We start from the raw sequence: 72,089 nt of genomic DNA, 5'->3' as shown, positions 1-72,089 counted from the left end.
TGAGAGTTGTATTCACAACTAAGTGAGGATTATTAAGTATTATTCTATTTTATTGGATGAGTATTATGATGCATGAGTGATTGAGATCATGTATGAGAGAGAGATTGAGAAAAGGTAGCCATATTTAAAGTTAAACATTGTATTTATGAGAGATTGTGAGAGATTGAAAGGAAGAAGACTATGGATGATGAATAGTGAATTTTATGTGATCAATTTTATTCAAGATAGAGTAGATTTTTGTGTTTTCTTGGTTGTGCATGCATACTAATAAATATATGTTTAAGATTTGTTATGATAAATTTATGGGAGATTCATGCTACGATGTTGCGTAGGGAATTCATGTTCTTGGTGTTCTTTTTATTCTTGTGGTTTCTTGAAAGCATGAAAAATAAGCTTAATGGTGTGACAATATAGATTTTCTTGCAATAATTACCCCATTTTATGGTATTCTCTAGAGAGCTCCATGTTTTGGTGCGCAACTAGGGTAAAATCACCATCAACAAGCAGCCAACAGAGGCTGAAAATGAAAGTAGTGGCTCAAGAGGAAGAAAAGAGATGAAAGAGTGTAGGATTCTCACTACCCTTGAAGGGCTGGAAATTTTCATTTCCAAAGCTACTTTTAACAAAAATTTCATCCCTCAATGGTGAAAACACATCACCATCTTGATGTGGACTCTTTGTGACAAATTGAATTCACTATCTATTAAAGCTATAGAGAGCTCTATTACTCTAGACAACTCTCTCTCTAAAAAATAAAGAACCTGAAACAAAGAGAATAAAAATAATTTGAAAATTTTTCTTTCATTAAAGAGTTTCTAGACATTATTAAGTAGGAGATTATGAAGAAGCCGTAGGAGTCATGGGGTCAATGGAGGTCCACAATAATAAGAAGGAAAAGAGCTGGGAATTATTGGTGGATGCACAATAATAAGACACACGGGATACCTGGTATACTTGCAACCTTTTGTTTGTCGAATTGGCAATCCACTAGAAGCTAGTAGATAGTTTTCTTTACAACTTATGCCATGGACACCCTTAGAAGTTGGTGCTACCAAAATACTGGCACTATGGAAATTCTCAAAATAATGAACTTTCATACCTTCATAATAGAATATCTTCCCATCTGCAGTGGCATGAAAGCTGAATTCAAAGACTGTGAAAAGAAAGAAGTAGAAGAAATGTTTAGCAAGAGACTTTTCTATAGACTAAAGCCCTTGGGTTTCCCTTTCATGAAGCATCAATAAATTGAGTGGAGCCAGCTCCCTAATGAATGACATGATAAAGAGGTAAGCACTAGAACGAGTCTAGAGGTATGTGAGAAGAGAGAAGGCAAAAATTAAAGATGAGAATGAGCTAGTAAGAGAAGCCTCCTTTGATGCCTCTACAACACTCTTCATAGAATACCTAATGGCGAATCAAGGTTTCCTTCCTAGCCAAATTCATCTTGGAAATGTTGATGACATGCCAACTAATATAGTGTCATTGCCAATTTTTAAGGAGAGTACAATGAGCACCTTGATCTTCATGTAGCCAAGTTCATGGTAGCCTATGTGGCCAACAATGCTAAAACCTTAGAGCATTGGCTGGCGATATTCCTAGTCACTTTCAAAGGCACCGTGTTTCAGTGGTATGATGTTGAGAATCAGCAATCACACTCACTAAACAGCCTCTTTGTATGGAGCTTCAGGGTCAAGGATATGCAGGCTAACTTATCCCATATGCACAATGGTGCCTACTGCAGTTTCCTACTTTCCTATAAAGCATTGTACTTGCTTCCTTTCTTAATGCAATGATAGTACTCTTTTCTTTTCAGTGAAGTGTCAATGTCATTGTCCACATACACAAGATTGTGTTTATGAGTCCAAGTCTCAATCTTGGAACCTAATTCACTTGTGTAACAAACAATGTCTCTGTCTTCTCCATCATGAGTCCACACTTCTCATTTCATCCTCCATAGCTTCCGGTTTTGCCATGCTCTAGATCCCGCATTTCTCACATGGTATCAGAGCCCAGTTGGGCATGGCATTGCTTCTCTAGCCTCTCTTGATTCCTCTCAACCTCAGTCTAGCTCAATGTTAGCTCATGACTTCATCTCCCAACTCTACTCTCACTGAAGCTTCCATGGCAGCCATAGCCAGTAGCACCCTGTCAGATTGAGCTGCTTATATCTCACTCCACAGGTCAAATCTCTTGGAGCTTCCTTCTGGAAAAGTATTCCCCAACTCACAAAGCTTCCCTGTATCACATCAATCTAGGACATTGGACCATCTGGAGCTCAGCATTGTGAAAATCCTCAATCTCTGCTCTGTGTCTGCCATAGCTAGACAGGACCTACCTTACTTGGACCTTCAATAACTCCTCAATTAGGCCATTTCAGCCCACGATTTCTTCTAGGGAGTTGTTTCTCTACTCAAGGCAATTCATCCTAGCACAAAAATTGACTGGATTACTACGCCCTGACTCCAGCATTGCGGAAATCGCGGAAATCTGTCAGAATTGCGCCTGCTTACGTTCGAGCTGCCTGCGTGCTGCATACAGTCCACGATGTTGATGATTATCATGGGGTTTTGATAGTCCATGAAGTCAGCTTCCTAGGCATATAAAAATTTTTGAAAATGATCCATTGTAGCTCCTACAATCAGCAAAAAACCAGGCTGCCCCCAGAAACCCTAATGCAAAAGCCATAGCCAAAGCTTCAAAATTCTGACATTTCTCACTGTTTCTCTCACTGAAGTTATCAACAGTGATTTTAATCACTGAGCAATACTCTCTGAAGTTCATTAAAGTACTGTCACTCAGATTTGAAGGTATCAGCATCAAATCAAGAAGGGGAAGATCACTTGGATTTAAAAGAGTAAAGGAATTTGTAGATTTGGTATTCATTAACACTCAGTTAGTGTTTTCCAACTCTTCTGCTGCTCAAATCTAATAAGTCTGAAGTTGATTTGCTACTGTTCCCGTAAGTCTAACATGGGAAAAGACTCTCCAAATGCTCGATTCAAAGGAGTCGGGTTCCACACCTGGCAAACCCGCATCAAGCTCATCTTGATGAAAGAGGGTCTCTGGGCCATCACAAATGGCAAAGAGAAGAAACCTCGGGACGGGGACCTTGCAACTACTTGGCAAAAGAATGATGACAGAGCCCAGGCCATTATCAAACTGGAGCTAGACGACAGTTATATCCACCATGTGGATAACTGTGAGACCTCACAGGATACATGGAAAAGACATGACACCCTGTTCGGTGCACAATCTAAATCATCAAAGTATGGTCTCCTGATTGAGTTCTTCAGGCTTGAAATGAAGTCCAGCACATCACTTGCCACACATCTTAATTACATGGAAGGACTCCTAACCCAACTTGCAGGAATCAACATTAAAATGGATGAAGATGTTTGCATCGGTGTTCTACTTAAGAGCTTGCCTCCTGAATATAATAATGTATCAACAACTTTAATCAACATGCCAAATCCTGAACTTGTTGATATCCAGGCATCACTGTTAGAAGAAGAAAAGAAGCTAAAAACTAAGGAAGAACCAAGTACCTCTAGAGATGAGCATGCATTATATGTTGGCAACAGGTACAAAGGCAAGAAGGATCAGCTCTTCTGCGACTTCTACAAAAGGACCGGACACACCGAGAAGTTCTGGCACGCAAGAAAGAGATCCCAAAAGGCCTATCTAGTCACAGTCAAAGAAGAAGAAGAAAATGGAGCAAAGGAAGAAGAAGATGAAGATGAAGACCACCAGGATCGGAAGGACAAGACTCATCAGTCCTTGTACTCTCATAATTTTGATAGACTGTTTTAATAGCCTTGTATTTTCCTTGCCCTAATGCTTCCTGCCATAAGCTTTGTAAACTCCTTATGTAACTTGGCATTACAGTCCCTGTACACTTTGTGAGGCCCCTGTTACAGCCTCTGGATGTCCACCATGTTTATGGTACCCACACTTAGCCTTTTCTACGATAGCCTCTAGTGTTTTTCCATGTTTGTGGTATGCCCACACTTTGCAGGTGGTTCTCATTATAGCCTCTACACACTTTGTGCCTTTCTAGTTGTGATTGAGGAGGGGTGTTGAGAATCAGCAATCACACTCACTAAACAGCCTCTTTGTATGGAGCTTCAAGGTCAAGGATATGCAGGCTAACTTATCCCATATGCACAATGGTGCCTACTGCAGTTTCCTACTTTCCTATAAAGCATTGTACTTGCTTCCTTTCTTAATGTAATGATAGTACTCTTTTCTTTTCAGTGAAGTGTCAATGTCATTGTCCACATACACAAGATTGTGTTTATGAGTCCAAGTCTCAATCTTGGAACCTAATTCACTTGTGTAACAAACAGTGTCTCTGTCTTCTCCATCATGAGTCCACACTTCTCATTTCATCCTCCATAGCTTCTGGTTTTGCCATGCTCTAGATCCCGCATTTCTCACATATGAGAGACAAGCATTAGGAAATTTTGGCACTTGGGACAACCTGAAGGTGGCCTTTATCACCAAATTTAGGCATGAAGGTTTTGAAGAGCAGATGTGGGAGGAGTTTATGAATTTGAGTTAGTCCTCTAGAGAATGGGTGGAAGCATATGTCTCTAGAAGGGAAACCATACTAAAGAGATGGACCTTGGTTGAAGGCATGCTGGATGAAGTTTTCCTTAGAGGCCTACAACTAGAGGTTTGAAAGATTGTGAAACTAAGAGGACTAACTAATTTGCGAATTGTAGTGGAGGTACAAGATTGTATTATGAAGTTCAAGCAAGATTTTCTATGATCTCAAAAAGAGGAGTTCTACCTCCTCCAATGCCAAGATTCGTGTATCCACCAAATGCAATCCTAGGGACTGTTCCATATCCCTACCCTTAGAGCTTCAAAAGTTTGTGAAATTGAGAGGACTAGCTAATTTGCAAATTGTAGTGGAGGTACAAGCATAGGATGTGGACGGCTTGGGGAGGTCTAGTCTAGTCCAATCAAAATTTTTTGTTGGTTTTTTCCCTATTATCTGTCTCAATGGTGGTATGTGTGGGTTTTGTAGGAATACTTTCTATTTTTCTTGTTTTGTGTGTGTTTTTGGGTGATCCAGTGTGGTCTAAATGGAATCTTCTTCCACACCCCGGCTTGTTATTTGGTACCATTACCAATCCATGATTAGTCTCTCTTTTTGGATGTTGATTGTATTTGCAAGGTTGGTCTTTATCTCTTTGTGGCCTTGAAATTCCCTCTAGTGGATGCAAAGCTTTGTTACTCTTTTTTGGGACTTACAAGAAACTTTTGGGGTCCATTTATGGCCGTAAGTTTTGTTTATCCCTGCTACTATCTATGAGGCCTTATTCCTACCTTTTGCAGCTTTCCCTGTGCCTAGTGGTAATCATTTATTATTCACTACATAGATCCTTGCCTTGTTGTAGAGGGAGACCTCCACTCTTTTGGTAGCAAATAAGATTATCACCATCTCAGGAGTATCAGTGGCACATATTTCCTCTTCCTTATGGAAGCAGTTATGCCAATTCCTCCAGGATCAAGGAAGCATGCATCCAAGTGTTTGTCCTCCTGAAAACTATTCACTATGTTTGTTAGAATCCTATAGGGGGTTAAGCTTAATTGGAAAATATTTTTGCTAGCTAAAACGAATCATCATTTTCAGGTGTAACAAAGGGTGCAACGCGACTTCAAACAAGCCGATCTAGTGCTCCTATACTCAGTCAAGGGGCACAAGCAAAAAATGAAGTTTCGGGGTCTTGGACCTTTCAGGTTCGTGTAATCAGCTGAACGGGCAACGTCGAGCTCGAAACTCTAGCCGGCGAAGGAATTGGCTTCTTCAATGGCAGCCGTATCAAGAAATACTATCCCCTCGCACATCCATTGCATGAACCACCAATGTTGGAACCACCAGTCAACGTCTATGTAGCCATTATCACCGAAATCGATGACGCGGACAAGGAAATCGTGGAACCTGCATACCTGCACATCACGGTCACTACCAAGAGGACATGCATCTTCAATGCCTTAATTGATGAGGGAGCGGACTTCAATGTCCTAACTCACGATCATTGGACCCAACTTGGCAAACCACCACTACAACCCACTAACGCTAGGTTAAATCCATATGGGGGCTGCTCCTATGCACTCCTCGACAATGCAGGACCGCCATTTCTATCGAGATTGAAACTGTACCAATGATCTTCTACGTGCTGCCAAACACCAAGGACGCAGGCATGGAGACGCTGCTAGGGAAAACCTTCAAGAAGCAAACTCATTGCCACGTCGATTATGAGTCGCAACGCGTTCACCACGCCATAGGTAACATCTGCATTGATACACCTTTCAGCAAGGGTGGCGCGAAGGAATAGTCCACACAACCACCGATAGAACTATTAGCATTCGAATCTAAGGAGAAGTGTAGTGCCCAGCCGCCCCCCACCACCACTCAAGAAACACTACTCGTGGTGGCAAAAGCTAAGGCTCAACAGCATAGTTTCCAATGGAGGCCTAATCAGCCACAACTGCCGCCTAGGAGTCATCACACATGACCTCATAAGACCCATAGCTCTAAACCTAGGACACCAAGGCGCAGAAATTAGGGCATGATTCGATGCAGGTGGGTCTCCAAAGCATTCCTGCGCGCGCAAGGCTACTATGAGGGAAACACCTGGTTGTATATCCCTAAAACCCACTTGGCCAAGTCCGCCACTCGTATGCTACCCCCGAGCTTGATCGCCCCCAGCCCCATCAAACCTCAAAACCACGAGCCGCAGTGCTCCCCAGGACCACATCCATCAAGCCCATCTACACATATGCCCGAGAGACTCGAACAAGCCTACCGGCCCACACGACAGACACCATCTATGACACATTTCCCATTAGAGTCCATCCAACAACAATGATCCACTCTGAAGGTAGCAATCCATTAGAAGTGGCTACTGCTCCCCCAGCCCTAAGCCAGGAAGCCCAATCGCAACCTAAGGCACACCCGCAACCACAACTATTCGTTGTCAAAGGCTCTAGTGCCATCAAACCCCAACCACCGGTAGGTCTTAAACCCTCCTATGAGCGGAAGTCATTTTTTACACTGGCGTCAGATCTAGCTGACGATACAAGGGATGGCGTGGTTGATTGCATTAGACGGCTCGATGCCACCTTCAGAGAGCTAGCTCTGAGCTATGACCGCTTGGACTTAGGCTTGTTGCCCAAGCCTTTTGCAACCGAAATTCGCACGATGCCTTGTTCTTGGAAGAGGTTTGAACTTGCCTTTGCAAAGAAAGAAAACTCCGGTGATGCATTGCTCGACAGCGAGGTCTCTAAAGAGTAAGCCCTCAAACAGCGCCTCATAACGTCATATGATCAACGAACCAATTTGACCATCACTGACTAAGAAATTGTAGAATTATCCCAACTTGCTGCGACTAAATCCCCATTTTTGCGGCACTGGTACACTCTTAGGTTGTAATGGGAAGTAGAGGGATGCCGAGTCATGACCAATGCGGAGCAGCACCGTGCAATCAAAATAGTGGAGTATGACCCCACTTATATCGCGCTAACCTCGTACTACAGAGTGTTGACCACTCTTCGCAACTGCCCCCTAGAAGAGCACATCAAGGGAAATCCTTACCTCGATCGCCTACTACTGACTGAGGAGGAGCTACACATTGCTAGCCGCAGTGCCTTCGGTGACTTACTAGCATATGTTCTCACTTACATAACGCACATTGGCACTCGCCCTTTTGATCTCGAATGCACAGCTCAGTTAGAGTACAACCCCGATTTTTACACTTGATTCCTACACCGATGACTCCTAAGACCCATTCCAAGGTCCTCAACCTCCCACACCTTCAATCCTAGTGAGGATTCTTCTCAAGCTGGGAGGGGAAGGGGAGTAAGGTGAATCAAGAGATCAATTAAAATCAGTGGGAGTCAAGCAAAACGCATAAGCGCATAGGCAACAAGCGAGGTAGAAAAATGTCAAGAGAACTTTAAAATAAAATGTAAAAAGTTAAAGCTGAAAAGGGGGGCTCCACATTGGATAGGATTTTAAGGTTTCCATTCAATAAACACATAAAGTCTCTCCTTTTCAGTCTATGATGTTTTTGTATTGTCAATTTGGAAGAACTAATGAAAACTGGGGTTCATGACAGGAACAAAAAATGTCGGAACAAGAAAGAGGAGAGAGCACAGTATAGCATCACCCTGGAGAGCCGCGCCTACAACCAACTAAAATTCCGAACCATTCACAACATAGAAGGATTGGTGGCCAAGGAGGAGGCGGCCAAGAGAGTTGTTGAAAAATGCAACTTTACCAAGTACCTGGAAAGATTCGCACAAGAACCCGACCACACAAAGTGTGTGGAATTTCTCAGGTCTTACGACCCCGACAACGAGTGCGGCACGGTTACAATAGGAAGGGGAAAAAACGCCAAGCAGGTGCTGGTTCCCTTAACCCCCACCTTGGTGGAAAAGGTGCTGGGACTAGAACCGAAAATAGAAAAGAAGCAGAAGAGAGATGTGTATGCCATGCTGGGGATGAGAAAGGAGGACGTGCTGATAAATGACGGCATCAGCATTCAAGGTATCCTTGATGCAGAAACCAGATTGTAGGCAAAATTGGTACATGCACTCTTCTCCAGCCAGCACTACGACGCATTGATGCACCGAATCAGTGTGCCTATGCTAGAGAACGTAGCGATTTATACCCTGCATGAAGTCTATTGGAACGGCTATGTGCGTAAAACTATCGAGCAGGCGGCTAAAGCGTTGGCTTTAGGAAGCATGCCCGCAAGAGGAGAGTCTCCAGCATCTAAGGCTACAAAAAGAAAGAAGGCCTCGTCCAAGGCCTCGTTCATCGCCTATGGAAGCATCTTAACAACGCTCATCCAGGAGGCCGTGAAAGAGATGTAGGATGCAGAGGAGGGGGAAGGGGAAACGTCCGACAGGTCACCCCCTCATCAGCACCAAGAGAGGTCAAAAGGGAATGAGAATTCATGACTATATATCAACACAAAGTGGTGGAGTCCTCAAGACTACACAAAAACTCCTAACAACCCTTCAACAACAAAAATTAAAGCTCTCAAAGCTCATGGAAGTTGTAAAATAACCACAAGTTGCTAGGTTGCAAGGAGGACAAGGAGTGAACTATTGAAGGGAAACATTGGAGTGTTTGAATTGCCACCAACCATCACATGTCAAATGTCTGCCTCGAAAAGAAAGAACCTTTATGTAAAAATTAGATAAATCTAAGATGCAATGAGTGCACTATTACCATACACATCACTATTGCCCTATTAGCACCCAAAATGGATCTAGGAGATACAACTTTCTAATTTAAGAGGTCAAGGCCTAGATATTGACGCAAAGATGAAGAAATGATACCATCTATTTATTTTAGGGTTAATTAATTGCAAAGTAAGAGCACATGATTGATTCTCCTATCATAAAGGAGTAGACTTTGATATCATGACTTGTGATGCATGGATTGAGCTCACGCAATCGGAGCTTGTATTGACAAATACAACAATCAACCCCTATGGAGGTTCCACATACTCCCTACTAGGCAAATGTTAGATCCTAATAGATTTTGAAAGTAAAGTATACTAGGAACATTTTATGTGTTATCCAATTGCAAGAATGTAGGGATCCTAGAAATATTGCAGCAATTGTTGGATTTAAGTATTATGTAACCTTTATTGTTGATTATACAAGGAAGGTATAGGTGCATTATATAACCTTTATTGATAATCTTACAAGGAAGCTAGGGATGTATTTCATAAAGGAGAAAATTAAGGTGCTTTCTTTTCCAAATTTTAAGAATCTAGTTGAGAGATAAATAGGTATACAAATTATCTCAAGTCAAATGGAGTGAGAGAGAGAACCTCCCTAACAAATTCGGTAGTTTTTTGAAACAACATCCAGAGGTACTTTTTATACAGATATAGCTACAATAAAATGGTGTTGTTGAAAGCAAGAATTGATGCCATGAGGCATATTCCACGGTTGGATTCTGTAAGGTTTTGCGGTGGATTCTGTAAAATTTTATTATTATCGAGGCTCATACACAAAGTGGATTCTTTGTGCGAGAAGTCGATGGGGACGCCTATTCTTTTTGGGCATTTTGTTAATTTTATGTGTACATGGGTGATTCCATAGCGGGTGATTCCGCAAAATACATATTTCAATTAATAAACGTTTATGAGTTTAGAGTGCGCACTCGTAATAAATTAAGGTTAGGATTGATTTCTAACCAATTTATTTATGTAGCTAAAGACTGCTAGGTATTCACTTTTGTCGGTTTAATTGTATTATTTTCTAACAATTGCGAATGCTTCAGTTGATGTGTAGAGTGAGCAGCGGTGGCATTGGGAAGCATTGGAGGATAGCGTGTATTCAAATTATCATCAATTTTTGATGGGCACGTATCTTAGGCATGGCACCTATATTTTGTCACACTTATTTATCAAAGCGTTTGATATTTATTTATTATTTTTGTATGCACATGGGCGCACGATTTAAATACTTGTATTGGACATTGTATTTGGGTATTGCCTGACTTCTTGGGTGCCCATTAGCTTTAATTCTTTATTGGCACAAAAGCAAACTCAAAAGCTAAAGCATGCTATTTTGTAAATTGGGCTATTATTTGAGCTTGAAGATGAATAATATATTAAATACATGCTTTGTGGAGCGCTCACACAAGGCATGGGGGGAGATTACACCCAATTGGTCTTTTGTTCATGTCGTGCAAGCTTTCTTCATTGGTTTTTGTGTAAAAAGTAGAGTTCTTTTGTTCTTGGGGACCTTCTGACGCTCACTACGCGCGCATACGATGACCCACTTGTGCACCAATGGTATCAGAGCGAAGCTGAGATCGAGAGCTTCTAATCACTTACTATCTCGCGTGAAGGCGGAGCTCCTGGAACGATCGAGCTCTACAGTTAGTCTCATCGTGAATAATCGATACCAACATGTTCCTAGCAGTCAAGAACCCCCTTCTGCACCCTCTGATCGCGAGAGACCAGCCTCTGTAGGCGAAGGACCATGTGGATACTTCCTTCAACAAGTTGTCGTGATACAGATAAGGACTTCCATAGCTCAAAGATTTTAAAGCTTTAAGGTTAAGCTTACTAAGCTTAACAATAAGCTTATTAAAAAAAGCTTAATTAAACAACTTTTTGCGCCTGCGGTGGTAGTATGTACTGCCCGCCATCGACGCTAGCGTCAACATACTCTTGTCCATGAAACTCAGGCTTGGTTACTTAAGCTTTAAACTCTAAGCTTTCCAAGTTCTCTAAGTCAACAAAGTCACAAAAGTCATCTTCAACCATTACCATAGCGGCAGTTCATATGCAGAAGCACACGAATTAGTCTATTGCTCTTTGGAAGTCCCTGTTCACACTTGCAGACTTGCTGAACTAGTTTCAGCAAACGTAGACTATACGCAGTTTCTACGCAACACTATTCTCTTGGAAGACGGTTGTGACAATGAATTCCGCAATCGTAAAGGAGAAATACTACAAAAGCCAAAAAAAATATACAAGCCTTGTAAACCCGCCTTTGAGCTACGCTCATCCCGCTAATAAGATTTCGAGAGTGTAAGGTCGTTTGGAATTTTGCAGGATGACTGAACAAAACATGGACAATCTTATGGGGCTGAAGGAGATTTACCCAAACCAACAATGGAGCAAAATTTAGATTTGATTATGATATAGCTCGAAGAAGAACGAAGAGCTTGACAAGCTTTGCAAGTTCAATTGGCCAATCTGCAACAATCTACCACCGACCAAGATGGATCGGAACCCGAAGATCTTATACGACGTACCATCGATGCAACACTTGAAGCCCAATCCATTCGCAAAGAAACAAAGATAAGTAAAAGAAACTTCAAATTTCGTACTTTCAATGGATCACGTGATGGAAAGACTGTACTTGCTTTTATCAGTCAATTTGATGATTACTTCCATGAAGAAACATATGCCGAGAAAGACAAAATTAAATGTGTCACTAACCATTTAGTTGACCAAGCATCCTTATGGTGGACTGTGGTCCGCAAGAGCGTTGATTGTCCCACTACATGGGAGACTTTCCAAAAGAAATTTTTGCAGAATTTCCTTCCTCCTCAATTCCATGAAAAAGCCATCAAGCAATGGGATCTTCTACAACAAAGGGATCGCGAACCTATTTCCCAATACACTGAACGTTTTTGGAATGCACTACTGCAACTACGAATGCTCGAAGATGTACCTAAAGCAACTCATAAACACAAGTTTATGTCTGGCCTACTTGGACATTTCTATGCGGAAGTTAATATGTTCAAGCCAACAACTCTTGAAGATGCAATTTCCTTGGCCCATGACACTGAAGACAAGATTCGCGGACGAGACAAGCGACCACAACAATTTCCAACTAATGGTAACTTTGGTTCCAAACAATTCAATTAAAATTTTCAAAGATTCAATCAAAGTCGTTTTCTTCCATTTTCATTCCGTAAATCTTAGACACGACCACCTGCCTTGCCATCAAACACCAATCCAAACCCTAAGCCATCCCCACAGTCAAATCCCAACATTCCAAAACTTCCTGCCATTACCAATAATGTATCTAAGGACCCATAGTTTGTTACAAATGTCATCAACTTGGACATCTAGCAACAAGTTGTCAATCCAAAAAGCCATCTGTACATATCAATTATCTGGGAGCAATAGAAGAAGAAGAACGTGAGGAAATGCCGGACTTTACGGAAGATGATGACGACATTGGTACTACTTTGGATACTTTGCCAGGTATGCCAACTCCCTATTCTTTATTAACAATGAAATGTTTTGTGCATGGTAAAGAAAATACTATTTGACATGATGATAGGAGTACACATGACTTTATTTCTGCAAAATTAGTCAAAGAATTGAATTTACAAACTGTTTCTACACATTATCGTATCAAGGCTGCATTCCTAGGTACGAGATATAATGGAACACAAGAGGTGCTTAATTTAGAAATTAAAATTGGTGAATATACGGAACGAAGAAATTTCCTAGTTGTACCTTTGCAATCTAGTGATATTATCTTAGGAATGCCTTGGCGTCATCAATACAATCCTGATATAGATTATTCTACGCATTCAATTAAAATTTATTTTCAAGGAAAACAAATCACATTGCATGGTATGCACGCTTCCAATAATTTTCCACTGCTTACTCATACTCAAGCTAAACGTGCATTACATAAAAGTAGCAAATCTTATTTAATATGGGTGAATGAAATTCAAGCTAAAGAAAAACAAATGCATCCTAGGCATACACAATTTCTTGCCCAATTTCAAGATTGTTTTGCTACTGATTTATCACCTGGACTACCACCTTCACGTCCTGAAGATCACAAAATAGATTTAATTCTTGGAACACAACCACCATGTAAAGCACTATATAGACATAACCAAATTGAATAGAAAGAAATTCAAAATCAAATAGAGGAATTGCTTAACAAAGGATTAATTAGACCTAGTAGTTCTCCATTTGGTGCACTTGTCTTATTAGTGAAAAAGAAAAATAATACTTATCGCATGTGCATTGATTATCGTGCCCTAAATAAAATTACTGTTAAGAATAGATATCCAATTCCTAGGGTAGATGATCTTATGGATAAACTACAAGGATCTGCCATATTCAGTAAGATAGATCTTAAATCTGGATATCATCAAGTAAGATTGGACAAATCTGATATATTCAAAACTGCATTTAGAACACAATTTGGACACTATGAATTTCTAGTTATGCCTTTCGGTTTAACTAATGCACCAGCCACATTTAGTCGTATGATGAATCGCATATTTTTGAAACATTAGTATTGTGTCATAGTTTTCTTTGATGACATATTAGTATTCAGTAAAAATGAGAATGAGCATTATGAACATTTGTCTTTAGTTTTTAAGTTGTTAAAAGACAATCAACTATATGCTAATTCAGAAAAGAGTGAATTCTTCCAAACAAAAATTGAATATCTAGGGCATATTATTTCATCAGAAGGTATTAAAGTCGACCCTAAAAAGATAGAAGCAATTTTAAATTGGCCCATACCCAAAAATGTGCATGAATTACGTTCTTTTCTAGGTCTTGCTAGCTTTTACAGAAAGTTTGTGAGGAATTTCTCATTACTTGCATTACCTTTGACAAAACTTTTAAAGAAGGGTATTGTATATAACTGGTCTGACAATCAACAAAAATCCTTTGATTTATTGAAACATGCTTTAACTCATGCTCCTGTATTACAATTACGTGACTTCAATAGACCATTCTTCTTAGTAGTTACTGATGCTAGTGGATCTGGAATAGGAGCCGTCCTTATGCAAGATTCTCATCCTATAGCCTACTCTAGCTGTAAACTCAAACCATCTGAACTTAAATATTCTACCTATGACAAGGAATCGCTAGCTGTAGTACAAGCCTTACGTCAATGAAAACATTATTTAATGGGATCTGAATTTATGATCAAAACTGACCAACAAAGCATTAGACATCTCCTTAGTCACGACAAATATCTGACTGACACATTAAATGGGCCACTTTTATTCAAAGTTTTCATCCCCTTATACAATATCAACCTGGAAAAGAGAATGTTGTAGTTGATGCTTTGAGTAGAAGACCGACAATTCAAAATATTTCTGTGATATCATTTGATTCCCTTATCCCTATGAAAGATACTTATCATCAGGATCCTACTTTTCAAGATGATTGGAATAAACTAGTCGCAAATAATTGGATTACTATTGATTCACTGTCTTATACTAATGGATTCATGTTTTATGAAAAAAGATTATATGTGACAGTTTCATTTTGATCATTTGTTTTGCATGAAATTCATTGTCCTCCATATCAAGGTCATAAAGGAATTATATCTACTTTGCGTACATTGACTGAAGATTTTTATTGGCCACATATGGACACTGATGTATCTAACTTTGTATCTAAATGCTTAGTTTGTCAACGAGTTAAAAGACACCATGGTAAACAATATGGTTTGCTAATGCCATTATCTATTCCATCACAACCATGGGAACAAATTTCAATGGATTTTATCACTGGTCTACCTAACACTAAAGCTAACCATGATATGATTTGGATTGTTGTAGACAGGTTTAGCAAACAAGCATATTTTATTCCATGTAAGAAAACTTTAATTGCATCTCAAGCTGCTCAATTGTTTTTGAAAACTGTTTTCACTAACCATGGTTTACCAAAAGTCGTTATTTCTGATCATGATTCTAGATTTTGTAATAATTTTTGGATTACTTTGTTTGCTAACTTAGGAACAAAGATTGATTTTTCATCTGCATTTCATCCTGAAACAAATGGTCAAATAGAAGCTACTAACAGTACTATTTTAGATCTTTTGCGTACTTACACCATTTCAAAACCACACACATGGGATACACATCTACATTTACTTCAATTTGCATATAATAATACACCACATATAGCTACAAAGAAAGCACCATTTGAAGTTATTTATGGATATCGATTGCCTACACCTGTTGCATCATTATCAAACAAAATTCAGACTGTTGATGATATTGCTAACATGCATGCCACTATTTTTTATGAAGTTAAAGATATGATTGCCAAAGCCCAGCAATCATATACAAAACAAGCAAACAAGAAAAGACAGGCTATGAATTTTAAAGTAGATGATTATGTTTGGTTACGAATAGAAAAACGAAGATTACAAAATGTAGATAAGCACCCAGTTTTGAAATTAGCACCTAGATTTTATGGACCATTCAAGATCATACATAAAATCAATGACAATGCATTTAAACTAGAACTACCACAACATTGGAAAATCCACAACACCTTCCATATCAGTTTATTACGACCTTTTAGAGGCCAATTACCTGTACACCCTGTCTATGAAAACCCTCCTTTACTAGATGATGAAACTAAAATCCTTGAGCCTGAAACTATTATAGATACTGACTTTATGACCACTAGAACTGGCCGTAGATATTCTAGATATTTAGTCAAGTTTAAAAATCATCCTGTTGAAGAGGCCCAATGGATGCATGCTAGAGACCTAAATGCTTTTCCCACACTGTTAGCTCCACATTGAGCTAATAGCAATTGAGAACAATTGCTATCCCACCCCGGGGGTATGATGGCAGGAGGCATATTCCACGGTGGATTCCGTGAGGTTTTGGGGTGGATTTCGTAAAATTTTATTATTATCGCGACTCATATACAAAGTGGATTCTTTGTGTGAGAAGTCGATGGGGACGCCTATCCTTTTTGGGCGTTTTGTTAATTTTATGTGTACATGGGTGATTCCATAGCGGGTGATTCTGCAAAATACATATTTAAATTAATAAATGTTTATGAGTTTAGAGTGCACACTCGTAATAAATTAAAGTTAGGATTGATTTCTAACAAATTTATTTATGTAGCTGAAGACTGCTAGGTATTCACTTTTGTCGGTTTAATTGTATTATTTTTCTAACAATTGTGAATGCTTCAATTGATGTGTAGAGCGAGCAGCGGTGGCATTGGGAAGCATTGGAGGATAGCTTGTATTCAAATTATCATCAATTTTTGATGGGTGCGTATCTTAGCATGGCGCCTATATTTTGTCACGCTTATTTATCAAAGCGTTTGATACTTATTTATTATTTTTGTATGCGCATGGGCGCACGATTTAAATACTTGTATTGGACATTGTATTTGGGTACTGCTCGACTTCTTGGGCACCCATTAGCTTTAATTCTTTATTGGCACACAAGCAAACTCAAAAGCTAAAGTGTACTATTTTGTAAATTGGGCTATTATTTGAGCTTGAAGATGAATAATATATTAAATACATACTTTGTGGAGCGCTCACACAAGGCATGGGGAGAGATTTCACCCAATTGGTCTTTTGTTCATGTCGTGCAAGCTTTCTTCATTGGTTTTTGTGTAAAAAGTAGAGTTCTTTTGTTCTTGGGGACCTTCTGACGCTCACTACGCGCGCATACGGCGACCGATCTATGCACCAAGAATAGATAATTGTAAAAATTGCATGATCCTTGATAGCTAAAAAGAACATGTTTCATTATTATTGGGCTCAAGCTATCTCTATAGTTTTGTATACTATGAATAGGACTCCCATTGTTGTAGTGCATGAGGTGATGCTAGAGGAGAAGCCCACTGGTAAGAAACTGAATTTAGAATCCAAAGGAAAAAAAAAATTGTATTTTTGGATATTTTCTTGAGTAAAAGGAGAATACATGTTATAACACAGCTTATGTTCAAGTTAGAGATGTAGTATCTGATGAGATGAATAGTTGGTATATTGTTAGAAAATAGGTTGTTGGAGATGATGTAATTGAGAAGGTGGTTGTAGAAAATATGGGTCCACAATCATAGACATTAAGTGGACTAATAGAGTCCTATTCTAGTAACTCTATTGTGAGACCATGGATGATAAGAAAGGTGGATAGGAGATGAGCTATCACTTCGTTGATGAAGTGCGTGCCTTGGTCACACTGACCAGTTTGATGGGGCAGCCGAATCGTGAGATCACCTGCTCCCATAAGAACTTGGCAGTCGTCCTAGCGTAATTTTTTCGTGTCGCTCTTGCCTCTGCCCATTTCGTAAGGTAGTCCATGGCCACAATGATGTACTAGGCCTCTGAATACTGGGCAGTAGGACTGATGGCTCCTATGAAGTCGATTCCCCATTTTTCGAAGGGTTATCGTGCGATAACAGGGGTCAATTCCATCTGGTCCTTGCGAATCGGGACTTTTGTCCGTTGGCACTCGTCACAATGCTTGACGAATCGGGCTGCATCATGGAAAAGCGTGGGCCACCATAGTTGAGATTGCAACACTTTTTGTGATGTCGTGTCTCTGCTAAAATGCCCTCCAGCAATGCCGCTGTGCGCTTATTTTGAGAGCACATCATGCATCTCATGTTCGCATACGCATCTGTGCAGCAATCCGTCTTGCCCCAGTCTGTAGAGTTGGCCTACGATCAGCTGATAGGGCTAGATCTTAAGGATTAATCGCCTAAGCCGGGCTTTTTCTATGGGTCGATCAGGTAGTCCGTGTTCAAGTACTTGGACTATATCATCCACCCAATATGGCGTTAGATCAGCCTTGAATAAATCTCTCTTGCTAGACAGGGTAAAGAGATGGGCGTCGGGTAATTCGTCAACAATGCCTTGTCCAGCGGCCTCTCCCGTGGGAATACGTGACATATGGTCAGCCATGTAGTATTGTTTTCCTTTTCGTACAACCACGGAGAAGTCGAATTCCAAGAGTAGAAGGAGCCACCTAGCTATGCGTCGTCCTGTAGCGCAAGGTTAGTTTACTAGATAGAGCAGGGCTTGATGGTCCACAAAGAAGGTAAAAGGTGTGGCCAATAGATAGTGCCGGAATTTCTTCACAGCAAACACCATGGCTAACCCTTCTCTTTCTGTCATCGAGTAGTTCATCTCCGTCTCCTAGCAAAGCTCACTGGATAGTCTAAGTTGTGTTCACTAGGTTGGCACAACACTGCCCCCACGACAAATTTAGAAGCATCGATATGCACGTGGAAAGTAATGGTCTAATCTGGGGCTCGTAGAATTGGTGTTGTGGTTAGAGCATTTTTCAATTCTTCATATGCTCGTTGGCATGCCTCGATCCATTTGAAGACGATCAACAGTTTGTACAAGGGTCTCGCGATCAATGCATAATTCAATACAAACCGTTGATAGTACCCCGTATGGCCTAGGAAGCATTGAACTCCCTTGGAGTTGATTGGGGGTGGAAGGTCGACAATAACCCTGACTTTTGAAAAGTCAGTGGGAATGCCATTCTTTGACACCACGTTCCCTAAGATCCATGCTTTACCCAAAACTGGCACTTTAAGGGGTTCAAGGAGAGACGATATAAGCGACATCGCTCAAAGACTGCGCGGAGTTTGTCTAAGTGTTCGGTCCAAGTCGAGTGAACGCAAAGGTCGTCGACAAAGACTTCCAACTCCTTGTGAAGCATGTCTTTAAAGATGGTGCACATGAGGCGTTGGAAGGTGGCAGGGGCATTCGTCAATCCGAAGGGCATGACTATGTAAGCAAAGACGCCCCACTCAGTGGCGAAGGCAGTCTTGTGCTTGTCTGCCACAGGATGCACTTGCACCTAGTTGTACCCTGAGAAGCCGTCCAGAAAACTGTAGGCTTCCTTGCCCGCCACTCTCTCAAGCATGTGCTCAGTGTACGACAATGGATAGTTGTCCCTCTTAGTAGCAACGTTCACCTTCTTGTAATTGACGCACACTCGGATTTTTCCATTCTTCTTCATCACAATGACTATAGGTGACACCCAGTCTGTGTGTTCAATTTCGTAAATGAATCCCGCTTTCATCAGCTTATCAATCTCCTCTTTGACAGCATGAGCATGTTTTGGATTCGTAGGGTACGGTCGCTGCTTGACCGGTGTTGCGTCTGGCGTCATGGGTATGTTGTGAGTCACGACACTCGGATCTACCCCCTTAAGCTTGTCTAAGGACCAAGAGAGCACATCTATGTACTCTAGCAAGAGAGTGACAAGACTCATTTCTTCTTCCTTAGTCAAGTCATCGGCAATGAATACCAGTCAAGGTGTTTCCCCTTCCTGGGCTAGGTTCATCTCCTTGACCTTGGCTGGTCCCTCAATTGGTTCGCTTGTTTGCCCTTGATGCTTGGTACCTAACAGAACTACTACCCTATCCCCTTTTGTGAATTTCATAAATTGTTTAGGGAGGTCCTGCGGTTTTTGTTGTTCTTCCGTTTGCTTATCCCTGGGTTGTTTTGCTTTTCTCTGCCTTAATCGTCTGCGCCTCAGGTGGACGGGTAGATCCCCCTTGGTGCGTCTAGCCGTAGGCGGCCTAGGGATTTCTGGATCACTATCCGAACTAATCTCTGACTTAGATTTGAACTCCTCGCCGTCGCTAGAAGAGGTGGTCTCCCCTGGTGGACGCAGTTTGGATGGCGACTCTGTCCTAAGCATTGATGTCATTCCTGGCTGGGCTAGGCCTGCTTGCTCAAGATCTATGGCCCCTATGTGTTCCAACTAGGTACGATCGCATTTCATTCGCATGACTCCTCGCTCTATCCTAAAGATACTTTTTTTTTGTGGCTTGGAGTCTGCTCGTATTTGCTCTATTTCTTGCCCTCGGTGTCGTACTCCATGGTGTCTACCTCACCCTCGCTTTCGTTCACTGAAGGATTGGCAGTCTTCGTATTCGTCGTGAGAGTCCTCTCTGTCAGACTGCTCGTCATCTCCTAGGGCTTGGTATATCTCTTGTCGTTGGTTAGGAACTAGGGCCAAGTTATACATGAGATTTAAGTCATGCACTCTGGTCCATTGCCACTTGGATTCACCCAGGAGATCCTGGAGTGGTTTGAAGTTGGCAGTTGGATTGCCAGCTAGTTTGTCCATTAAGTATTCTAGTATCTCCTGGAGTTCCCTTTGGTTGGTTGGGACTTGGAAGTTGATAGGTTTATGTTTCCCCCGAAGGGTTCCTGCCATCATGCAGATTGGTGCGGAGGGTGTGTTGTTAGACTTGCCGATTGTTTTGATGGCTTGCTCATATGCCTCATGATCAAAGAACGACAGGTCGATTGTAGCGAGAACATGCATCCAATCCCGCTCGTCCTCTGGGCATGGGATATACTTGTTCAAGGCCCCATAGGAGCTCTTGACTTGGGTGTTACCCTTAAGCATAGCAGAGATGGCATCTAAGTCGACCGGTGAGGTCTCCCAAGTGTCCATCTCTATTCTCACGGCATCTGTTCTATTGCCAAGGAAGATCAATCCGTTACCCCAATCTTCGATGGCTCTAGCATTGCGTATCTAGGGTTGGCCTAACAGGATATCATAGTCCACTCCCTTCATGACTATAAAGTCCATAGAGAATTGGACACTTGCGATCTTCACTGGCCAATTCTTAAGCACCCCGAATGGCTTGACTCTCATACTGTTTGCTAATGTGACATTGAACCTAGCAGTTTTGATGGGCGGGTTTCCCCAAGTCTGAAGCACCGTGTGGCTAAGCACACTAACCCCAGCTCCCGTGTTCACGATCCCCTTTCTCGTTGTATCGCCTAGGGCTAGAACTGGTAAGACTGCATGCATCTCAAAACCTTCCCAAAAGGCATTGATGTGTAAGGATTTAGGCATAGAGTGCAGCGTCAAACTCGGTATTTGCATCTTTGCATCATGGTCATGAGGGTTTTCCGTGACCTGCTCTCGTGACCCTTCAACCCATTGCTTAAGATCCTGCCATAGGGTGGGTTGCTGCCCAAGCAGATCCCCCAGGCTAAGTGTTACAGGGGTAGTCACCAACGTGGTCAAGAGATCATTGGGTGCTCATCTCTCTCCTAACCTAGATCATCCTAACCAATGGCCGTGACTGAACTGTGGCCCTGTAGCACCAAGGCTTGGCCTTAACGGCACTGTTTGTGGTGCAGTCGCTTCTCCCGACTTTGGTTGAGGAGGTGAGGTTGGTGTGCTTATGCTGGAGAGGTCATCGATTTTGTCCTCTATGATGGGCTCAACGTCTTTTAGATGCTCTTGAGCCTCCTTCACCCATTCCTTCACTTTTTCTATGGCCTCTAACTATCACTTCGGATGCGAGTATTCCCCTACCTTAGTGCTTCCCTTTTCGGCCGTCTTAGGGGCTGAAGTCTCTGCCTCTACATGAGAGACCTTCTTTCCAGCAGGCAGAGTTGTAGCACTCTCTGTTTTTAGTGTGATTTTAGCTTTCGACCTCTTCTTCTTCCGCCTGAGACTTTTCTTCCCTATTGAAGCTGCGTCAAGGTTGCTAGGTCCTGGCAGTGATATGCCGGCCTTCTTTGTCTGGGCACGTGTCATGACCTATAACGGAATAGGTGTTGCCTCCCCATCAAGGTTCTCAACTCCAAACAGCCCCAATGGGACATATGGTACGTTGGCTGAGCTAGAAGACGGCTTTCGCTTTGGGCAATCGACGAAGAGATGAGTGATTCCACACTCAGCACACCTTTGGTCAGCCTTGTCCCTGCTTTGCTGCTCCCTTTCAGGGCAACATGATGAGACATGACCTGGGTGACCACAAGTCCAACAGGTGATCGGATCCTGCGTCTGCCCTCCTAGGCCTCTACCTCGTCCTCTTCCTAATGCCATCACTGGCACGGGGCGATAATCCATGAGAACATCATTACCCTCATCATCCTGCGAGACGTAAGGGCATATGTAAGCTTCTTCCTCATTTAGTTCTTCCACGTAGTGGACTGGTGCATCGCTCGGTGGATGGGTCACATAAGGACCAGGTGGTCTCGGTATGCCAGTAGGGTTTATGTCCATCCTAGGAACAGCTGGCTTAATGTCGTTAGGCGCAGGAAGGGCTAATGGGGCTCCCCTTCCGAAAAATGGTTGCAGCCTGTTTGCTAGGTACAGCTGGCCGTAGGGTTGTGAATACGGAAATCTTCTTGGTAATCTACAATGCGCGACGTCATGACCGAACCTACCGCAGTTAGCACAAGATCTTGACCTAGGGTCTTGACACTTGACTAGCAAGTGGTTTCCCCTGTAGTACACGCATTGCACGTGTGGGCGCATTGGTCGTCTCAACATGTCTTGCAACCTGGCTAACTCCATCTTTACATCAGCCAAGTCTTGGTTCATCTCGGTGGCCTTCCCCTTATCTTAGGATGATGGGACCGATTGCTCACTAGAGGCTGACGCTCTCTCTGAGCTTTGCGAGTTGGTCTCTTCTAGGTTCGCACTCCTGGAGCTCCACTCCTTTAGCTGATCATCTACTCTGATGGCTTCCTCAAACACTCTAGCTAGCGCATCTCACTGCAAGCTCGAATTGCCTGCCAAAGCCTTATATAACTCCTCATCACGAATTCCGCTGATGAATACAATCGAAACTACTCTTTCAGTCAATCGCTTGCCTATAGAGATTCTCTTGAAGAGACTCCTCACGTGGGTTATGTAGTCATGAATGTCCTCCTTCTCTTTCTGCTTGACGTTCATCAAGCGCACTAGCAAATTGTCGGAGTATCCAGGCTCAGCAAATCTCTTAATGAAGAGATCCTTGAGGCCACTGAAGTTGGCTCGTTCTGCGGCATCTAGGCTTGTATACCAAGTCCTTCCCTTGTCACCTAAGCAGAGCCCGAACGCTTGAGAGCGTCAAGTCAGGTCGTTGAGGCCGTTGGCTTCACAGACTTATTCGAACTGCTCTACAAATCTGTATGGATCATCGTGGGGTTGGTATTTGTCGAGTTGCTTGGCAACGATAGGGATTTTAGATTGGCTTTTTGAGCCTTGGTTCGCTCCTAATCCTGTGAGCAGAGATGTCACTAAAGCTGCAGCACTTTGCTTTGCTGCGCTAAAGCCATAGCACTTTGCTCTGCTGCTGTGTTATCTAGTAGCCGCTTCATGAGAAGCTCAGTCAACGTCAAGTCTCCTTCTAGGGCTCTCTCGTGATATGTTCGGTTTCTTCTTGCTAAGTTCAGCACTCGATGCACCTCACGCAACTCCATGCTTTGCCTTTGGCTCCTAGCCTGCTGGTCCCTATTGTATTCGACTATGCTTTGCAAAGCCTTGCGGGCTAGTTTCCTCTCTTCTTCTAGGTCTGCGGTGATAGCGTCTGCCGTCCTGCCGTGGTGCTCATACCGGGCGAGTGCATTGTAGCCGCTGACCAACTGTTAAATAGCCTCCGGGAAGACGTTCAAGTCAAGTTCCTCATTAGACCTATGGTCTGAGCCTTCTTTTGCCATGGTCGTGTTGTTGTGCTCCGCCAAGCTGTTGATCAGGTTGAGTGGATTTGTTAGATCCACATCATTGACGCCACCTGCTTGGTCCTACTTCGCACGTTGATGGTTTTTCTACATCTTGGGTCCTCTCCTACTGGTGGGTTCCTTGAGTGGTTTATCTGAGTGAGTTACTTCAGTTATTGAATGCAATCGTCAATTTATGGTCACTCAGCGTGCACGTCGCTCCTAGTGCACTTGTGCTCAACCAGGCTTTCAATTTCTTTAGGTGCATTCAAGTGCGGAAATTCAAGGTGAGTGCAGCAAACAGCCTCGAAGCGTCTTATGCATTCTCACTTTGTTTTGGGCCTGATAGGCTTGTTGGTCAATTTTCTGGCTGCCTTGACACGGTTCAGAGTCTTTCTAGTATGTTGCCTCGTTTGTTCTTGGCCAATCAGGTTTTAACTGCTCAGCACTTGGCATCTAGGTCTCTAGGTCTTGCTGCTGCCTACTTCAAGCTGCCAAGCAGCTGCTCCCTACGATTCCGTCTATTCCAAGTGCCAGAATCGACTTCTGAGCATCAAAAGGACTTTAGACAGCTTGCGTTGCTGAGCTTCAGCCGGGTCAAGTTAAATTTATGAGGATTTGATAAAAATTTCCACTCGGCCCAGCTGATCCAAATTGCAGGGTCCGAGTGGGTCACTGGGATGGGCTGAGGCGCATGGGCCGAGGGCCAAATTTGGGACTTGGATAGGGTAGACTCAGACGGGTTGGCTCGGACGGGCCGAGTGGTCAATTCGGACGAGGTCACTTAGATGGGCCGAAGCACTTGGGCCGAGGGCCGAGAATGACACGTGGCCGAGGGCCGAATTGGTCGATGGTCCTAATGGTTGACTCAGACAGGCCGAGTAGGTCTGGGCCGAGGGTCGAGTAGGGTTTCGGGCCGAGTGGGCCGAGCAAAAAAAGGGCCGAGGGTCGATTCTGGGACTCAGCCTAGAAGTGACCATTCGGATGGGCCAAACGCGGTGCAAAGTCGACAGCAAGAGTTTGATTTCGGTCGTTTCTTGCAATTTACTCAATCGTATCAAGCACAAACCTCCAGATCGTATCTAGGGGGGTAGGGGAAGGGATTCATATACCTGGATAGAGTGGTAGACTCGTCGGTGCGATCGGATCGAATCGGGCGATAACTCTCTCTCTCTCTCTCTCTCTCTCTCTCTCTTTGCCAAGTTTTGCACGATTTTTGCACTATTTTTCCCTCCTTTGCAACAGTAAACCCTACCCTTCTCCGGTGCAATTTCCTAATCCTAACCTACTCTAAATGCAACAAGAATCGAAAGCAAAAAATTGAAACAATTTCTACATGTTTCCCAATCATCAAACAAACAAAATATACCAAAATACTTACTTGTTTTGAAGATCAAGAACACCCAAACTTCCTACCTATCTCAAGCTCCGTTTCGGGGACAAATCCCTTATTTCAATGCTCGATTTGAGGCGTGCAAGTGCTCAAGCTTGAATCCATTGGTCCCGGCAAACAGAACCAAAATGTGGGAGCCTTCGCTCAACTGCCAAGACCCATGGACCGTTTATTGTTTCAAGCATTCCAAGTGAGCTCTAATGGCCATCTCTCACCTAGCCGATGCGCCGTTGATCCTATGAGTGTAGTGAGCTTACCTTGATGCCGATACGAGTTGCCTCATCTCTCACACACACCGGTAGCTCCACGATCCTAGATGCGAGCTCAAGCATCCTCAAGCCTCCTCCGTCTCCAAGCTCCATCCTCCATAGCCGTGCGCGCAAGAAAAGAGAAGAGAAGAGAAGAAGAGAAGAGGAGATGGTGAAGAGCTTCACCCTCTTGATCCCTCACTCTCACACACTCACTCCCTCACACTCTCACACTCCCTCTCTCAAGAGCACACATAAGCAAGAAGATGAGGAGAAGAGAAGAAGAAGAAGACTCTTATTGCCACACACCAAAATAATGAGCTCTCATTCACTTTTTGAACTTTATGTATACAAACCCTAAAATCCCATGGGCACCCATCCCTTTTTTACATGACCGGCCCTTGTGGCAATGTCTTTTTTCCATTTCCCTCTTCTAGCCTTATGCCTCTAGCCTACACCCGTCTAGTATTTTACAATTGGCATAGAAAGGGGCTTGGCGCTCTTTTACAAGAGTTTTTTGAGTTTTTTTGAGGCGCCCTTCATTTAAAATTGCGCTTTTTGTGCCGGCTTGGTTTTGGAGGTTGCCTGCGTGTCTTTGCTCTTTTTCCATGTTTTTTTTTTGCTTTTTTCTTCCTTTTTCCGTCATCTCAACCTGGGGCCATCTCAATTTGGGGTTAATAAAGACAAAGAAAATATGTTTGATGATGTGACTAGCCCACTTATATCTAGATATGAGTCACCTGGGAGTGAGAGTCTTGATAGTGAATTGGGCCTACCATCAATTTTATGACACCTGGTGTGAGGCAAAGCAGGTACGTGCCACCTCATGAGAGGCAAGCCCAAAGTGCACCGTAGTTGAGGAGGTTTGAAAGGGTGAAAAAACCAGGATAGAGGCTGACATACAATGGGTATTTAGCCATACATTATGCATATATGACTAAAGTGTCAGGCTATAGAGAACCTACGAAGTTTAGTGAGGCAGTTGCAGATGAGAATTGGTGTGTTGCCCATGGATGAGGAATACGTAGCATTAACTAAAAATGAGACATGGGAATTGGTATATTTACCTGAAGGCAAATTACCCATTTACTGCAAATGGATTTATAAAGTGAAATGCAAGTGAGATGGTTCGTTTTAAAGGTATAAATCTTGGCTGGTTACAAAGGGATATGCACAACAATACGGCTTATATTATGAGGAGACTTTTAGCTTGGTTGCCAAGATAGCAATAGTGAGAACATGCATTGCATTAACGGCTTCTAAGGGTTGGAAATTATGGCAGATGGATGTCAAAAATGCATTCTTGAATGGTGACTTTCTTGAAGAGGTGTATATGGAGTAGCCTAAGGGTTATGCACACCCTGACTATCCAACACATGTGTGTAAGTTGAAAAAGGCCTTGTATGGGCTAAAACAGGCATCAAGAGCATGGAATGCTCGCATAAGCACTTATTTGCAGCAGCTTGGTTTTTAGATAGGTCATGCAGATCACAGCCTGTTTACAAAGAAGATAGAGCATGGTTATGTTTTTTTGGTGGTTTATATCGATGATTTGATCATCACTAGAGATGATGATCATGGGATTGCTGAAATTAAAGCAATGTTACAGGCTGAATTCAAAGTTAAGCATCTTGGTGAGTTGAAGTACTTTCTTGGGATTGAGGTTGTGTCTACATCTCAAGGTATATGGCTATTACAAAAACAATATGCTCATGATATATTGCTGAAATATGGCATGATGGAGTGTAAAGCCATGGAAACACCATTAGATCAGAATGTCAAACTTGCAATTGATGTTGGGATTGAGATTGAGAATGTCACTATGTACAGACAGATGGTGGATAGTTTGATTTACTTACTATTACTCGTCCTGACTTGAGTTATGCAATGGGGCTGATTAGCTAGTTTAGGTAGAAACCTTGTAAGACACACTTAGATGCAGTCAAGAGGATTATACGATATGTGAAGGGTACTATTGATTATGGGTTGTTTTATGAGCATGGAAAATCATTTGACTTGACAGGTTATATGGATGTTGATTGGGCTTGTTTTCTTTATGACAGGAGGTCAACCAGCAGTTATACTTTTAGTTTGGGAAACATTATGATCAGCAAGAGTAGTAAGAAGCAACCGACCGTTGCTTTATCTAGTACAAAGGCAGAATATAGGGGTGTAGCCTTAGCGGCATGTGAAGCAGTTTGGCTTGTAAAATTGCTACATGACTTGGGTATATAGTTAGATAGGAAAGTCACATTGCATTGTGGCAATCTCAGTAGTGTGATGCTGGCTAGCAACCTCGTCTATCATGCTAGATCCAAACACATAGAAGTTCATTACCATTTTATCAGGGAGATAGTACTTGCTGGAAAGATTGATCTACTCCATGTGAAGATAGAAGACTAGGTAGCAGATATCTTTACCAAATCACTTGGTAAAGAGAAGTTTGTGCATTTTAGAGAGCTACTTAGAGTACAACAGTTAGCTTGAGCTTGAGGGAGAGTGTTGAGAATCAAGCTCATGATCAGTAACATCGATGTGATCAACCTTATATAGATAGTTGTTGTCTTAGCTATCACTCTACATGTGTGCTGTAATAACTGAGTTGGTCAGACTCAACCACAGCTAGTGGTACGATCAGTTAGTGACCTAGTGTGTTTATCAGTTATGTGTAATTAGACTTTAGTAAACATTATGGAATAATGCGAAGAAGAGAACAATGAGAGTTCACTACTCTTTGTTATAGCTCCATGTCTTTGTCTCTCTCTCCCCCTTTGAATCTTAAACAATGGAGTGGGTTCAGTTCTTGGTCGATAAAGCACATACCCCAACATCCAACTCTATTGTAGGGACTCCAATGATAGGAATGAAAAGACTAGCAGCTATGGATCTTGAATCCCAACAGGTGCCCAAGTGAGAAAGGGCTGAGGCCACCACCATCGTAGGGCCACAACTCGCTGATCAGGATGAGCATGTCAAGGAGCTTTACGCTCAATTGGAAAGAGCCAAAAAGGAGAAGAGAGCAACAGTGGTGGCAAAGCTAGAAGATGAAAGAGAAATGTCAGCTACCTTCCAACTAGAAAAAACCCATCAAGTGATCATGCAACAAAAAGAAATCAAGGAGCTAAAAGAGGAACTCAAGGCCACTAAAGATAAAGAGGACCACTTGCGAAAAAGACTAGAAGAAGAGAACCAGGAGCTAATCGAAATGCAAAGGGAGTATAAGTTCCTAGATCTATAGCAAAGCGGAGCTCAAAACGCAGATGAGAAAACTCCAAGAGGACATGGAAGAGCTCACCGCACTAGAGACAGAGAGAGCATAAGAAGAAGAGGAATGACAAAGAGAAAGGGAAGAAGAAGAGTATAGTGTGCAAAGGGAAAGAGAGGAACAAGCAAGATTGGAAAGAGACATCGAGCACCTAACAAAGGAAAAATAAGAAATTGTGCAAAAATGGAAGGGGCAAGAGCTAACAATAGTGGCCTTGTCACAAAAGCAAAGTGAGGGCTTGGAAGAGATTAAAAAGAAGGCAAAGGAACGGGAGGCCAAAAGTGAGAAGAAAGTGAAGGACCTAGCGAGTCATTTGGTCCTTGCAGAAGGAAGTAGAATACTAGTAGAAAGCAAGGCAAGCGCCTTAGGCTAGTCTAGAGGCCCAAAAACATGCCTTCCTCAACACAATCTTAGATGTCACACTCTCTAAAGAGGAGGAGACAGTTGATGCACTTAAAAGAAAATTGAAAATAGCTCGCAAGGTGATTAAACAAGGGATGTGCTCCCAAATTCGGGACACAAGCCTCAATCTGACTTGGCAAGTTCAGTAAGAAAATCTATTGAGAGCGGGCTTGACACTACAGGAGGTTAACGCATTGGAACTTCAAGAAGAATAACCACCAAAAGAAGTAGTAGCAAGGCCAAGCCATGATGGGGCACAACGGGATGAGGAGTGGGTTCCACCACCTCCCTCACCACAACCAAAACCCCCTTAGGAGCAAGATGCCACAATAGAAAGGAAAGAAAAATCTAAAATGAAGAGGGCTAAAATGCTTGACCAAGCACACAAAAGGGAAAAAGTGCAACCGCCTATAGTCCTAGAGCCTCCCATCCCACCAAAGAAGAACTGCTCACCCATGAACTGGAACACGAAGCTATCAGTATGGGAGCAGTGGGAAAATCGCCACCAGCCCTTTGATTTCACCTTCCAATACCCAGCGGACTTGAGAAAAGTGCTATCCACCACGGAAGTAATTGCCATGGGTAGACGGCTTGGTGACCAATCGCTTGCCAAAAGAGAGAAGAATCCAACGGCTTGGGAAACAGAATCTCCAGATTACTAGGAAAACAAGATTGAGGGGGTACCCCACACAGTGAAAGGCTATGAATTCCAACCTAAATGGAGGAGAAGAATCTAGAACGAAAATGTGGATGCATGGATGTCGTTTCACAGCTCCCTGCCCTTCAAGTGAAATGACTTGACCTATCTACCATATCCTCAAAGGGTAGGAGTAGATTTTGACCCTGACATCCATGGTCGATACGACGTCCCAAAGACCTACAACATCAACACCACAAAGCCTGAGGAAGCACTCGCTTTCTTAGAACATGATCTATGGGACTCCATGGCTCACTTCTTGATGGAATTCTCCTCTTGCCCAGACCCCACCTTTGTAACAACATGTAACCATATTAGATTACTTAGGACACTCCTCAGGCAACCCCGTGCACTAGTAGAGTATTATCTTCCACCGCTCTTTTTTGACATTAATACGAAAATAGATGGATGCACCTTGACTCGACTGATGCTGCGTGCTGCTTTGCTCACATCATTTTGCGTGGCCCTTCGTGAGGACATGAACGATAGCCATTTTACCAACTATAGCCATCCATTTTTGTCCACCACTCCTCTCCATGTTAGGATAGGCCAAAAAGGGTACATGCTAAGTAGGAACTTTCTTAGTAAATCATTGAAGCCCCCTACCTCCCCATCTCATACTCAAGAGCCCGAGGAATAGATCCTCTATTTTGTACTACCCTTGAAAGGCCAAAGTCAAAGAAGAAGAAGAAGAAGAAGAAGAAGAAGAAGAAGAAAAAGAAGAAAAAGAAGAAAAAGAAGAAAAAGAAGAAGAATAAGAGGAAAAGAGAAGCACTTCACAAGCAAGCGGCTGCACCACCTCACTTCACATTGACCACGAGCACTGCATCTAGGAACCCTCAAGTTAGACACGTCCGGTGTGGCTTCAGTCAGTCGGATCTATCCCTAACCCCCTAGCCCTTTTTTATTCCCCACATATTCTCTTAGGACACATCAAAGGCATGACACACCTAGGGAGGTCACACTTGCCTACGGTTAGACCTATCTCCCTAAGCTGCACCCATTGCACCTCCCCTTGCACAAACTGGGTCCTCAAGTGTGGGACAACACCTAGGCTTGCCTATGGTTTGTGCCTGTGGTTTGCGACCCAACTCTCAGCTTCACTAGCATAAGCACAATGCACCACACAACAATGTAGACACACCCCCTAGTAGTGTACCTTATTTTTCTTTTCACGTACAAACAAAGGCTCAAATCCCCCAACTTTGGAGGCCCCATCATCCATGCAATGCGCTCCCAACCTCCACCACCTTAACCGTTGATCAATTTCTTCCCAATACCAATTCCCCCGAGACCCCATCATCATTGACTCACACAACCGCCCTTTTAAATCACCGAACCTTCACCAACTCGAAACCACAAGTGTCCTGAAACTAGCACCCATCTAGGAGGGAGGTCATCTCTTACGACATGTCACCATACATATGAAACAAAGCAGAGGTAGACCGAGGTAGCCCTAGTCAAAAAGTAAATGAAGAAGCTCATTTGGAATAGTGAAAGAGAAGGCAAGCTTAGAAAAAGAGTGAGCTCCAACTACTTTGGCAAGGTCCTCTCAAGGATGAGGGAGGCCTTGTCAAGGATGAAGGATGCTCTCTCGAGAATGGAGATAAGCACTGAATATTCTAGCAAGGATCTCTCACGGATGAGGGAGAACCTCTAAATGCTTTGGCAAGGAAAGTGTGAGGTGCAACATAATTCATTTTATAAGGCATGCATGTTTCCTTTGATGCAAGTGGTGAACTCTACACGGACAGAAGTAAACGGATAAGGCAACTGGAAGGGAATAGGGAATGCCATGTTAAGATCACGTCATTGCAATCTTGGAGGGCAAGAAGGGGATCCTTCCAACACCATATTCAATTTTAAAGGAGAGATACACTCAAGGCCAGTGTCAAAGAGGGACCCACCCCAAGTACATCTTCAATTTCAAGGGCCGGTCCATCCAACACCATCTCCCACAAGGGTTCGTAAACAAACTCAAAAAAGTCATCTGGCTACACACATCCCACCTTCCAACTACTACACATCAATGCCATGGGATTGCCACTAAACTAGGAAGCGGATAATGTTAACCTCAGCACAAGAAGTGAAAAAAGTGGAAAAGCACAAGTCATAACCTAAGAGAGGTGGCCTAGGAGGAAATCAGACACAATGGAAAAAGTAGGAGAATGACTAAAAGTGCAAGGGAGGCCTCAAAAATCAAGTCAAAGGAAAAAGCACATTTTTAAATACAAGGTGCCCCTAAAACTCTTGTAAAAGAGCGCTAGGCTCCCTCTTGTGCAAATTGTAAAGGTAGATGGGCAGTAGAAAGGAAGCTAGGAAGATAGGAAGACAATGGAAAAGAGGGCCTCGGCCATGTAAAAAAGGGGATGACCACCTAAAAGGGATTTAGGGTTTTGTATATAAAGTTGAAAAGTGAATGAAAAGCTCATTCTTTGGTGTGTGGCAAGAGTGGATTCATCTTCTTCTCTCTTTCTCTTCTCCTTGCTTGCTTGTGAGTGCTTGAGGGAGGGAGTGTGAGTGAGTGAGAGAGTGAGTGTGTGAGGGTGAGGGATCTTGGAGCTGAAGCTCTCCATCATCTTCTCTCTTCTTCTTCTCTTCTCTTCTCTTCTCTTGTCTCATGTGTGGCTATGGAGGATGGAGCTTGGAGGAGGAGGCTTGAGGATGCTTGAGCTTGCATCACAAATCGTGGAGCTATCGGAATACTTGAGGGTGGAGGCAACTCATTTGGGCATCAAGGTAAGCTCACTACACCCCGTAGGATCAAAGGCGTGTCAGCTAGGTGAGAGATAGCCATAGGTGCTCACTTAAAATGCTTGAAGAAATAAGTGGCCCGTGGATCTTGGCAGTTGAGTGTGAGCTCCCTCTACACCCGGCTGCCATAGAAAATGCACATATCTGTTGTGTCTTTTAGGAATATCATGATACCCTTAACGGAGTCCCAATGTTAGCTACTAAGAGCAACTATATAATGTACGACAACTTCCACAGAAAATGCTATGTTAAAACATGTGGCTATCATGGCATACATTAAACTACCCATTGCATATGCATATTAAACCTTGTGCATTAGGTCCTCTCATCATCTGACTATGGACAAATGGCCTAACCAACCTTTATATGAGAAGATAAAGGATAGTCAATAGGCTTCCATCTTGCATATGAAACTACTCAAGTACTTTGTTTTTGTACTCCTAGGACAAGTAGAGAGGTTTCTTGGAGAGCGATTGCATGTAATGTGCATACCATGCATATGTGAGACTTGTCCCATATTCTTCATCTCAAAGATATTCTTTAGCTAAGTATTTAAAGTATCTAGCTCAATAGTATGAGTATCCCATCAATAAGGATGTCATCAACATGAAGCACCAAAATAATAAGCTACCATCATGGGTCTTTTTTGTATAAATATGAATCCATATCATTGTGAGAATACCCTTGTAAATGCATGAAAGTATCAAACTTATGGTACAACTCTCTAGGTGCCTATTGTTGGGTGCTCACACTCAACCGCCAAGACCCACGGACCGCTTATTGTTCAAGCATTCCAAGCGAGCACTAATGGCTACCTCTCACATAGCCAACATGCTATCCCTCTCTACAAGTGTAGTGAGATTACCTTGATGCCTGATTGAGTTGCTTCCTCTCTCAAGCACTCCGGTAGCTCCATGATTCGTGATGCAAGCTCAATCATTCTCAAATATCTTTCTCCAAGCTCCATCCTCCATAGCCATGTGCAAGACGAGAGAAGAGAAGAGAAGAGAAGAAAAAGAGAGGAGATGGTGGAGGCCTTCACCTCCAAGATCCCTCACCCTCACACACTCACTCCCTCACTTACTCACACTCCCTCTCTCAAGCACTCACAAGCAAGCAAACAAGAGAAGAGAAGGAGAGAAGAAGAAGAGTCCACTTTGCCACACACCAAAGAATGAGTTCTCATTCACTTTTTGAATTTTATATACATGCCCTAAAATCACATGGGCACCCATCCCCTTGTTTACATGACTGGCCATTGTGGCAAGGTCCTTTTTCCCATTCCCTTCTACTTGGCCTATTTCTTTAGTTTATGCCTGTCTATTCTTTTTCAATTTTCACAAAACGGAGCATGGCACTCTTTTACAAAAATTTTGGGGTGCCTTTCTCTTAAACATGTGTTTTTTCCTTTAGCTTGATTTTAGAGGCCATTCACGCACCCTTGCTTGTTCTCCATCTTGCTTCTTCCATTGCCCTTGTATTTTACTTCTTTTTCTTTTAGAGTTAGCATTACCCCCCCTCCTATTATAGTGCCAATCCCATGGCACTGATATGGAGTGATGGAAAGGAGGGATGGGTGCAATCGGGGTGGCTTTTTTGAGTATGTATACAAGTCCTTGTGGGGGTTGGTGTTGGATGGACAAGTCCTTGAAATTGGGGAGGAAGTTGGGGTGGGTCTTGCTTTGTTGCTGGCCGTAAGGGAATTTGTCCTTGAAATTGAATATGGTGTTGGACAGATCCCTTTGTGGAGAAAGGTTGATGGGCAGATCCATCTTAAAATTGGATATCATGTTAGACGGATCCTTGTGTGAAGAGAGGCTGGTGGGCAGATCCATCTTTAAAATTGAATATGGTGTTAGATAGATCTCTCCCTTGGCCCTCCGCGGTTGCCTCCTCTTGCGCTGTTCCAAATGAGCTTCTTCATTTACTTTTTGACTGGGGTTGTTGCGGTCTACCCTACTTTGTTGTGTCTACATGGTGGAATTGTCGCATAAGATGGGGAGTGCATTGCATGGATGATGGGGCCTTCGGAGCTGGTGGTTGGGGCCTTTGTTTGTACCTAAATAGAAAAGAAGGTGCACTACCTAGGGTGTGCTCAATTTTTTGTGTGGCGCATTGTGCTCCTGCTAGTGGGACTGGGAGCAAGCCTGGGCATTGTGCCTCACTTGAGGACTTAGTTTGTGTATAAGCCTAGGTGCAGTGAGTGTAGCTTAGGGTGACAGGTCTAACTGTAGGCAAGTGCTATCTCCTCGGTATGATATGCCCTAAGCATGTGTCATGGGGAATCAAAAAGGGCTAGGGGGTTAGAGACACAGAGCTGGCCAATCGAGGCCACTGGACGTGCCTAACTTGAGAACCCCTAGGTGCAGTGACTGTGGCCTACGTGGGGTAGACTGTCATTTGTTGTGATTTCCTCGCTTTTTATATTTGCTTTCTTTTTATTTTTGACTTTATTTCTTTGTTGTTCTTTCTCTTATATTTTATTTTATTTTATTTTCTTTTTTAAAACATAGGGAAGACGAGAGCTAAGCTTCATTGTCCAAGTGGGGTGGAGAAGGGGGCTTAATAGATTTGTTAAGGAATTGACAGCTTTGGAGATACCCCTTGAGGTTTAGGTGGACTTGAAGGGTGGTGTTGGAGAGGAATGGATGATTACAACATGTGAAGTGGCTATCATTCATATCCTCTAGAAGAGCCAAGTAAAACGAAGGTAGTAGAACATCTAAAATCATTAGTTGAGCCATTGTGCAACTATCTATAGCATTAGGATAAAAATGGAGGACTGGTAGGCCGCACTCTTACGGAGTGGGAGTATCATAAGTAATCTAAGTTAATTACAAGTGGTAATAAAGGCGAGGTTTGGGCATGAAGAGAATTCATTGGTGAAGTGGATTAGGGTATCGTACAAATTTTTTGATGTGAAGACGAGGGTATCTTCATATGTAGTATAATATGGATTATAAATTATTGGAAAATCATAGCGGCTGTGGACACTAGAGTCAAAATCCACTCCCACCCTTCGAGGGTAGGCATAAAAGTTGGGTCATTCCACTTAAAGAGTTTAGTGTTGCAAAAGGCCATCCAAGTGTCCAATTTGGCATCCCAAACCCTTCTTCTCCATGTAGGTTGGCATTCGTAGCCAAGGCATAGACCTTGGCACTTCAAAAACTTTATTTTACCAAAATTTTGCATCTTCAATGCCCCATAGTGTAGGGTTCTGCTCTCTCTCCTTCAACTACTTCTGTCTGAGCCTGCCTCTAATGTTAATCACCTCCTCTACCACTTTGATGGGCAAAACTCTACGTAGGGTGGTGGGGAATTAAAAATTAAAGTCGAAGGGGCTCCTAGCCGTTTCTTGCCTTTCCTAGATTACAAGGTGAGCATGGAAGCTTGCTGGGGAATGGTCCTCACATGGTGGGATGGGTGCCTGGGGTGCTCCCATTCCCTTGGCATTCCATTTTCTTCATGTTTCCTCCACCATTTGTTTTCTTCTTTCCCTCAGTGCCGCCTTTCTTTCTACGGAGGTATCTATGTGTTGTTGCTCGTTAGGTCATGGAAAAGGAGGTGGTGGGACAAGCTCTTCCTCGTGTGATCCCATTTTCACGTTCATGTCCACCTCCTCCTCCTGCCTTGGCTTTTGTTCTTCTTTGGTGAATCCAAGCGCGTCCACTTCTTGTGAGGTTAGGATTACCAATTAGTGATGTTAGGCCAACTCCCACGGGTTGAGGTGGCATCTGTAGGCCTGCTCTCAGGGCCCTGTATTCCATTCCCAATTTCTTCTTGATGGCTTCTACGGACTTTCCCTCCTCTACTTGGGTGATGTCCAATAGGGTCTTTAGGAAGGCAGATTGCTGTGTTTGGAAGCTCACCTAGGTGGCCTCTACCCTACTCTCAGCAAGTATTTTGTCTTTCTCTACTTGAGCCAGATGGTGCACTAGGGTTCTCACCCTCCCTTCATTGTAGGTTGCCCACTCTTCAGCATTGTTAGGCATCTCCCCGGTGCTCTCCCCTTGCCTCTGTATTAGGGTTGTTATGATTGACCCTTGTTTTTTCCCCTTGTACTTGAGTCCCTCCTTCTCTTTTTCCAAGTGTTCGATTTCTCTCTTCAGTCTCTCTTGCTCTCGTCTATTTCTAAGAACACCCTAACTACAAGGTCTTTGGCCTCTCAATGATGCTTCTCCTATTTCTCTTTCCTATTTGCTTCTCTTTCACAGCAAGCCCCTCCATCCCCGATTGGACTCTTTGCAGTTGAGCTTCCAGGTCTTGGTGCTATAGTATCAAGATTTTGTATTCGTGTTGTAGTGCAACTAGCTTGCGATTCTTTTCTTCAAGCTACTGTCTCCAGGTTTTCTCCTTTTCTTCCTTGGTGCTGAGCTTGGCCTTTAGCTTGCTAATTTCTTTTTGGCACATGGACACCTGCCGAGTTTTTTCCAGCTAGAAGACTGCCACAATTCTTTCTCAGTGAAAGGGAGAGATGGATCGAAGCTTGGACTTGAGAGCTATGGCGGGAGAGCAAGAGCGAGAGAAAGAGAGAGAGAGAGAGAGAAGAAATGGGAACTCCAACAGTCACAATGTGTGACCGGGCCTTCCTTTATTCAAATTGTCACTAAAAGAATAAAGAATAAAGTGACAGTGACAGGTGCCCACCACCTACAGTGTGCAATGGCGGTGACTGTCAGTGTAGTAATACACGGGCGGCTAGGCAGAGATGCCTTTACCCCCAACAACCTCCCACTTAAAGGCGAATCTGCCCCAGTGAGGAGTGAAAAGAAAAAGAAAAAAGACAGTACAACATGTACACATGTACAACAAGATGAGGAAAGACGTCATCTCATCCCACGCCCATCAACCTCCTGAGGAAGGCAATGCGCTCTGTAGAGAGGCTTTTCGTAAGCAGATCTACAGTATTCTAGTCAGTCGAGATCTTGACAAGATCAACAGACTTGTCCTCAATGACCCCACGTATGAAGTGATACCTCATCTCAATGTGTTTTGTCTTCGCATGGAAGACGAAAAATCTTGGCTAACTGAATAGCACTCATAGAATCCGAATGTAGTGTAGGGATAGCATCAATACCAAGGTCAGCAACTAAACGACCCAACCAAATGGCCTCCTTGCAAGCCTCAATGGCTGCAACATACTCGGCCTCTGTATTAGAAAGGGTCATGCATTTCTGCACCCTGGACATCCAAGAAATAGCACCTCCAGTATAGGTGAATACATAGCCGGAAGTGGACTTCCTAATATCTGCATGTCCTACATAATCAAAGTCAGTGTACCCCACGACTCCTGTATCCTGGCTACCATAGCATATGCACATATCTGCAGTGCCCTTCAAGTACCTCATGATACCCTTCACGGCATCCCAATGCTTCTTGCCAGGTGTAGCCATATAGCATGCCACAACACCAACTGCAAAGGCAATATTTGGACGAGTGGCTATCATGGCATACATAAGACTGCCCACTGCGGCATGCATAGGGAATCTTGGCCATCTCGGCCTTCTGCACTTTTGTCTGCGGACAATCAGCCTGTGATACCTTCACATAAGAAGGCAATTGACAGCCAATAGGCTTTACATCCTACATGCGGAAGCGCTCAAGGAATTTATGAATGTACTCCCTCTGTGACAAGTAGAGGAGTCCTTGATGCCTGTAGTGTATAATGCGCATACCAAGTATGTGAGCAGCATGTCCCAGATCTTTCATCTCAAAGCTCTTCTTGAGCTGAGCCTTAAGAGCATCTAGCTCATCATGAGCTTTCCCTGCTATCAACATATCATCCACATAGAGTACCAAAATCAATAAAGAACTATCACGAGCTTTCTTCGTGTAAAGACACGGATCCATAGCACTCAGATTGTAGCCCTGTGTGACTGCATAAAGGCATCAAACTTATGATACCACTCCCTAGGTGCATGTTTCAAGCCATAAATACTTTTCTTCAATTTGCACACTAGGTGCTCCTTGCCAGGTTTTGCAAAGCCCTTAGGCTGCTCCATATAAATCTCATCATGCAAGTCCCCATGTAAGAAAGTCGTCTTGACATCCATCTGGTATAAATCCAAGTCAAGCTGAGCAACCAAAGCCAAGACTAAGCGCAGGGTGGTCATCTTAACCATAGGAGAAAAGACCTCATCAAAGTCCACGCCATGCTCCTGCTTAAAACCCTTTGCTACCAATCTAGCCTTGTATGCCGGCTTGGGGTGTCCAGGAGTACTTTTGAGCTTGTACACCCACTTGCATGGCAAAGCCTTCTTGCCCGTAGGCAAGGAAACCAAATCCCAAGTCTCATTCTTATGCAAGGAGTCTATCTCAGACTGCATAGCCCTCTCCCAAGAGTGACTATCACCCCTGTGCATAGCCTCATCATAAGTGAAAGGCTCTCCTGCATCTGTAACCAAGACATAATGCATCGAGGACTGAAATCTATCAAGCGGACATCTGTCTCTAGTAGACCGTCTCATGGCAGGCTCTGCTACGTGCCCAACTGCCTGTCCAACGCCCTGACCATGAGCATCTGCTGTAGCTGTAGGTTGTCCAACTGGCTGTGCGGGAGCTCACGGTTCCTCGTGAAATATGACCCTGCGGATCTCAACAACTCTCTTAGGCTGCCTATGCATCTTGTCTTCATGGAAGACTACATCATGACTGCGGATGACTTTCCGTGCCTGCGGATCCCAGAGACGGTAAACCATCTCGCCTGCATTCCCATAACCAAGGAAAATGCATTTGACACTCTTAGGATCCAGCTTACTTTTCTTGTCCCTGGGCACATGGAAAAATGCCTCACATCCAAAGACACCGAGATGTGCATAAGGGGAGGTTTTCCAGTCCACACCTCCTCTGCAACCTGGAAATCCAAACCACTAGAGGGTGATTTGTTTATGACATGCACAACTGTACTAACTTCCTTAGCCCAAAAGCTCTATGGTAGGCCTGCATGGCTAAGCATACTGTGTACACGCTCCTGGATGGTTCTATTCATTCGCTCATCCAAACCATTCTGGGGGGATGTAGGGGGCGGTCAACTGATGCTTAATACCCCTCTCATCACATAACTGCTCAAAAGCACGTGAGACATACTCACCCCCATTATCTGTCCTTAGGCATTTTAGTCTATACCCAGACTGGTTCTCAACCAATGCAAGCCATCTTTGAAACACATCCAAGACATCAAATTTCAGCTTAATGGGATAAGCCCAAACTTTTCGTGAAAAATCATCTATGAACGTAACAAAATACTTTGCACCACCCATAGACTGACAAGGCATGGGCCCACAGACATCTGAATGTACCAATGCCAAGGGCTCAGTCATGCATGGCCTACCAGACTTTTTATGCGTAGACCTAGTCTACCTACCATAAAGACAATGCTCACATGAATCAAAACATACATGAAATGATGCACCTGAGTCCAAGAGCCAACACTGTGCATACATAGAGTGTATCTCTGTCATCTGCGAAGCACTAGAAGAAGCTGCTAGGATATAATCATCATCATCAACATCCTCAGGCTGCATAACATTGATCTCTTCAATTTTAGCACTGGACTTTGCAGGTACTGTGCTGCGGTCAAAAGACTTATCTTGCACTTTGTCTTTTCCTTTATCTTTGTGCCTTTCATTGCACAATTCATGGCATTGTGGCCTAATATGGCCCTTTTTCCCACAATGGTGACAAGTAACATCTACATTCCTGCCACAGGATTTGCTACGTGACTTCCCACGAGACTTGGACCAAGATTTCCGAGAATCCCGTCCACGGTCAATACCACTACCATGCTTTCCATATCCATCATTCTTGCCTCTAACTGTCATAGCATGAGACACACGAGAGGCATCCAAATTCTTACGGTTAACCTCTTTCTGCAGAAGAGCACTCTCAATATCAGATAATTTCAAGGTAGCAGTAGAGGCACATAATGCAGTGCGGAATACATCCCATGACTCATTAAGAGTACCAAGAAAGAAAAGAGGAGCGACATCCTCTGCAAAAGTGATGTCCTGCGAAGTCAAGTTCTTGAGTATAGCATGGAACTGGCTCAAGTGAGCAGACATAGTTATATTCTCCTTCATGTGCAGATCCATAAGCTGCTTCAGCCAATACATCTGACTCGCTGGACTTTTCTTGTCATAGAGATTTTTTATCTTATCCCACAATTGCCATGCACTCTATTCTTCCTCAAAGACATTATAGTGAACCTGTTCTGTGAGAGACAATACAATAGTGGACTTGCATAACTCATCAAGCTCAAGCCATTCCTCATCTGGCATAGTTGCAAGCGGATGCCCGCTTAACCTCAAAGGTTTGATCTGCGATTTCTGCACCAACACCTGTCAAATCTGGCTCTTCCAATAAGATTACTTCATACCATCAAGCTTAGTGATGTTGAAAATAGCATGATCAATGGACGAACTCGCCATAATGCAAGCTGGAAGACTGTAGACAGTTCAAAACTGCTTGTTGTTTACTGTAGAAAATGACAAAAAAATCACCAAAATCAAGGGAAAATGGCAAGGAAAGTGGAACCAAAGTTGCTGCCCACCAAGTACTAGTGAAAGTATATCATTTCAGAGTGTTTCAACAATAAAAATCCATGTCAGTCCATCATATATACTTGCTGTAATAAATTTCATATTTCAGTAAAAAGAGAGCTAACAGTGCCAAAATTGGATCCCAAGGCAATCAGATACTGCCAAGACCAAAGCCGACATCATGCAGGCATAGCATAAGCGTATGACAGTCGATAAGCATGAATCCAACATCCAATTATGTCATACAAATATCTGCCAGTGAGCAGGCACACCCCCCCAGTCAACGGGGCAAAGTGTTCCTGCCACTACCAAAACTTGACACAAGTAGGTGTCAGTTCACAAAGATATGGATCCAAAACTGAGTCTTAGCTCATAAGCATACAGTGAACTAAGACATATGATGCATCATCCCAAAGGGTAAGAAATCCCAAAGTCTCAAGTGTCTGTAAACTGCCTAATAGCATGTAACGGCTCAATGAATAAAAGTACCGCTTGCTCAATGTCTGATAAGCATTCAAGAATGCTCCCACTGGCACAAAAGTCGTATATACAAGCTCAAGAGCTCAAGGCAAGGCAAGACACAGTGCCAATGACATAAGTCCAAGACAATACATCAATAGTACATCCCGAACATGTAGGCGGTAGAGCATCCATATGTAGCATCCATAAGCATGTAAGACATCAAATACATCCCAATCCAAACTCTGACAAGCCAAGTAACATCCAAGACTACTCTAGATAATCCAAAATGCATCCAAGGTGGAGCTTCAATGAGCACTCAAGCTCAACGTATGCATAGGGTAATCAACCATGACATGAGCATCAAGCCATAGGCAACGGGTATGCATAAACTCAAGAAGCATCATTGTCAAAGCATATACTAATGTCAATAAGTGTGGGATAAAATAAGCTCAAGCTTCCAAAAGCATCCGGATTCAATGACAAGCTCAAAGTCGTCCCTCGATGATCAATACATCATAGCATAACCCAAGACATACATCCGAAACCAATAGGCATATATCAAAGCATGAAAGATAGCTTCAGCCCAAGAGTATTCTGCATGCATTTATTGTTATAAACTATTTATTTCCAGCCTAAAATCAGGCCAAAATCATAGCATTACATGTAGCTTCAATCCCCCAATCAATCGGGATGCAATAGGTATCAAATCGGTTAGGTAGTCATGCCCAAACAAGCATAGGCATACAAATACATGCTGTCTCAAACCTAAAATCTATTGAAGAAGATCCTCTCATCATAATTTGGCAAATCCGACATCACCATCGTGTCCAAAGCATGCCAAAACCCCAACTTAGATTCTTACCTTGCCTGAATCGGGTTCTGAATGCCCGAGATATGACAAAAACGGTGATTTTTTGGGCCAGATTTTGAAACAGGTGCAAAAAAAATGTGAGCTAGCTGGGGGGTCTGTTGTCCTACATGTCAACAATGGGGCCCAAAGGGGGCACAAATGAGGGCCAAAGAAGGCCTACACCAAGCCTCAGCAAGCCTTGATAGGCTGGAAGCAAGATCCAGGTGAAGGAAGCTCCAAGAGGTGTGAGTTATGGCTGTCCACAACTTGTTTACAGCCTATGAGACCTGAGAACTGAAGTAAAACTCTGCAGAAAATGATCAAATACCTTTGATGTAATGCCCTGAGGGTGCCCAACAATGCCAAGAAGGTGCTCGGGAAGCCGGGGAGTGACGGGAGCTCGAAGGAGTCGGATATGGCTGTCAGGAAGGAGACCCAATGCGGGTAGGGAGTCGATGGGATGCTGAGAATGCCATGAGCCAAGCTCAAGAGTCGGAAAGAAAAGCTCTGATACCAATTGAAAGGGAGAGATGGATCGAAGCTTGGACTCGAGAGCTATGGCGGGAGAGCAAAAGCAAGAGAGAGAGAGACAAGAAATGGGAACTCCAATAGTCACAATGTATGACCGGGCCTTCCTTTATTCAAACTGTCACTAAAAGAATAAAGAATAAAGTGATGGTGACGGGCACCCGCCACTTGCAGTGTGCAGTGGCGGTGACTATCAGTGTAGTAATACACGGGCAGCTAGGCACAGGCGCCTTTACCCCAACACTCGACCTCCAACTCAGCCACCACTATTCTCTTTTTCTCCTTAGCCTTCTCCAATTGAGAAAGTTGCTCCGCAACATAATTGTCGTAGTTAGCAGGTGGTGTCGCAGTTGTGGGGATGGGAGTTGTGGAGGTTCCCATCTTTTGCCACTTAGGGTCCTGCCTTGACTTAGCATCTATTACTGCTACTAGTATTTTTTGCCCCACAGTCAGTGTTTCCATGCTCTTTTCTTGAGCCAATTCCTTGTTGATGAAATAGTGCACCTAGGCTATAAGATTAGTGGCATCGACCATGGCTGGGGGTACTCTGGGTGGGCATTGCCATTGCGGGAGTAGGCACCATGAGGGGTGGGATGGGATGGACGAGGGCCTTGCCCTTGCCCTCCTGCGACATGGTTGGCGTGCCTTCAGGGTCATCCTGAGTGCTTGAACCCAGGCCCTCCTCTTTTCTCGGGCCCAAGATGTCCATCTTGCCTTGTTCACCTTGCTGCTCCATTGACCTGCATTTGGCCAACTCAATGTCTTCCTCTTCCCTCTTTCTCAACTCCTCCTCCTGTTTAGCGGCCTTTCTCCTCCTTTCTTCCTCGGCTCTTTTTGACTCCATCTTGGCTCTCTTCAAGTTTGCTTCCTCCTTTTTCTTCCTTTCTTCCTACTTTTTCTGTGGCATCTTCTTCTTAGGCATCTTTGATTTCCTTTTGTTGGATTGAGCTTCTTGCTCTCCCTCCTTCTCACTAATTGTCCTCTCAATTGATTGTTCCTTGTCATGACGAAGGGATGACCTATCCGGTGTTTCATCCGCTCCCTCTTCTCCGTCATGTGCCTCTTTTATCACCTCTTGGATAAGGGTGGTCAAAATTCCTCCATGCCCTATAAAATGAGGCTTTAGCTAAAGGCTTCTTCCTGTCGGTTCCTTTCAATGCTAGGGACTCTCCACCCACCAGTCTACTTCTAAGGGCTAGTTCTTTAGCAGATTGGTCTATGGTCTTTCATACATAGCCATTCCAATCTACCTCATCCAGTGAATGAGCTGCCACACTTTCTAGCACGGGCACGTTGATCATGTACATGAGCGAGTTGTACCTTTGGCTAGAGAAGAGGGAGTGGATCACCTTGGCTTGCAATCTAACTTTCGTGTCTGGAATATCCTGGATGCTTATGCCATCATTTTTTAAAACACTCTCCTTCCTCATCCCCAGCATGGCATAGACGTCTCTTCTCTGCCTCTTCTCTACCTTTGATTCCAATCCCAATGCCTTTTCCAACAAGGCCCTGCTAAGCGGGACCTGCACCTACTTGATTTCTTCTATGCTTCCCATGGATACTGTCCCACACTCCTTGTCAAGGTTATATATCCTTAGGAATTCCACGCACTTAGTGTGGGCTCTTGTTCAAACTTTTCAATGTACTTGGCAAGGTTGCACTGGTCTACGATCCTCCTGCGGCCTCCTCACTGGTCATCACCTCTTCGATGTTGTGAATACTCTTGAATTTGAGCTGGTACCGATTTTCAAGAGAGAGGCCATACTTTGCTCTTTCCTCTTCCATGAAGGGAAGGCGATGGGATTGATCTTGCTGCAACATCTTCAACTTGTGTCATAAGCCATGGTTTGTTATTAGTGCTTTTCAAAATAGTCACTTGCTGGAAAAAAAAGAAAGAAAGAAAACTTCATGCTTGGCAAGTTAAAATGTTTTTAGCACAGAATTAGACTTTTTCCTCCAATTAGTCTATTGATTTCAAATTTTATTGGCGTTTGCTCAATCACAAGTTGTTTCATCCTACCATTGAGGTCCCCTGTGTGTGCTTTTTCTTTATTGTTTTCCTTATGTATTTGGTGGTTTGATTCACCTTACGTCCTCCCCCTTTTGAAATGAGAAGAATCCTTCCTAGGATTAAAGGTTTAGAGGATGGAGGACCTTCAGCACATAATCTTAGTGTTTTACTATCGCATGAGCCGAGGATAGAAATTTGGGTTATACTTTAACGTAGCATAGCTATCCATGTCCAAAGGGCGGATGCCTACATACGTAATGTAAGTGAGGACATCAAGCAAGAAGTCACCAAAGTCCACTCGGCTAGCAACACACAGCTCTTCCTCAGTGAGGATGCAATCTAAATAAGGATGTCCCTCAATGTGTTCTTTGAGGGGTCGATTATGGAGGGTAGTCAACACCCTATATGAAGTTGGGGCTACATAGGTTGGGACGTATTTCGATGCCTTGATTGCGCATCATTGCTCAGCATTTGTCATTATTTGGCATCCCTCCAGTTTCCATTGCAATCAAAGAGCATACAATTTTTGCAAGAAAGAAGAGTTGTTATCAACAAGTTGTTTCAACTTCTCGATCTCTTGGTCTGTAGCCATGATCATGTTCTTGTTATACGATGTAATGAGACGTTGTTTGATTGCATGTTCCCTGGATATCTCAGTTGCAACTAACTTCTCAGCTGCTTTGGAAGCCTTAATGAATATAAATTCTGACTCCTCCCAAGAGCAAGGGAGTGTTCGCACTTCCGTTTGCTATAGGCTCCTCCAAGAGGCCTAAGTTTAGTTGATCGTTTCTTTTAGCCAGTGTCATGAAAGTCACATCCAAGCATCTAAGGCAAGCAACCATGTCATCCCTTGTATTTTTAGCTAAGTCTACGGCCAAGGTTAGAATTGATCACTACTCATAAGAGGGTCTAAGGCTGGTAGGTGGTTGAGGTCTGACATAACTAGAGAGTTTAATAGCTAATGGTTTCTGCTTGGTTTGCTCCTGAGGTTGTAGCTTGGCATCATGTTTGATGAGTTTGGTTGTAGCTACGGTTGTCATGTTACTAGATGCTTTTGAGGTCTGTGGGGCACCACTGGTGCTAGATTTGGGTAGTTTGTTACTAGCATGCTACAGTTTTGGGTGATAGATTGGTTTAGGCCCTACTAACCTAGGCTTTGGAGGTCATATGGACATAGCGACATGATTCTCTTATGGCCCGAGTGTCTCTGGCTTAATATTTCGTGTGTTCAAGTTTGAGGGTGGAGTTTGAGTAGGGCCATTGGTTGTTTTGGATTTAGGTAGGCAAATCCAGGTGTTACTCTCATAGTAGCCTTGTGCTTGCAATAAGGTGTTGGGGACTGTCAAGAATCATGTGGTGGGGGGGACTTGCTTGAGCTGATGCACCAAACACACACTATATACACAAGAGGAAGCTCACTCAAGAACAAAAGAAGAGAGATGGAGGCCAAAATGTTTTCTTGCTGATTTCTTCTTCTTCTTCCACCCACTATATATTGTACACAAAGTGTAGATAAGACACAACATAAATGTACCAAACTAAATATAATAAGTGATAAGTCGTGGCCATGTGAGTATCATAATGACCACCAACATGCTAAGTGTAGACGTGCGGACTCATCTAGCCATGCAGTCCATCATCAATGTCCGCACGTGTTGAGCTTGCCATCTCAACGCTCCCCCTCAAGCTCAATTCTATCTCTGCAACTCCAAGTAAGCTTTGAAACTTTTGAAGCTTCTCTACACCCAATGCCTTTGTGAAAATGTCAGCTATATGATCCTATGTGCTGACATATACCAAGTCAATCTCTTCTGCAAGTACCTTTTCTCTCACAAAGTGGTAGTGCACCTCAATATTTTTTGTCTTAGCATGGAACACTAGATTCCTAGCTAACTGTATGCTCCTCATGTTGTCACAATGAATGACAACTAGACCATCCCCTTGCACATCCAAATCACCTATTAACTTTTGTAGTCATACCACTTCACATGCTCCCATAGCAGCACCTCTATACTCAGTCTCTATACTCAATAAAGCAACTATAGATTGCTTTTTGCTACTCCATGTAACTGCTGCACTACCAAGGGAAAACATGAATCCACTAGTAGATCTTCTGCCTTACATGCTACCAGCCCAATCTGCATCCGTGTATCCAAAGACCTGTACATCCTTACCTGCCTCATTAAAAAATCCATAATGTAAAGTGGACTTCACATATCTCAATATACGTCTAACTATATCCAAATGAGGCTTTCTAGGCATCTGCATAAACTGACTGACAAGGCCAACAATATAGCTCAAGTCTAGCCTTGTGATAGTCATGTAAATCAAACTCCCTACTATCCTCTTGAACATAGTAGGGTCTTCTATCTTGTCAAGAATCGTGTCTATAACTATGCTAGCTGTAAATAGGTGTAACAACCTGAATATAATAAGTAATGAGTCAGTGGCCATGTGTGAGTCATAATGACCACTGACATCCTAAGTGTAGACGTGTGGACCCATCTAACCAGGCGGTCCATCATCAATGTCCGCATGTGTTGAGCTTGTCATCTCAACATATCTCATCCCCAATGTCTGCACTCAACTTCACATTTTGCTCCAATGGTATTGAAAGAGGCTTACATGTTCTCATACCATACTTGGATAACATATCCAAGCCATACTGCCTTTGTGATAGCCATATACCATTGTGTGAGCTTTCACTCAACCGCCAAGACCCACTGACCGCTTATTGTTTCAAGCGTTCCAAGCCGAGCACTAATGGCCACCTCTCACATAACCGACATGCCATCCATATCTACGGGTGTAGTGAGCTTACCTCCCTGCCGTTCGAGTTACCTCCTCTCCCGCGCACTCCGGTAGCTCCACGATCCAAGTACAAGCTTCAAGCAAGCTCGATCCTCTCGCTCCAAGCTCCAAGCTCCATTGCCGCGAGCAAGACAAGAGAAGAGAAGAGAAGAGAAGAAGAGAGGAGAAGATGGAGAGCTTCTCCTCCTCGGTCCCTCACCCTTACACACTCACTCCCTCACACTCTCGCACTCCTCTCTCAAGCACAAGCTCAAGCAAGCAAGAAGAAGAAGAAGAAGAAGAAGAGGAGAGCTACTTTTGGCCACACACAAGAATGAGCTTCTCATTCACTTTTCAACTTTATATACAAAACCCTAAATCCCTTTTGGGTGGTCATCCCCTTTTCCCTTTTTTACATGGCCGGCCGTAGCCTAGGCCCTTTTTCCCGTTGTCCTTCTATCTTCCTAGCTTTCTTTCCACCGCCCGTCTACCTTTACAAATTGCACGGGTGAGAGCCTGGCGCTCCTTGAATTACCATGATGCGCTTGCGCTTGCACTACACCTTATACCTGCAATTGGAAAGCCTTGCATGTGGTCTCTCCTTAAGGGGTAGTGCTAGTCTTCTTATCGTGCACAAGACATATTTTGATTAGTTTGGGAGACAGGTCGAACTCTAAGCAAGCCTGGAGTATTGTCCTGCACTTGAGGACCCAAACTATGGATATACTTCGGTGCAGGTATTATGTGAGTGCTCATGCATACTTAGATATTACGTAGTTAGAAGACCATGGGCTAGTTTCTCGTAACAATGTGTGGATGAAGCAAAGTTGTCCATATTGAGAATGAGTACACGTGAAGGTATATGAGACATCTCTTGCATTGTGACTGCACGACGGAGCATAATTGAATACAGGGACACTGCACTTTCGGTAGCTGGAAGCTATTGGACTTGCTTGATGAGGATGGTGTACATTTCATGGCCAATCGTATGGTGCTTATCACCACTGATTGCAATGGTACTAAGGCAGAGCGCAAGAGAGAAGTGTGCAAGTGGGTCAGGGTGACAGGTCTAACCCGAGGCGAGACAAGCTCCCCAGGTATGTCCTGCCCTTGATGTGCCCTGAACAATTGTGGGCGATTGTAAGGGGCTAGGGGACTAGGGACGAAACCAGTCGATTAAGGTCGCCAGACGTACCTAATTTGAGGACCCCTAGGTGCTGTGCTGTGATCGTGGGTGCTTCTTATTTTTCCATTCATTTCTTTTTCTTTTCTTTTCTTTTCTTTTCTTTTCTTTTCATTCTTTTCTTTTCTTTTCTCCTTCTTTTTTTTTTTTGGCTTACCTGAGTACAACCATTACAATATGTTGAGGCTATCAGCTTTTCAATGGATTGGAAAATGTCAAGCTTCAAAGGCTCAGAAAATGGATAGTACAATGATGATTGTGCCCTAGCCTCGTTGTTAGAGAAGCAGTTGGTGAAAGGGGGAGATACACTTGAGATATTGCAAACCTCCTTGCGGCACATGCGATGTTGGTACAATCGAGGTAACGGCTGCCATGAGCCAACTATAGAGCTTGACCCAGAAAGGGAGCGTGGCCCAGGACTGTGTTGTGGGCCATGGAATGTGGGCGGTTGGCAAGGGTGATTCGTGATTTCGCCAGCGTGGCCTTGCCGCGGCTCCTTGGGGGGTCGATGGTCTTGCAGTGACCGGGCATTGAACACTTTCGCCCAAAGATCTGTCTCATCCTGTATCCACTTGTCGCTTCATAAGAGTACATGCATGGCACATGCCGCAACTATAATAAACCGGTGCAATGCAAGGAGACATCACTGATCTGAATTCTATGGTGTTGACTTAGACATTTATCACCTGTGCTTGATTAGCTTTTTCTTTTGCTAAAGACGTGAAATATATTAAATGCAGATATGAAAGTTGATACAAGTCGGGAACATGCCAACACTTAACAACTCGGGAACACTTAACCATTTAAAAACAAACAGTTATGGCCAGTTAGCATTTGAGAGCCCTTTATGCATCATGGGCTACTCAATTTGTATGAGGCGGGGCGAGTCTGGGTGGCCGGGTGATTGGGCTCTGCTGGTGTGGGGCTCCCGTGAGGTTGAGCAGGGAACATGTCGGCCGGGACATGAATGGTGTAGTCCCGGCCCGCTACCCCGGCCCGCTACCGTCTTCAGAATGTCTTTAAATAATTCATTAAATTCTTCTCTTTCCCGAGCTGCCCTTTTTGCCTTTGAGCATCTGGAGCCCGAGCGGGAGCTGGGGGTTCGTGCCACTAGTGCTGCCACCTGTTGCGCGTTTTGAGTCTCGACTTTCTTAACTCGAGGATTCTTCGGCCTTCGCCCTGGACAGTGTTGCTTAGGGCCTCGCTTCTTGGCATACCTCTTGATGGTGGGCACATAGCGCTCCGATGGAGGGGTGCGTGCCACATGCTCCCGTCTTTTGCAAAGAGTGTCCTTGCATGCCAGGTGTCCATGGTTATCCATGTGTTTCGTCTGGGAGCCTGCAAGATGCAACCCAAGGGTTTAGACCTTGATACGGGATACAACTGTTCGTAGGAAGGGATTTTAGTGTGGGTTAGCAAGCGCATATGACAAGAAGGGGAGGGGTGAGGCATGCAGTGTTTGTTGTGTTGCCCCCAAGATGATGTTCGTTTTGCCACCAGTCATTAGCAGATATTGGCTTATGCTAAGTTGTGTGGACTGGCTATCATCGAGTCGGACAGGGCACATCCTCGAAAGGATAGACCAAAAAGGGAAGAAGGTGTATAGAAAGGGGCTACACCCTGTCTACACCATCAAAGTTGTTGGTCAAGTCTTCCTATGGCGGCAATGTGGGTTGCATGCCCTTCACTTGGAGGTGGGGCTGGTCACACGGTTTTTGAATGTGTGATGAGAGGAGGACTTGAGGAACTTAGTTTCTCTGACCCCACTCTTCTCCCTACGCTTGATTATCATTGCTTGTGTGTGTTGACATTGTTTATACACGGTGACACAAAAAGCAGTGTTTATTTATATACATATTTATGAATCCATGTCACTTCACGAGGATAAGAACCAAGTGTAGAACTTGGGGTTGTACCGGAGCGTGGCACATGCGTCTAGTATTCGCGACAGCTTACTTAATACTGATAGATATTTTGCCACGTCGAGTAGCATGGAACCTTGACCGAGTCTACTGGCAATATGTAACTCCTCCTCAGTGAGAACCTTATCAATCAAAGGGTCCTGTAGCCTAGTTCCAGCTAAGTCCATACCCCGAATGTCAGTCAGTACTCGAAGGGAAGTCGGTGCCACATAGGTTGGGTCTCTTTGAGACCGCCATTTGGCCAATCGCTCTTCTGAGACCATCATGATCTGAGCCCCTATTTTGGCCATTACAATGCAGCTTTCGCACCAACACTGCTCAAATTGACTCTGGCCTGCTGACAGTCGCTTTAGTTGCTCTATGTCTACGAGATTTGGTCGGCATAGCATTTCATTGAACGTGACGGTTAAGCATAGTTCGTCAGCCTCCTCATCAGGGATGAGTCGCATGCGTTCATGCAGGAGCCTGTCGTAGTGCCTGTTAAGATGTTCTTGTTCTTCCCATGTTAGAGGAAAGGTCAAGTAATCTCTGAGCTGCTCTTTGGGGATTGTGCCCATGTCAGCATGGACGTAGACACGTGCGACCACTTTGAGCTTAGCATCCAACTTAGTTAAGCATTCTGTGACACTCCTATGTTCAACGAGGGCTTGCTCAGTTGCTATCTCATGCAAAGTTCTAAGAGTTTCATTCGGCTTTAGCATGGCTGGGGGCTCAGGCCTAGATGAGCAAGATTGGTCAACGCTAGGGTCTCTTATGCTCTTGGGGTTCTCACGTTTCTCCTGAGGTTTTGCTGCAGTTTTGTCATGGTTCTTCTTGGATGTGACTGGTATAGATTTGTCACCCTGTTGTGATGACGTTGTATCCACTCTTGATTGGTCAATGCAAGTTCTATTGTCAGTGGATAGAGTGTTGTAAGCAACTATTGATGGCAACGGTTGCTTTGGTTTTTCAGAGCACACGGATGTGTCTGAGGGCTCACCGCTATTAGGAGAGGCATTAATGGGTTCATTGGTGGATGGACTCGATGCTTTATTCATCGGCTCTCCGGTGCTCTTCGTCTCAATGTTCTTAGGGTCCACAACCACCTACAATTGCTGTTGTTTTCGCTGTTTTCTCCTTTGTTTCCTGGTTCGTGAAGGTGCATCTCTCGTCGATTCAGGATTCTAGACTAGGCCACCCGGTTATGTGCTTGGTTGGGCCTTAGCATTTCCCTTCTCTAGTGTGTCCTCATGGGACACAGCTATGGCCTGCTGAATAGCAATGCCCGGTTGTGAGGATACAACTGCCTCCCTTTTCAGAGAATCTATCCCTTCAGCTAACTCCCTTGTGTTGAACTCCTCCAGTCTAGGCTTTAGGCACTCTGAAAGTGCTGGAGCTGTTGAGGGATTTGGTTGCGACACCTCCTCCACAGGTACACTACTAAGGACACATTCCACAAGGGGCATTGTCATCACAGCCAAGGGCTGTGACTGCTGTGATCCCTGATTGGAAGTAGTAGCAGCTAGTTTAGTGGGCTGTCTACCCTTGGTGGATTGTGGTGTCAAGTCCCTAGGGCGATCGGAAGTGGCCGTGTTTTTTGTTGCCCTTTGAGCACTCACTTGTGTAGATCAAGCATGAGTTGATCTAGTCACATTAGGTTGCTCATGCCTATCCTTGGGTCGAGAGCCACAGATGGCGTCATGTCCCACCTCTTGGACATTTGAAAGCTTAGATGGAGATAGAGATTGGAATTGAGCAGTTGCCCTTGACAACTACTGTTGTGCTTCCTGTGTCCGTTTGGAAAAAGAGGATGTAGGAGATCTAGGACTCTTAGGTGGACTTGGCACTGGCTGAAATATTTGCTCAGCTGTTCAATGATTTTGCTATTTGCTTTGTTGAGCATTTAACCTTGCCATGAGCAATGTTGTGCCTATGATGCTTGCAATCCTCTTGGGGAATCAAAGGCTCCTTGGGCATAGCGGCTCTTGCATATCCTCAACGATTACATCTGATGTCTGCTTGTCAAGCACACTAGGCTGAGGATCTACCCTCCGATTGGTTTCGTTTGGTTTCTTGATTTCGACTATGAGGGGCTTGGTCACTCCCCTGTTGTTGACTTGAGACTTGGTTTTCCATTTAGATCTCCTCCTATGCTTCTTTGCTCTTGATACGATCTGGCCTTCAGTCGACCAGGGAGTTTTAACAGGGGGTTTTGGTACCCAAATCCACCGGTTTCCTTCATAATACCCTTGAGCACGTAGCAACGCTTCGGGTATCCATCGCGGCGTTATGCTGACTCTCCATCGATGCCTTCGTCTATAAGGCTTGGCCTTCCTTTGGGGTCTTCTACAACATTCGTAAGTCCCAAGGCCATCCTTGGCATTGTCTCTTGATCTTCTTATTTCCGGCATGGCCTCACTCATCACTGGTTCTCGTTGTTCGACCTGTGCTTGTATTAACTCTTCCAACAAGTCCTTGCTCTCATATGCAGGCTTGATTGTTATGTCAGCACCTTGCTTGCCTTTCCCTCGAGGTTTGATGAGGTCACCCTAGCTAAAGGTCGTGACTATCCTCACACCCGATAGTGTCAGGTGTATCCTCTATGGTACATAGTCAGCCTCACATTTGGTCGCCCTTTTGAAGGGTCTTCCAAGGAGGGTTTCTTTCCCACAGCTAGCACTATTTGGAGGAACATGAAATAGGATAGGCAAGCTTTCAGTTTCAATTGTTGCCAGGATTTTGCACTTCCCCATGAGTGCTTGTGGGTGTCCCCCATAAGGGCTAAGAGTTGCACTAGTCGGTGTGAGCTCCGGTTGGCCCAGTAGGGTCCATGATTCATAGGTCAAGATATTGAAATCTGCTCCTTCATCAATCAGAGCATCGATAGTATGCTCTCTTTTCACGGTGAGTTTGACCCTAAGATAAGCAGGTGGTACTATGTCCTCATCTTCTGGGTCTTGGCCTATAAATTTAAGCCTTCTGACAGATGCCCTTGAGTCCCCACTTGCATGTCCAGACGTGGATTCTCCACCACTGTCTTGGGTTGTCTGTGCAGTGTTGCTCAAGGTACATCTCTCGTCCAGAGTGTCATGCCTAGTCGTCTTCGCATTTGTAACTTGCTGAAGTTGCATTTTTCTCTGACTAGACACGGTTTGAACACAATATCTTTGTGTTCTCGTGGTGTGGCCTTTTTGCCCTTGATGGCTAGATTGGCCCATTGATGTTCTAGGGTCTCTGTTTCTCTCTGTCCGGGTATGGGCTTTTGGTTGTTCCATTGCAAGTGAGACTCCATGCTCATGTAGAGCCATTGGTATGCTAGGGTCCAACTTGGAGGGTCTGTCACAGCGCACCTTTTCTCTCCAACCTACCCGCGGGGCAATCCCCCTCGGCCCGTAGGGCCGTTATTGTAAAAGCCATGCACAATTTGGAGGACCGTTTATAGCCAAATTTTGAACTACTTGCTCTAAGTTTCAGCCCAGTGATCGATCTATGATATGGTTTCGGCTCTGTATGGTTTCTTGGTCAATTTCCCTGTCTTCAAGCTAAAATTTGAGAAAATCTAAATTCGGCCCCACAAGTCCGAATTGCAGGGTCCGAGTGGGTCACTCGAACAGGCTGAGGCGCATGGGCCGAAGGTCGAATTCGTGACTCGGACAGGGTAGACTCGGATGGGCCGAGGCACTTGGTCCGAGGGTCGAATGTTGGACGTGTCCGAGGGCCGAAGTTGAGTCTCGGACGGTTCGACTCGGACGGTCGAAGCCGACTAGGGTTTGGCCGAGTGGGCCGGGTGGTCCGAGGGCCACGTCTGGGCCTCAGACCAGAGTCGACGTGACTCGGACGCGCCGAACGCCGCACATGTTTTTGCCGCAGCTCGGAGATTCGATGTGCAAGGCGCTGGGGGTCTTCCCCCTTGTCGTGCAACTCCAGATCAGTCCTACTACTGTAGGGGAAGGTGTAGAATTACCTGGGCTAGCCGACGATCTCCTTGATGCCAAGATCGAAGCGGATTTCCTCGCCAAGCTTTCCTCTTCTCTCTTGCTCTCCTGAAACCCTGCAATGCACAATGTGGCCCTTCTTGCCACTTCTGGCTCTTATACCCTCTTCCAGGTTTGGTATTGGCACCCCCAATAACTCACTTACCAACCTTAGGCATCACAAGCAAGTTCTTTACCACTTTTGCACGATTCTTGCCCTGTTTTGCAACAGCAACCCTAATGCTTATTTTCTTGTTTTTCTTTGTTTTCTCCTACTCTAATGCATCCAAATCACAAAGTAAATACCTACACTATTCCATCTCACAACATAAACCTCCAAAAAAGCAAAAACCTACTTGCCAAGGAGATCGAATACCATCGTCAACCCCCTCGCTTCCTACCTATCTACCTCAAACACCGGCTCGGGGGGAAAACCCTTACTTCGATGCTCGATTCGAAGTGCGCAAGCGCTCAAGGCTTGAATCTGTTTGTCCCGGCAATGGAACCAAAATGTGTGAGCTTTCACTCAACCGCCAAGACCCACGAACCGCTTATTGTTTCAAGCGTTCCAAGCCGAGCACTAATGGCTACCTCTCACATAACCGACATGCCATCCATATCTACGGGTGTAGTGAGCTTACCTCCGTGCCGTTCGAGTTACCTCCTCTCCCGCGCACTTCGGTAGCTCCACGATCCAAGTGCAAGCTTCAAGCAAGCTCGATCCTCCCGCTCCAAGCTCCAAGCTCCATTGCCGCGAGCAAGACAAGAGAAGAGAAGAGAAGAGAAGAAGAGAGGAGAAGATGGAGAGCTTCTCCTCCTCGGTCCCTCACCCTTACACACTCACTCCCTCACACTCTCGCACTCCCTCTCTCAAGCACAAGCTCAAGCAAGCAAGAAGAAGAAGAAGAAGAAGAAGAGGAGAGCTACTTTTGGCCACACACAAGAATGAGCTTCTCATTCACTTTTCAACTTTATATACAAAACCCTAAATCCCTTTTGGGTGGTCATCCCCTTTTCCCTTTTTTACATGGCCGGCCGTAGCCTAGGCCCTTTTTCCAATTGTCCTTCTATCTTCCTAGCTTTCTTTCCACCGCCCGTCTACCTTTACAAATTGCACAGGTGAGAGCCAGTCGCTCCTTGAATTAAACTATGATGCGCTTGCGCTTTTTTACAATAGTTTGACTTGTGCTTTTCCTCGTGCGCCTTTGTCTTCCGTTTCTCTTTGCCTTGGCCTTTGTCTTTATCTTCTGTTTTAGCTTTCCGGATTTTCCACCGCCTGGCACTCTTTTACAAGATTTTAGGGTGCGCCTTTATATTTTAAAATGCGCCTTTCCCCTTTTGCATTTCCCTTGGACTTTTAAGGTTGCCCTTGCTCTTTTGGCCTTTTCTCCTCTTCTTTCTTCAGTCGGGCTACCTTTTTTCCGCCTTTGACCTGCATCTTTTTTATTTCCTTTTGCTTTCTTCGTGTTGGGATTAACAACCATCATCACATTTGATCAACTCAATACCAAGAGAGTATCTAAGCTCGCCCAAATCCTTCATCTCAAGCTTCTTCTTCAAGGAGTCATTAAGTTCAGCGATCCCATTGTTAGTGTCACCTGTAATAATCAAATCATCCACATAGATGACTATGATGACCAAACCTGCATCTCCCTTTCTCACATAAAGTGAGTAATCAACATCAAAAATACAAAATCTAATATTGACAAGATACTCTCCAATCTTATCAGACCATGCTCTAGGTGCTTGCTTCAACCCATAGACCGCCTTCTTTAACCTACACATATGTGGGATGCTCTAAATCCTCATAACTTGTTGGCTGCTCCATATACACTTCTTCTTGCAATTCACCATGTAAGAAGGAATTCTTAACATCCATTTGCTGCAAACTCCAACCTTTGGCTACTGCCAAGGCAATCACACACCTAACAGTTGCCATCCTAGCAACTAGATTGAATGTCTATTCATAATCTATGCCATATGTTTGAGCATAGCCTTTTGCAACCAGCCTAGCCTTATACCTGCTAATTGAACCAGCTACATTATGCTTGACTTTGTAAACCCACTTACAGTCAATAGCTTTCTTATCCTTAGGCAAGGGTACCAAATCCCAAGTCCTATTGGGTTCTAATGCAGTCATCTCATCATCCATTGCTGCATCCCAATGAGCATGACCAACAGCATCCTGAAAACAAGTGGGCTCAATATTCTCGACTAGTTTCACCATATAAGCATAATGGTGAGCTGCATAACCTTCAAAGCCAAATCTTTTAATAGGTTATCTGATCATGCTAGACTATGTACCATTGGATCACTCAATGGAACCTTTACATTACTATGAGCTCTCTGTACACCTGGTGTCCTAACTAAATGAATACCAAGCTCATCATCCAAACTCTTTGAACCACTAGAATCTCCATCAAATCCCAAATTAGTAGATGCATCATTACTATCTAGCATTTTCTTCTTTCCTTTGTCTTTTCCTGCAACACTTATAGATACACCTGAAGATGTGGGGCTACTCCTTTGTCTCCCAGACCAAGGGCTCACTATAGGTATAGTACCATATAATGTTTCTAGTCCACTAAGACTCCGTGATTCTTGCTTTTCTTTTTGCACATAGCTATCATGATCATTATCATCATCTAATACATCACCAGCAAGTGCATACCAACTCCTCATCTCATAAAAAATAACGTCCCTGCTCACTCTGAACTCACCTGTGACAGGGTTATAACAACAATACCCTTTCTACTCTAAAGAGTATCCAATAAAAATACATTTTGCAGCCTTTGGATCAAGCTTCTTCAGTAGCTCATTTGGCACATGAACATATGCAATGCAGCCAAATACCTTCAAGTGTGATACATCGGACTTCTTACCAATAAAGCATTCTTCTGGACTCATCCCATGAACTGCAACTGTGGGGGTTCTGTTCATAATATAGACTGTAGTATGGACATCTTCATACAAAAAATGTTTTGTGTTTTGCATATTCTTTTTAGCCATTAATGCCCGTGCAACTTCTGCAATATGCGTATTTTTTCTTTCCGCAACCCCATTTTGCTGTGGGGTATACCTGCAAGTAAATTGCCTTTTTATCCCATGAGTCCTCAAGAAGCCACTAAACTCATTAGAGAGGTACTCTCTCCCTCCATCTGATCTCAAGCACTTCACTTTCAAGCCTATTTCTGTTTCAACAGCTGCCTTGAAAGATTTGAAGTGCTCAAATATATCACTCTTTTCCTTAATCAAATATACCCATAGCTTCCTTGAATAGTTATCAATAAATGTGACAAAGCATTTGTTGCCACCAAGAGATACATTCTGTGTAGGCCCCCAAACATCTATATGCACTACATCAAGTATATTTTTGCTCACTTCTCTGTTATGCAAGAAGGGTTGTCTCGCCTACTTACCAAATTGGCATGTTTCATAGACTTTATGAAATTCTGCAACTCTAAAAGAAGGCAACCTTGTAACGAATCCTTTGGACTACATTAATTTCAGCCTTTGCACATTTTCATGTTCAATACGTTTATGCCATATTTCAATGTCTGCAACCACTCCTTTTCCTTTAGCATACATAGTAGCATCCATTGTAAGAATTCCAACATCTAAAATGAACATGCGGCCAACTCTACTTCCTTTTGTGACCAACCTACACTTATCATTAAAATCTTCTACAAAACAACCTTTTGCATTGAATCAAACTTGCATCAACCCTTGCTCTACCATTTGGCCAACAGACACTAGATTCTTTGTGATTGATGGGACATGTAATATATCTGTCAAACTCTTTGTCTGGCCATCATACAAGGACAAGGGAACCTTTCCAATGTGTGAAATTGGGTGGCATGAATCATCACCCATCTGTACATAACCTGGATTTTGTAAGTCGTGTATCTCTCCAAACCATTCAACATGATTGGTCATATGATTAGATGCACCTGAATTGACATACCATACATCATCATGTGTCCCCTTTCCTGTAGCTGCATTCATCATATACTGCATAACAAACAGACACTCATTTTTGTCTTCATTCTATCATGAAGATGATGCATAGTTTCCTTACTACAATTTACCATTGTGAATATCATCCTTCTTAGCATAACAATGGGCTGCAATATGACCTATCTTGCCATAATAATGGCAAACAATAGTAGAATTTCTAGAACCTCTATTCTGCCATCCACCTCTTCCTCTAGAGCTCCCCCTGCCTCTAAAGTTTCCTCGGTCTCCTGAAACCTGCATTTCACCAAATTGTTGATTGGACCTGTTTTGCTGGTTATCGCTAGCATGTCCCATACCACGGCCTCTCGAAGAGGATCTACCACGTCCCCTTTTTGAACTTGAGTTAAATGCCATTATCAATGATTGCATATAGCCAATACATCACCTTTTTATCTTTTGCATTCCATGCTTTTATTTCATCTGCAATCGGAGGGATACCCAGCTCTGGCTCCTTTTCTTCACTTGAAACAAACTCATAAAGGCCCTTTTCAATGAGGAAGTTTGTCACACGGAACTTCCATGAAGGGTAGTTGTTCTTGTCAAGCTTCTCAATAATGGGATTTTCACTGTTCTCTGCCATTATCACAAAAAAGGATACAACACAGTAAGCTAGTCTTCTGCAACCTTTCACAACAAGTGCACAGCAATACACCAAGCAACCTTTTTCACTGTTTGCTCAATTGTACATGGAATTTGCAACCTGTTTGCAGATGAACCTTATGTTTGCTTCTTGGAAAACACCTCAAAAATTACAGATTCGAAATATGTAACCTGTGCACCCACTTTCGGCCAATATAGTCGAAATCATGGTGTACCCTGAAACTATTGTCCACAACATTGCGGCTCTAAAATGGGGTCTAAAATGGCCTTAGATGCCAAAAATAACTGCGAGAAAGCCCTAAATGGATTCTACAGAATATACAGTGCTCTGATCACACACCAAATCTCACAACAATGTGAGATTTTCACTCTACCCTGCTTCCGGTGCCTCCACAAGCACTATCCAAGAGAGAGAGTGGAAGAATGGGAGAGGTTATTACCTACTGCTTACTTACTTAAACCTTTCTTCTTCTCCTTCACTTCATCCTTCAAAATCAGCATCTCTTAGTGGCACGGCTCTGATACCATGTCAAGAATCATGTGATGGGGAGACTTGCTTGAGCTGTTGCACCAAACACACATTATATACACAAGATGAAGCTCACTCAAGAACAAAAGAAGAGAGATGGAGGCCAAAAAAATTTCTTGCTAATTTCTTCTTCTTCTTCCACCCACTATATATTGTACACAAAGTATAGATAAGACACAACATAAAGGTAGATGTACCAAACTAAATATAATAAGTGATAAGTCAATGGCCATGTGAGTATCATAATGACCACCAACATGCTAAGTGTAGATGTACAAACTCATCTAGCTAGGTGGTCCATCATCATCAATGTCCGCACGTGTTGAGCTTGCCATCTCAATAGGGACCCATCGCAGCTTGGACTGTGCGTCGATTTTTATGGTTTTGTCTTAGCCTCCTAGTTTTCGAGTGTGGGTCATTAGCCTTGCGTAGCCATGGGTTTCTAGTTCTAGGTGGTGGTCTTTGGTGTTTAGGTACCCATTTGAAGTGGGGTTCATGGGCTTTAACATTGGGTTTAGCAGTTTGTTGGCATTGAGGCTTGGTAGGTTGTGATGAGTCACGACCCCCTTCCTTAGACTTGACGGTGGGTTCCTCTACCGATGGCTTTGTGGACTTAGAAGAAGTCACGCTGCCCTTGCTGAAAGCTATAACTATGCGGATGTTGCCCATGGCTAGGTGGATACATTGCGACTCGTAGTCAATGCTTTCTTCTTAAATGTTTTTCCTAACATTGACTCTCTGACTGCATCTTTAGTGTTGGGGGAACACATAGAAGATCATTGTAATGCTTTCAAAATCGATACAAACTACAGCCTTGCACTTTCCCAAGAGTTTTTCCAAGAGTGCATATAATCGGCCCCATATGGACTGAGCTTAGCATTAGTTGGCTGTAACTGTGGTTTGCCAATTTGTGTCCAATGATCATGAGTTAAGTCATTAAAGTCACCCTCATTGATCAATTCATTGATGGTGCATGTGTGCTTGGCAGTGACCGTTATGCTTAGGTAAGCTAGTTCTACAACATCCTCATCCTCATCGTCCATCTCAGTGATAGTGGCTACTCGTACTTCTTTATGTGGCTGCCATTAAAGAAAGCTATGCTCTTAGCTTCTAGGTTCTACATTACCAGTTTGGCTGATGGTTCGAACTCTAAAAGGACCTAGCCCCCGAAACTTCATTTTCTATTTATGTCCCTTGACTGAGTACAACAGTACTAAGTCGCCCTCTTCAAAGTCTCATTGCTTGACATGCTTGTCAAACCAGCTTTTGCATCTTGCCTTTTCACATATTAGCGCATGGGTGGCTAGAAGCTGAGTTTTCGATAAGCTTTTGAGCTCAACCAGGTGTTTCATCCATGCCTCCTTCCCTTTCCATCTCTCTTGAAGCGCTATCCTCAGACTAGGAATGAAGAACTCTAAGGGCAGAATTGCCTCAGTTCCATAGGTTAACCTAAAGGGAGTTTGACCCACATCCGTTTTATGAGCCATGCGGTAGGCCCACAAGGCTACCATCAACTTGTTATCCTAGTCGCTACGTGAAGTAGAGATTACCTCGGTCAGGACATTCATCAAGATTTTATTTGTGGATTCAACTTGGCCCTTTCCCTAAGGGTAATAAGGCGAAGTTTTCTGATGGATGATTAGAAAGGTGGATAAGAGATGAGCTATCACTTCATTGATGAAGTGTGTGCTTTGGTCACTAACAAGTTTGATGGGGCAACCGAATCGAGAGATCACTTGCTCCCATAAGAACTTGGCAATGGTTCAAGTGTTGTTCCTTCTCATAGCCCGTGCTTCCACCCATTTCGTTAGATAATCGGTGGCGACAATTATGTATTTAGCTTGTGAATACTTTGTGGTGAGACTGATGGGTAAGATCAATTCAATTCCCTATTTCTTGAAAGTTTGACATGCAATGATAGGGGTTAGCTCCATGTGATCCTTACGAATAGTGACCTTAATCCGTTGGCACTCATCACAATGCCTTATGAACCGTGATGCATCTCGGAAAAGAGTGGGCCACCATAGCTGGGACCACAACACCTTGCGGGCTATCGTGTCTCCATTAAAGTGTCCTCTTGTGATTCCACTGTTTGTAAGTACGTCATGCATTTCATGCTCACACATACACCTGCATACCAACCCGTCTTTCCCCAACCTATAGGGTTGGCCTGCTATTAGCTGATAGGGTTGAATCTTCATGATGAGCTGCCTAAGTGTGGCCTTTTCTATCAATCATTCAAGTAGTCCATGCTCAAGTACTTGGACTATGTCATCTGCTCAATATGGTATTATGTCGGCCCTAAACAAATCTTTTTCGCTGAATAAGTAGAATAGATGCATGTCCGGTAGTTCATCCACAATGCCTTTTCTAGCAACTTCTCCCGTGGGCATGCAAGACATATGGTCAGCCATGTAGTGTTGCTTCCCTTTACGTACCACCACATAGAGAAGTCAATTTCTAAAAGCAATAGTACCCACCATCGAGAGATCCGTCTTGTAGCACGGGGTTAATTAACAAGATACAACAAGGCTTGATGGTCAACAAAGAATATAAAAAGGCGTGGCCAAAAGATAATGCCAAAATTTCCTTATGGCAAACACCATGGAAAAACCCTCTCTCTCCATAGTTGAGTAATTTATTTTGGTCTCAGTGAGTTGTCTGCTAGCAAAGCTCATTAGGTAGTCCAGGTTGTGTTCACCAAGCTGGCACAACACAGCCCCTACTAGGAATTTTGAAGCGTCAATGTGCACATGGAATGTGAGTGTCCAGTCCGGGGCTCGTAGAATTGGTGCCATTGTCAGAGCCTTTTTCAGTTCCTCATACGTGCGTTGGCACTCTTTGGTCCATTTGAATATGATCAACAGCTTGTATAGAGGTCTAGCAATCAATGCATAGTTCAACACAAATCATCGATAATACCGTATATGGCCTAAGAAGCATTAAACGCCCTATTGACAATGACCCTAATCTTTGAGAAATTAGCGTGGTCGTAGCTCGAAAGGTGAATATGTTCTTAGCAATGGCATGTCGCTTGGTTGGGTTAGGCCTGCCTGCTCATTGTCAATTGTGATTATGTGCTCGATCACAGTCCATGCCCATGACTCATCTCCCTTCCCTAAAGGCATTCTGCTTGCATGGTCTGGAGTCAACTTGTATTTGTTCAATTACCCGTCCCTCAATGTCATATTCTATAGTATCTTTCGCTCTCATCACTGAAGGAGCAACAGTCTTCATATTCGTCGTCAAAGCTGTCTTTGTCTAATTTCTCCCCATTTCCCAAGTCCTGATATATCTCTTCTGGTTGGTTGGGGACTAAAGCCCAATTGTACCTCAAGTTTAAATCGTGCACCTTGGACCATCGTCTTTCATGCATGTCCAAGAGATCTTGGCGTGGCTTGAGATTCATTGTTGGATTGCCAGCCAACTTGGCGGTTAGATATCTTAGGATCTCCAGGAGCTCTCGTCTATTGTTTGGGACTTGGAGATCATGTAGACTGGTACTGAGGGTGTGTCCTTGGGCTTGCCAATCGTCCTAATAGCTTGTTCATACTCCTCATTATCCAAGAACGGTAGGTTAATGGTAGCAAGAACATGCATCTAGTCTCGTTCATCCTTAGGGCATGGGATATACTTGGTCAAGGTCCCATAGGATTTCCTAATTTGGCCATCACCCTTCAGCATGGTAGAGATGGCCTCTAGGTCAACCAACATAGTCTTCTAGGTGTCCATCTCTACTCTTACAGCCTCCGTTCAAATGCCTAAGAAGATGAGACTGTTACCCCATTCCTCTATGACTTTCACATTGCACATCCAGGGCCGGCCTAGCAGAATGTCATAGTCCACTCCCTTCATGACTATAAAGTCAACAGAGAATTGAACTCCTGCTATCTTCACTATCCAATTCTTTAACACACTAAACAGTTTTACCTTCATTCCATTAGCCAGTGTGATGTTGAACCTAGCAGCCTTGACTGATGGATTACCCCAAGCTTGGAGCACCACATGGCTTAGCACACTAACTCTTGCTCTCCCGTGTCCACGATCCCTTTCTTGTGACATCTCCAAGAGCTAAGACTAGCAAGATTGCATGCATCTCTCTACCTTCCCAAAAGGCATTTACGTGCAAGGACTTAGGTATGGAGTGTAGCGTTAGACTAGGTAGTTGTGTTTCCACATTGTGCTCATACAAGCCTACAGCTGCTCGTTCATTTGATTCTTCAACCCATTGTTTCAGCTCTTGCCATAGCATTGGATGCTGCCTAAGCAGGTCTCCTAAGCTTAGAGTCACAAGGGTGGTCACCAATGTATTAAGAAGGTTGCTAGCTGCTTGCCTCTCTCCTGACCCCACGGTGTCTGACCAATGGCCTTGACTGAATTGCTGACCCGTAGCATTTAGACTTTGACTAAGTGGCACTACTTGTGGTGCAGACACATCCCTTGATTTTAGTCGTGGGGGTGGGATTGGCATGCTTATGCTTGAGAGATCATCGATCTCATCCTCTAGTATGGGCTCCACATCTTTGAGGTGCTCTTGGGATTCTTTCACCCACTCCTTCATCTTCTCAATGGATTTGAGATCGTTCTTCGGGTTGAGGTACTCCCTGACCATAGCACTTCCCATCGCATCTGTCTTCGGAGCTGACTTTTATGCCTCTACATCAATGACCTTCTGTCCAACATGCAGTGTCATGGCACTTTTGATTTTGAGCACGACCTTAGCGTCTAGTCTTTGTTGAGATATCGAGCTCCACTCGTGATACGCCAGGGTGACCGTTGTGTATTTATGTCACCGACTTGTCAGTTGCAGACGCGGTTGGTACACCGCCCATGAATAATAGCTACATGATAGCTATCCTTATCTACTCTAGTTCGTGGCTCAGTTAGTATGCCACCTTAGTTAGTTGAGTTTGGTTTGAGACCCATATCTAGGGTTCTTCTATTTCTTTGTACTAGAGTTCTTTTTGGCTTACACAACTAAGAAGAGGAAAACTGTTTTCAGCCTCCACCCTTGTGTGTATTCCCCCATTGTGCAAGCAAGAAAGCTACAAGTGAGACTCCTTCCTTCTCTCCCACAATCTTGACATGGTATCAGAGCCTTGTTCGTGGTAAGGAGCTCAAGAAAGCAAGCCAAGCTCGCGGTGTTTTGGTAAGAGGAGCAGTGTTGCTTTCATTTTCTGTTTTGGAAGCAGATCTCTGCAGGTAGCACAGCTGGAAATTGCAAGAGTGCATTGTCTCAGGTTGAGACGCCCTTCGTGGTGAAGCAAGAGGGCAGTGTATGCTGCGGGGGAGGGCTTTAGCCCATGGCGACCTTGTTTTTTTGATTTGAGGCCATTTCGGGGCCTGTTTTGCAGACGGAAGTTTTCTGCACGCACTCAGGAAAAGGCTCAGTTTTATACTGTGCAGCCACTGTTCTACAGGTCGGTGAAAAGTTACTGTAGAAATTGCATCGTATGCTTGTGCGCAGAGACATTGGGAGTTTCAGAATCATCCTTGGTTCCTGTTTATGCAAAATCGTCACTAGGAAGTGACTGTGTGGTCAAATACCACTTTCGCCAGTTTTGCAGATTTGCCCTTGTGAGGGTGAAGCTGTGTTTTTTGCAGTGACAGAATTTTTTGCAGTATTCTGTAATGGCGTCTGATTCTCTTTCACAGATTGTAACTGCAAAGCTTGACAAGAACAACTTCCAAGCATGGAAGTTTAGAATGACGAATTTCCTTATGGGAAAAGGATATTGGGAATTTGTTGCAGGAAATGAAGAAGAACCAGTTCTTCCTGATGTTCCCAATCAACAACAAATGCAAGCATTCAAAGCATGGCATGAGAGAGCCATGAAAGTTATGTACTGGCTATCTATCAGTATTTCAGACTCTATGATTGTGCATATTCAGGATGCAAGTACGCCAAAGGAGGCATGGGATACTCTATCAAAGATGTATAGCACAAATACGTCAGCCAGGAAAATGCAGCTCAAGCAAGAGTTGCACAATGTGCAAAGAGAAAATATGAGCATCAATGACTACCACATGAAGGTGAAGAAGATTGCAGATGCACTTGCTTCCATTGGGTCGCTAGTGGAAGATGATGATTTAGTTTCTGTGACCTTAAATGGTCTAGGAAAGGATTATGCGCAGTTTCGGACATCCATTTCCGTCCGTGAAAGATTTCCTGATTTTGAAGAGTTGATTGCTCTTCTAATTTCTGAGGAGCAGAGAAATGGTGGTGCATCTTCTTCAGGAGGAACTTCAAAAGAAACTGTCTTCTACTCAAATGCTGGAAGAGGTAGAGACAGAGGTAGAGGAGGCCGATTTGGAGGCCATGGACGAAATCAGAATATGCAGCAAACTCAAGAAAACCAGTCCTATGGAGGAGGACGTGGTAACTCTAGAGGTAGGGGGAGCCAAAGAGGTCGTGGTGGATGGCAAAGAGGCCAAAATGAAAACAGTAATGTTGAATGCTACTATTGTGGTAAAATGGGTCATATGGCTAAAGACTGCTACAAAAAGCAGAATGACATCATGAATGGAAAACTGCAACAAGGAAATTATGCATCTTCTAGTAGACAGGGTGATGACAGAAATGAGCATTTGTTTATGGTGCAGCACATGAACAATTCTGTGACAAGTGCAGAAGAAAGCAACGATGTATGGTATGTTGACTCAGGTGCATCAAACCACATGATAGGTCATGCAGAATGGATGGAGGATGCAAGGAAAATGGAAAAACCAGGATTTATGGAGACTGGTGATGATACTGCACATCCGATTGTGCAGATTGGAAAAATTCCTTTGTCTATGCAGGATGGGAAAAAGAAATACCTATCCGATGTATTTCATGTCCCGAATATCACCAAGAATCTGGTTTCTGTTGGTCAAATGGTTGAACAGGGCTTGCAGGTCAGATTTAATCCTCATGGATGCTTTGTTGAGGATATGAAAAATAAAGGTCGCTTGATAGCAAAAGGAAAGAAGAAGGGCAGAATGTTTACATTGGATGCAGACATGCCTGAATTGAGTGCAGCAATATTTGCACATGGGACCGGTGTAGTTGCAGATATTGATATCTGGCATAAACGCATTGGTCATGTTAATGTACAGCGACTTAAATCAATGCAGGCCCAAAACATTGTTGCAGGATTGCCTAAATTCAAGGTTGCAGAAATGCATAAGGTATGTGAAGCCTGTCAGTTTGGAAAACAGGCAAGGAAACCATTTCCTAGACATGTTCAAGAGAGTAAGAAGCCATTGGAATTAATCCACTCTGATGTGTGGACTACTAAAGCTGCATCTCTTGGAGGCTGTCATTATTTTGTTAGTTTTATTGATGACTATAGCAGAAAAGTTTGGGTGTATTTTATGAAAAAGAAAAGTGAAGTTTTTGGGCATTTCAAAACTCTTAAAGCTATGGTTGAAAAAGAAACAGGCCTGCAAATAAAATGCCTAAGGTCAGATGGAGGGGGAGAGTACCTCTCAAATGAGTTTGCAAGGTTCCTACAGGAGCATGGCATAAAGCAGCAATATTCATGCAGTCATACCCCACAGCAAAATGGAATTGCAGAAAGAAAAAACAGGCATATTGGAGAGGTGTCTCGTGCCATGCTCAATGAAAAAGACCTGCTAGATTTTTATTGGGCTGAAGCAGTTGCTACAGCAGTCTACATAATGAACAGGACTCCCACTGCAGCAATACATGGAATGACTCCAGAGGAGAGGTATACTGGTAGGAAACCAGATATTTCTCATTTGAAAATTTTTGGTTGCATTGCCTATGTACATGTGCCAGATGAGTTGAGATCCAAGTTGGATCCAAAAGCTGAGAAGTGCATCTTTATTGGTTACTCTCTGCAGCAAAAAGGGTATAGATGCTATAACCCTTCTACTCGTAAATTTACAGTGATCAGAGATGTTGTTTTTGATGAGATGAGTAGCTGGTATAAACCACTAAATGTGATTGATGATGTAGATGCACAAAATGGTAATGCTGCACAGAATTCACAGCAGCAGTCACAAAATATTAGTGGACCTGGAGCGTCCTCTAGCAGTGGTTCACATTCTTCGCCATGGACAGGCAGATTGAGATCAGGAGAATCTTCTCAAAGTAATGTAGATAGTGGTATGCAGGTATCACGAAAAGGAAAAGAGAAGGTTGATCAGCCCATGTTTGATGTGAATGCAGGTCACTCTTATGTGGATGGTGAATCCAGTGGCTCAGAACAGAGCATTGATGATGAGTTGGGTATTCCTTCTATTGTTACACCTGGAGTAAGGAAGACCAGGGATGTTTTGAGAGCACCTGGGAGTGAACCCACTTTGCGCAGGTCTACGAGAGCTAGGTATCCTGTGGATAGGTTGAAATATGATGGATTTACAGCCATTCACTATGCATATATAGTCAAGGTGATACAGGAACCAGAACCCACTTCTTTTGAGCAAGCCATGGGAAAACAAAAATGGGAGAAAGCCATGGATGAAGAAATGGATGCCTTGGAAGAAAATGCTACATGGGAGCTAGTACCTTTGCCTAAAGGTAAGAATGCAATTGGCTGTAAGTGGGTTTATAAGGTGAAGCACAATGCAGATGATTCTGTGAACAGATACAAGGCAAGATTAGTAGTCAAGGGGTATGCACAAACATATGGCATTGACTATGAAGAAACATTCAGTCCGGTTGCAAGGATGGCAACTGTAAGAGTAGTCATTGCTATGGCTGCATCAAAGGGATGGTCTTTACATCAGATGGATGTAAAGAATGCCTTCTTGCATGGTGATTTGCAAGAAGAGGTCTATATGGAGCAGCCACCAGGTTATGTGCATGCTGTTCATCCTGAGTTTGTTTGCAGGTTGAAGAAAGCCTTGTATGGCTTGAAGCAAGCACCTAGAGCATGGTCTGACAAGATAGGACAGTATCTTGTCACTATTGGCTTTCAGATTTCCAAGGCAGATTTCTCACTTTATGTGAGAAAAACAGAGAAATGTATTATGCTACTTGTCATTTATGTTGATGATTTGATTATGACAGGTGACAGTGATGAAGATATCCTTCATGTGAAAATGCTATTGAAGCAGAAGTTTGAGATGAAGGATTTGGAAGAGCTGCGTTATTTCTTGGGCATTGAGGTGATTAGATCACCAAGTGGGATATAGCTCTTGCAGAGGCAGTATGGATTGGACATGCTGTCCAAATATGGGATGACAGGCTGTAAGCCTATTTCAGTTCCTTTGGAGCAGAATGTGAAGCTGAGCGGCGCAGATGTAGGTGAGCTTTTGGAAGACCCTACTATGTACAGACGCATAGTAGGAAGCTTGATTTATATGACTATTACCAGGCCAGATTTGAGCTATGCTGTTGGATTGGTAAGTCAGCTTATGCATGCTCCAAGGAAATCGCATTTGGATGCGGCTAGACGCATACTCAGGTATGTGAAGTCCACATTGCAGTATGGACTATTTTATGAGACTGGGGTTCAGATACAGCTGCATGGATACACTGATGCTGATTGGGCTGGTAGCATTTCTGATAGACGATCTACCAGTGGATATGTGTTCTCTTTTGGGAGTGCTGCAGTCACTTGGAGCAGCAAGAAACAGCCTACAGTTGCCTTGTCGAGCACAGAGGCTGAGTACAGGGGTGCAGCAATGGCTGCATGTGAGGTAGCTTGGTTGCATAAGCTACTTTATGATATGCATCAGTCTACAGATGGGCCAATTCTCATTTATTGTGACAACATGAGTATTATACACTTGGCAAATAACCCAGTCTATCATGCTAGAACAAAGCACATTGAGGTGCATTATCACTATGTGCGGGAGAGGGTTTTACTAGGTCTTATTGATCTAGTTTATGTCAGCACAGAGGATCAGGTAGCTGACATATTTACGAAGGCATTGGGCGCAGAGAAGCTGCGCAAGTTCAGAGACCTGCTTGGTGTGCAGGAATTGGGATTGAGCTCGAGGGGGAGTGTTGAGATATCGAGCTCCACTCGTGATACGCCAGGGTGACCGTTGTGTATTTATGTCACCGACTTGTCAATTGCAGACGCGGTTGGTACACCGCCCATGAATAATAGCTACATGATAGCTATCCTTATCTACTCTAGTTCGTGGCTCAGTTAGTATGCCACCTTAGTTAGTTGAGTTTGGTTTGAGACCCATATCTAGGGTTCTTCTATTTCTTTGTACTAGAGTTCTTTTTGGCTTACACAACTAAGAAGAGGAAAACTATTTTCAGCCTCCACCCTTGTGTGTATTCCCCCATTGTGCAAGCAAGAAAGCTACAAGTGAGACTCCTTCCTTCTCTCCCACAATCTTGACAGTCTTTTCTTCCTCCATCTCTGACTCTTCCTCCGATTGAGGTTGCGTTGAGGTTTCTAGGCCCTGGCAATGATATGCTAGCCTACTTTGTCTTCGCACAGGTCATGACATGCAATGGGATAGGCGTGGCCTCCCCATCGAGTGTCTCCACACCGAACCCCAATGGAACCCATAGCTCGTGTGCCAAACTAGAGGATGGTTTCCGTCTATGGCAATCGACAAAGAGATGAGTGATTCCACACTTAGCACATCTTAAGTCAGCCTTGTCTCTATTAGCTTGCTCCCTCTCGAGACAGCATGAAGAAACGTATCCTGGGTGACTGCAAGTCCAACACACAATTGGCTCTTGTGTCTGCCCTCCTAGGCCTCTGTCTCTCCCTCTACCTAACGCCATCACCGATAACGGTCGATACTCCATAAGGACTGTATTGCCTTCTTCATCGTACAATACATAAGGATTTACATAAGGCTCATCGCCATTTGGCTCCTCCACATAGTGGACTGGAGTATCACTCAATGGATGGGTTACATAGGGTCCACATGGTCTAGGGATACCTGTAGGGTTTATCTCCATCCTAGGGATGGTTTGCTTAGCATCATTAGGTGCCGGGAGGGCCAATGGGGCTCCCCTTCCAAAGAATTTTTGGTGGCCTATTCGCAAGGTAGGGTTGACCATAAGGTTGCAAGCATGGGAGTCTCCGAGGTAGACGGCAATACATGGTGTCATGGCCAAACCTACCACAATTAGCGCAAGGTCGTGACCTAGGGTCCTAACACTCAACTGGCATGTGGTTTCTACCTACATTGGACGTGTGGCCATATTGTTCATCTCATCATCTCTTGCAGTTTGGCTATGTCCATCTTAATCTCTACTAGCTCTTGTCCTAAATCAGTGCCCTTCCCTTTATCCTAAGCGGTTGGGGGACCTGGTCTCTCACTTGGCGCTGAGGCCCTCTCAAAATTCATGGCACTGGACTCTTCTTGATTCAAGCTTCTGGAGCTTCTCTCCTTGAGTTGCTCGTCCACTCTAATAGCTTCTTCAAAGACCCTTGCCAGTGCATCTTAGTGCAAGCTCGAGTTGCCGACTAAGGCTTTATAGAGCTCTTCACTTCATATTCCATTAATGAATATCGTGGACACCGCTCTCTTGGTTGGTCTCTCGCCCATAGGGATTCTCTTAAGAGGCTTCTCACATGGGTCATGTAATTTCGAATGTCCTCTTTTTCTCTCTGCTTGATGTTCATAAGTCGCACTAGTAGGTTATCAGAGTACCCAGGTTCAGAAAATCTCTTAATGAAGAGATTTTTCAGGCCTTTGAAATTGGCTCGCTTTGCAGCATCCAGACTTGTATACCACATCGTCCCTTGTCACCTAAGCCTAGTCCGAAAGCTTGGGAGCATTGAATAGGATCAGTGAGGCCGCTAGCCTCGCACACATGCTTAAACTACTTCACAAAGCAGTATGGGTCATTGTTTGCTTGGTATTTGTCTAGTTGCTTCGCTACCATGGGAATTTTTTATTGGCTCTTAGAGCCTTGGTTGACTCCCAACCCTGCCAATAGCGATGTTGCCAACGTTGCGGTGCTCTGCTTTGCTGTCATGTTATCTAGCAATCGCTTTGTCAGAAGCTTGCTTAGCGTGAGGTCTCCTTCTAGTGCTTTCTCGCTCTCTGCCAGATTTCTACTTGTTAGGGCTAGCACTCTCTAGATCTCTTACATCTCCAAATTTATACTTGTTAGGGCCAACACTCTCTAGATATCTTGCATCTCCATACTTTGGCATAAGCTCCTAGTTTGTTAGGGACTATGCCGTGCAGAGCCTTATGTGCTAGCTTCCTCTCCTCCTCAAGATCCACAATGATATCCTGCAGATCTGCCGTGGTGTTCCAACCGGGTTTGAGTGTCATAT

This window comes from Lygodium microphyllum, chromosome 26 (assembly GCF_053477565.2).
Source record: "Lygodium microphyllum isolate KBCC chromosome 26, Lygodium_microphyllum_v1.1.10, whole genome shotgun sequence".
Lineage (NCBI taxonomy): Eukaryota > Viridiplantae > Streptophyta > Polypodiopsida > Schizaeales > Lygodiaceae > Lygodium > Lygodium microphyllum.
This window is presented reverse-complemented; position numbering follows the sequence as displayed.